The sequence below is a fragment of the Silene latifolia genome, chromosome 9, assembly GCF_048544455.1.
Source record: "Silene latifolia isolate original U9 population chromosome 9, ASM4854445v1, whole genome shotgun sequence".
Lineage (NCBI taxonomy): Eukaryota > Viridiplantae > Streptophyta > Magnoliopsida > Caryophyllales > Caryophyllaceae > Silene > Silene latifolia.
This window is the reverse complement of record NC_133534.1, coordinates 43410015-43482103: the sequence shown is the minus strand read 5'-3', so window position 1 is coordinate 43482103 and position 72089 is coordinate 43410015. Positions and strand designations below refer to the sequence as shown.

General features: G+C 38.4%; 3 protein-coding genes and 1 long non-coding RNA gene across 4 annotated transcripts in view; 1 reads left to right on the top strand and 3 right to left on the bottom strand.

Annotated features, from left to right (window-relative positions):
- Nucleotides 1–4879: 4879 nt before the first annotated feature.
- Nucleotides 4880–6298, bottom strand: LOC141602634 (uncharacterized). The gene is made up of 2 exons (XR_012524575.1): nucleotides 6192–6298; nucleotides 4880–5160 (listed from the first exon to the last, which is right to left on the bottom strand). It is a non-coding gene; the product is annotated as an uncharacterized LOC141602634 (long non-coding RNA).
- Nucleotides 6299–14646: 8348 nt separating this feature from the next.
- LOC141600945 (uncharacterized) lies at nucleotides 14647–15147 on the top strand. Its single transcript, XM_074421202.1, has one exon. It carries the CDS (start codon nucleotides 14647–14649, stop codon nucleotides 15145–15147), a length of 501 nt encoding a protein of 166 aa, XP_074277303.1.
- A 2505-nt stretch (nucleotides 15148–17652) lies between these two features.
- On the bottom strand, nucleotides 17653–53664 carry LOC141599660 (serine/threonine-protein kinase TOR). The gene is made up of 57 exons (XM_074419746.1): nucleotides 53204–53664; nucleotides 51121–51459; nucleotides 50757–50831; nucleotides 48958–49130; nucleotides 47768–47866; nucleotides 44988–45147; nucleotides 44711–44854; nucleotides 44408–44577; nucleotides 44112–44313; nucleotides 43574–43765; nucleotides 42759–42911; nucleotides 41901–42022; nucleotides 41429–41528; nucleotides 41260–41355; nucleotides 39757–39887; nucleotides 38297–38399; nucleotides 38032–38217; nucleotides 37783–37875; nucleotides 37555–37590; nucleotides 36560–36658; nucleotides 36376–36474; nucleotides 36105–36267; nucleotides 35893–36017; nucleotides 35739–35791; nucleotides 34923–35046; nucleotides 34663–34848; nucleotides 33540–33692; nucleotides 33305–33457; nucleotides 31793–31864; nucleotides 31524–31658; nucleotides 31098–31159; nucleotides 30930–31027; nucleotides 29350–29459; nucleotides 29066–29239; nucleotides 28916–28981; nucleotides 27793–27861; nucleotides 27612–27722; nucleotides 27055–27195; nucleotides 26782–26910; nucleotides 26534–26696; nucleotides 26222–26436; nucleotides 23992–24198; nucleotides 23355–23468; nucleotides 23067–23270; nucleotides 22741–22821; nucleotides 20873–20947; nucleotides 20721–20787; nucleotides 20474–20634; nucleotides 20205–20378; nucleotides 19992–20120; nucleotides 19808–19891; nucleotides 19432–19493; nucleotides 19282–19354; nucleotides 19031–19165; nucleotides 18630–18788; nucleotides 18057–18319; nucleotides 17653–17946 (listed from the first exon to the last, which is right to left on the bottom strand). Exons 1-57 carry the CDS (start codon nucleotides 53324–53326, stop codon nucleotides 17928–17930), a joined length of 7404 nt encoding a protein of 2467 aa, XP_074275847.1. The 5' UTR covers nucleotides 53327–53664; the 3' UTR covers nucleotides 17653–17927.
- An 18241-nt stretch (nucleotides 53665–71905) lies between these two features.
- The window catches only part of LOC141600944 (uncharacterized), a 1135-nt gene continuing 951 nt past the window's right edge, over nucleotides 71906–72089 (bottom strand). Inside the window, exon 2 of the mRNA XM_074421201.1 lies at nucleotides 71906–72089. This exon is cut by the window's right edge and continues 285 nt beyond it. Within this exon, the coding sequence (XP_074277302.1) occupies nucleotides 71906–72089 (184 nt within the window).

The window sequence follows — 72089 nt, the reverse complement described above, 5'->3', positions numbered from 1 at the left end:
CAACAAGGTAACAACATGATCCGGTGATAGTGGATCGTCGACCAAGTCAGCTCACTTTGTTCCAATGAAAGATACATGGACTAAGGCACAACTGGCTATGGCCTATCGAAAGAACGTGCTTAAGTTACATGGAGTCCCTAAGGACATAGTGTCTGACAGAGATGCGAGGTTTATATCGAGGTTTTGGAAGGAGTTGCAAGAATCGTTGGGAACAGCTTTGAAGATGAGTACAGCATTTCATCCTGTGACAGATTGGCAGACTGAGAGAACAATCAAGACCCTTGAGGATATGTTGCGAGCTTGTGTGATGGATTTTGGTGGTAGCTGGGAGCAGAGGTTGGACTTGATAGAATTTTCTTACAATAACAGCTATCACACTAGTATTGGTGTGGCACCGTTTGAGGCTTTGTATGGGAGGAGATGTAGGAGTCCAATCTGTTGGGACGATAGTGCTGAGGCTGTGGTTTTAGGACCAGAGATGGTGCATGAGATGGTGGAACAGATTAAGATGATCAGGGAACGGATGAGAGCACCCGGATCGACGGAGAAGAGTTATGCAGATCTACATCGTCGGGACATAGAGTTTCAGGTTGGGGACAAGGTTCTTCTGAAAGTGTCTCCAATGCGTGGAGTTATGAGGTTTGGGAAGAAAGGCAAGCTAAGTCAGAAGTTTATAGGGCCTTATGAGATCTTGGAGCGAGTTGGGGAAGTTGCTTATCGTTTGGCATTACCAGCTGCATTAGAAAGAGTGCATAATGTGTTTCATGTATCGCAGCTGCGGAAGTATGTGAGTGACCCGTCACATGTGTTGGAGGCAGAGAGCTTAGAGCTGGATGAGTCTTTATCATATCTGGAGGTGCCTAAGCAGATCCTAGACCGAAAGGTTAGAAAGACCAGAAGTGGTGAGACAGTTTTGCTTAAGATCCTTTGGTCTAACCACGAGACTGAGGAAGCTACATGGGAGGCAGAGGATATCATGAAAGAGCGTTACCCTTTCCTTTTCGATCAGGTATGTATGGTTACGGGGACGTAACCTTGTTTCTTTTAGGGGGGTAGGAGATGATCGCGAGAGTTTTTAAGAGTTTTATACACCTTTTATATCTTGTGTCGGTATGTTTGTCGGGATAAGTTGGGTTAGTATCATGCCTTACGGTGTGTTTTGTTTGACCTTCGGGTCGGGAATGTTTTGGAGTACCTTTGTTTTAGTAGTGGTTTGAACTTCGGGGACGAAGTTCCTTTTAAGGAGGGAAGACTGTAATACTCCGTATTTATATGTCTTGGGGTACTCTATCGAGTAGCCCTTACTCTGTCGAGTAAGGGCAAGTTGCGAAATAAAATAGTTTCGACTGTTGGGTACTCGATCGAGTAGGCTGGGGTACTCGATCGAGTAAGGAAAATACTCGATCGAGTACCTTGGGTACTCGATCGAGTGTCCGGTTTTACGGGGGAGTTTTCTCGGGTTTTGTTAATTACGCGATTAAGGTATTTAAACATATTCGTAATTGTTTTAAATCACTTTTTACAAAACCTAAAACCTGTTTAAGAGAGAAAGCAACTAGTCTCCTTCCTAATCGCGTTCTTGACAATTTCCGGAGTTCAGACGGTTAGTTCGTATCGTAGTTCGCGTCGTTGGATTCCCTGCGTCGAGGGTAAGCTTTTAATATAATTTATTTAATGTTTTGTTAAGATTGATGAAACCCTAATTTAGGGTTTTGGGGGTTTTTATGAGTAGTATTTGAATGGTAGCATCTATGTGTTGTATGGTAGGAGGAGAATTCGTAGAGGAGCCGTTTTGATACAGCTGTAGATACCGTCTGCGTGTTGTGCTTTCCAGGTAGGATTTCCTACTTAGTATTAGTCCCATAATGGGGTATTGGTGATGTGCTGTAGTTATTTCTTTGATATGATGATTGTGATTGTGATTGTGATTGTGATTGTGATTGTGATTGTGATTGTGATTGGTTGTCTATGGCTCTCGAGATGCGTTCTCGGCTGAGTGGGGTCACTTGCGGGAGTGACTTCACGCCCTAGTTTCGCCCTTCGTGGAACCCGCCACGAAAGGGGATGTGCACATTAATGGACAGGGTTATCGCTCGTACGATGAGCGGGGCTTAGGTGGAACGGCATGCGGTCCCCCATCGCGGTGGTCCAAAGGACGATCGGTATTGAGATGATGGGAGTTGGTGTGTGTGTGTGCGTGTGTGTGTGACAGTTCAGCTGTCTGTGTATCTTGTTATTGATGTCTATATTGTTTGTGTGATTAGTACTGACCCCGGTGTTGTTTTGTAAACCTGCGGTGATCCATTCGGGGATGGTGAGCAGATATTGAACAGGTATAGAGATGAGTACGGGGATAGCTGGGATGGCCACGACATGACGATAGAGTCTTCCGCTGTAGTTTAGCATTTATTTACATTTCAGTTGAGAACAGATAGTTTGGAATAATGTATTGTACTTTCAGTTTGGTTTCGAGGATTGTAGTTATTCATTAAACTACTTTTAATAAATGTTGTTTCTGTTTTGTCTATTTGATTATCATACCTCGGGCGACCGAGATGGTGATGTCCTCATACCTGAGTGGTCCTGGTAAGGCACTTGGAGTATGGGGGTGTTACATTCACTCCTCTGAGGCAGGCCTCGTCGGTGCCGCGGCGACGCTATCCTCCCGCGGGTGCGGGAAGGACTAAGGTTTACCACTGGCACTCTGGGCTCCTCCGGCGTCTTGACGGGGCCAGCTTCTTCCAGTGCTCCATTCAAGTCTCTTGGAGTCACGTTCTGGGCCCTGGTCTCCTGGACGGGTTCCGCCGCTCTTGTCGGCGTGACAGTGTGAGCCGGCGTACTAGCAATTATGTCCAGGAGTAGCTTCAGCTTTGCTGCATCAACCACATGTCCCATGATGGTGACTGTCGTGGTCGCAATGCACATCTTGTTCGCTTGGCGTCCCATTCGCCGCATTAGTGATACGGCCGGTGGGGGACTGCCCGATTTCTGAGTTGTGGAATGTGTCGTCTTGGTAGAATTTGTTTTCCACCAACACCTTCTCTGGTTGTTTCGACATCTTCTTAGCTTTTTGGGTGGGTTTTTGTTTTTTTTTTTTTTTTTTTTTTTTTTTTTTTTGTTTGGGAATGAATGTGACTAGCGTCTAGTATCTTTTTCCCACAGACGGCGCCAATTGTTTCGGGTGTAATTCCAGAGCAGTTATACGTTACCACCCGTGCTTGTAGAATGACGTCTTTAGTTGAATCCTCCTTGCGGTCTCCTGAAACGATAAACAAACTGAGGGCTCGGCTTTGGGCCGAGCGAACTCACTCCGACGCTCAAGTCAGTAACTTAGAGAGGTAAGTTGTAGTTACTTGGCAAAGTACGTATTGTAGAGAGATAAGGAAGATATTACCAGATGAATAGTGATTCTTAGGTTAAATTGTGGATCCTCTACTCAATGAGAGTAGAGGAGTATTTATAGACTTTCACCTTTTGTCACGTAGTGGCCAAGTGGCTAGCAGGTGGAAAGACTGATCTACCCCTCGGCCGAGGGACCTATGGCAGGCCGGCGGGCCCTGTTGACTCACCGCCGAGGGGTCTTGGATATGAGTTCGCGGATGTGTGCCCCGGCTGGCTGGTCCCCCAGCGGGACCCATCTGACAGGCCGACAGGCCTCGTTGGTTGGGCTGTCTAAGCCGTTGACTTGCTGTGGATATCTTTGACCTTGCTCAATATGTTGACTGGTCAGCGGGTGCAGAATATGCCCCATCAGAAAGTAAAAAGAAAAAAAAAGATTAGCTAATTTGCGGCTCACTGTGGATCTTGTTGTTTCATTTTGTGGCCATGAATGGACTCAATGGATGCCTGGATGGTGTCTCATTTTTCGGCAATGGTAGTCACGCTGTCCCATTCTCTTCGATTACTTTTATTTATCATCCCCTATTTACTAAATGAATAGGCGAAACTTCAAATTTTTTCGCCTAAACATATTTCCTAAAATAAAGTTTAATTATTTTTAGTATATTTTATAAGGATGGTGCACTATAATACACAAAATCTTTCAGATTTATATATTTATGTCATTTAGTATTTTACATTCTATACAAAATTATCTCCTATCTTTTTATGATACTAGTTGTTGTATCGCGCGCGGTGCGCGCGATACCCCAAGATATTGTGACTCGTTTATTTGGATTAATATCGATTCATGCATTGGGTACGGTTTTCTCGGTGAACCGTTATAGTTATAGTTGATTATTAGTGATGTTTTTTTGGTTGATCAGGTTGTCAATGGTCATTGAAGCTAGTAAGGACCATAACTGTTCTATAGGGCACTTTTGTGTTTGTATATTATACAATTGATGTCTTCGATGCGTAAGTTCAATGGTTACTTTGCTTTCATTTGAGCACATACAAGAAATTAACATCACCTTAGTGTTATTCCTCAAGTGTATGGAAGTCAAAAAATCACTGCAAACAAACATGTGTTCTAGGAACCGTCTTAAGTGCGTGATAATTCGTTGAATAACAAAGCTCTACTCGTCTAGTTGAGTGATTTTCTTGAAACCAAATAACATTCTTAGCTAATTTACAAGACTATATGGCGAGGCATGTAAATGTATTAACATAATGTCCTAAAGAAAGATAGTTATTTTGAAGCGAATCGTTAGTTGTTTAACGTAATTATAAGAGTTAAAGACCCTAAATACTAATTTTACAGAGTTGGAGATTGGAGATTTTCTGGTTCCCTAGGTTGAATCGGGCGAGAAATACCAGCACCTACACATGTGCCATTGAATTATGGAGACACTAAACACAAGCACCATTATTTTGCGTACAAATAAGCAACATTTACCGACTTGCAAGGTGAATGTTAACATATCAATCTCTACGAAACTAAAGATGAAGTATGCCGCTTAGGACTCTTTATAGCAAATTAGCAACACCTTCACTTTGTACAATACTGTATGTTTGACATAAACTTGGAGATATTGAATATAAGCCATCGCTATAAAAATCACGTCATCTCGAATTCCTGTTACTTGCAACAGACTAAGTGGAGACTAAATTACTTGCTCTAAAAAAGAAAGCCTAAACTTCTAAGTCTAGCTCATCTATCTTCAGGCTTTCGGTCTCCCCTTGCCTCCTCTTTCCTCTTTACTTGGTATTTTTAGTCACCTGCCCAACAACACTAACATGAAGGCGTCACAAACCATCACACCAAGATAACTTGAAATAACTATTAAAGATCCTTCTTATCACGCAATCATTTAGCATATCATATAATCTCAATTATTCATGAGCAAATAAAAATTAGACTCTAAAATGATGAACTCGCTATCTTCTCTAGTTGGCTGTTGTGTGTGTTCTTTTATTGCGGACAACTTGTTGTTTGCCTCTCTTTCTTTCCTCCTCCAATGCTATTGAGAAAAATAGTGAGGCGAAGAATATTTACTCAAAACTTAATCAAAAGCTTGAGTATTTCACTTATTGAATCAAGTGCAATACCTCACCAATGTTATAGCCCCCATTTCCCCCGAGACAGCCACCTTAGAGAGTTTGAGTCGTTTACCAAAAAAAAAAAGTACTTCAAAGTTCACACACTATTTAGTTTCAGGTCCTCACCCAAAAGACTACAAACATGTCAAATTTGAACCGGGTAACTTATTCTTTGACATAAATGTCTAGTTTTCACCGTACTAACTCCTAATATCTTGTATCTAACATATTTCACCGTGCTAACTCCTAATAATTTGTTCCGTATTTCATCATTTCCCTTCCTCTCACCTTTCTAGTGGTTGTATCTATCTTTCTCTCTTACACCACATTTTCACTTATTTCCTTTTCCTCCATGCCTATCCGTCTCCCACACTTTTGTTCAGACCTCCCGCTCTCCCTCTTGTTCACTAATTACACCCATTTCCTTTTCCTTCCCCCTTTCCATCTCCTACGCTTATTTATCGTTTGATCTTTCTATATTCAAGTCTAGTCTAACTGGTCTTCTATTCAAGTATAACCGTAAAAGCATAAATTTTACTTCAGATCTCTTATGTTGAGTAACCCCAACGTTTCCATATCTACTGTAAATTTCATGTCAAGACGATTTAACATGACTCCACAATCATCAGAGGAGCCCAACGTTTCCATATCTACTGCAAGTAAAAGAGTAAAACAAACACAACTTTAGTAAATAAGACGTTTAAACATACCGAAAAGTGATTTAATTGACGCCTCTTAGTCTTCCTGATCTTCTTTAGTTCAGCTGCATAGGCACAAGGAGAAGAATTGTGAAAGTTCGGTCATGAAATCCAACAAATCCTACAGACAGGTAGGCAGAGGTTTAAGACAACAATAACTTCGCCTAGAACTTGATAATGATTCACAATTTCAAAGTGCTTAAAGTTCATTCAGATTCCCAAACCAATATGAAAGCTTTACTAACTTTTTTTTTAACTTGATAATGATTCACAATTTCCGAAACAATAACCTTGGGCTTTACTAACTTTTTTAAACTTGATAATGATCCACAATTTACGAAAGAACCAATATCACAGGACGACATTTCTGGCCAAGTAACGCAAAAATGTTGTGTACAAACATCTTTATGGATATCTTTGAAATAAATACTACTCCCCCCTACACGCTGAATTTACCTCTTTTCATTTCGCGTCCAATTTCAACAGAATTGGCCCATATCTTAATTTGGCAATTTTTTTGATTTAAATTGTCTTTATTGCCCTAGCAGAGTTGCAGTTAAAATACGGAAGGGGTTCATTTAGATCACCATATTCACATGAGAAGGTTGAGGTAAGCTCAATGATTTATATCCGGATGTAATCTTCTCTACTGATGCTAGTGAGTTGAGATCCAACTCCATCACATCAATTTTAGCAGCTGGGATTTCTTGAAGTATGATCTCTTTAACCTAATTAAAATCCTCACAAATTCATAATTTCATTTCCCCTAAAATGCCCCAAAAAAAAAGAACATATCTCGAAATCAAATAAAATTCAGATTGCATAACTGACAAAAAATTAGAACTTATTCTTTTTTGAGTCCGAAAGTGAAAGTATCTACCGCAAATGAAACCAATACCGCAAAATACTGAAAGTATAATTTCTTCTTTGAGTCTGAAAGTATATAACTGGAAAAAAAAAGATCATTGTTTCTCACCTTCGCACTTCACACACCACATTCTCCCCACCACCACTCTACGTCCAAACCAATACCGCAAAATGCGAATTATTCATACTAAAAATGATCACTAATCTGAGTATTACCCATTATCCATTCATTTCTTCTACATAAAATATAGTTAAATTCACATCCAAAAAGCATGAAACTTAAACAATCAAAACCGCAGCTCATACTATATAACACTAAAAATAGAAGGTCCCAAAAGAGCAATCAATTCAATTTTCAGAAAGTGAATTGTAGTATAAGATCAAAACTATAATACTAATCTACTAATATCTCACCAAAAATTCACCCAACACAATTAGTAGTTCATGTCATATTTTAATCAACAAAATACCAAGTATACCATTCAGCTAAAGAGCTGATTATTATTTGATAGGAATAAACAAATCGTTTTCGAGCAACAATACCGCGTCACCAAAAATAGCGGAGCGAAGACCATAGGATTGGATTCCGCTTCCAACCCGAAATAATAATAACTAATTAATACATTTCTCTTACTTAATTAAGAAAACCATATCTTATACACGTAGCAACTATACACTGACTCAATTCATCCGTTTTTAATTATCGTAGATTTTTCTATAAAACGACCATTAATCATTACCGAGGTTTAAGATCCAGGAAAAAAAAGTGATGGAGATATAAAACTGCTTATTTGAACCTCATTATCTCACAAAATATTCACCAAATATCTTATCACAAAATCTCATTTAAGACGGCAATATCCAATTAATCTACAATTCTTACCGATAAAATGAGTAGTTCATTCTGAGATTTCTAGCATGAGCCCATATACAGTTGTATATTTTAAATGCTAAATCATGTGTCCGAGATTAGAAAAGCAGGAAGGGTCAACACACCCACTTCACAATTGTTTTCAAATTGAATCTCTCCATAGTTTTCAAATTGAAGCGCTCCATAAAAGCCAATTACTTACCTATTTACACCATCTAACATAAAATCCCAATATATGAAATTATAAACACAACCTAGTAAAATTTTCATCCCGTATGATTTTGGACTGCTGTCTTGTTTGCTCACCCTTTTTCTTAAATGGGCTATATGTTTATAAACGGGTTTAATTATTGTTCGGGTTTAATTATTGTTCTGGTGAAGACGGTGTCTGCTACTACTTTTCGTCTTTTGCCTCTCTTCTGCTACTATTTTTCAGATTTTAGCACCAAACCCGAACTTGTGACCCAAGAGAAAACCTGGAACCTCGTTACTAACAAATGATAGACGGACCGAAATTCGCCTTCGAATTGAAATAGTAATAAGCAATTAGCCGAGCCATTTTTTGCAGTTGGTCTTTATTTGTCCGCGGTTAAAACTACTTAGTACTAATTTATATGACCGTAGTATAATTAATGTCACTTAAGAGCACCGACGACACTAAATAGACTTACTACTTCCACGGAAAAATTACCCGGAATACCAGCAAGGCAATGGAATAACCAATTGCCATTGAAGCGCACATCCCCGGAGTCACTAAGGCCGTGAATAGAGCCGAATAAGTGACAAATTGCCATTAAATCGCCCATCCCATGCGACACCAAGACCACCAATAGAGCCGAGCCGAGCCGAGTAAATGAGGATGCCAAGCGAATGAGCTATGGCGCCAACGAATAGCCATGACCAATCCATAAACTGGAATAACCATGTTCCATTTATAATCATAGTATTTAAATAAAATAATTATGAATTTGGGAATAGATAAGTTTGTTGCCAAAGAAAAATAGTACTATTTCTCAATAAAAAAACTTGATAGGAGAATCTATGGATGTGGAGCAAGGAGATCTCGAAACGTGTTAAGGCTAGGTCCGAAAAGTGAGAAGAAAAGTAATCTTGTTGAGTCATCGAGCGAAGAGGGAGATATATGTTTGATGCACTCATCGTTATTACACCTTACAAGAGGCAGGAGAAGTCCAAAAGTGGCCCAAGTAAACAGGCAAGCACGAGAGAGAGCAAATAAGTACAACCAAGTAAACGGCCCATTAAAGGAGAGCAAGTGTGCACTGTTCATTCGTGAACAGTAATATGGCTTACTCACTTTTAGGTAAGGTGTATAGATACGGTAAAAAGAAATTCTATTTTTTTCCTTTTTAAAGAATCATACGAAAAAATTCATTGATTTTCTATGATAAAAAGTTGCGGTTAAAATTATATTATCAGTAAAATTTTATAAAATAACACCATTAATCTCTCGGTAATAGAAAAAACTTTCATTGAAATACTCATTTCATGATTAATACGATTTAGACTTTGATTTTTCAAATCAAAATATAACGATAAGAAAGTGTTCCGGGTGTAATTCCAGAGCATTTATACGTTACCACCTGTGCTTGTAGAATGACGTCTTTAGTTGAATCCTCCTTGCGGTCTCCTGAAACGATAAACAAACTGAGGGCTCGGCTTTGGGCCGAGCGAACTCACTCCGACGCTCAAGTCAGTAACTTAGAGAGGTAAGTTGTAGTTACTTGGCAAAGTACGTATTGTAGAGAGATAAGGAAGATATTACCAGATGAATAGTGATTCTTAGGTTAAATTGTGGATCCTCTACTCAATGAGAGTAGAGGAGTATTTATAGACTTTCACCTTTTGTCACGTAGTGGCCAAGTGGCTAGCAGGTGGAAAGACTGATCTACCCCTCGGCCGAGGGACCTATGGCAGGCCGGCGGGCCCTGTTGACTCACCGCCGAGGGGTCTTGGATATGAGTTCGCGGATGTGTGCCCCGGCTGGCTGGTTGCCCCGGCGGGACCCATCTGACAGGCCGACAGGCCTCGTTGGTTGGGCTGTCTAAGCCGTTGACTTGCTGTGGATATCTTTGACCTTGCTCAATATGTTGACTGGTCAGCGGGTGCAGAATATGCCCCATCAGAAAGTAAAAAGAAAAAAAAAGATTAGCTAATTTATATTTCATAAGTATAATATACCAAAAAAAAAGTAAAATTCTATATATACCGTGCATACATTGCACGAGAGCTAAACTAGTTTAATTTTTTTTTTTTTTGCGAAATTAAATTATGTTAAAATTATCTAATTCATACAAATCGTTTACATTATGATACGGAGTATATCTTTGCATCTTGAAATTATGATATGAGATATATTTATTACTCCCTGTTATAGCTAATTTGAGTTAGTTAGTTTGTTACAAGTTTGTTAAATGCCAGCTGTAAGTTAGTTACAATAGGTTGTTAAGATGAGTTAGTTAGCTCAGCTTGTCTATAAATACCTTCATGTAATCATTGTTTCAGCATTCAATACAACAATTACATTCTCATTCTCTTCTTCTCTCTTTCTCTTCTATCTTTACAATAATCAATTACTCGAGCTATCAAACTTAGCTCCTGTATTAGTTCTGGGTTTAGTACTCGAATTATATAGAATTCCTGTACTATAACATTGGTATCAGTAGTCTCGATCCTGCGACCTAAGGTGCTACAATGGTGAAAGGAAATAAAAAATCTGGGAATGAATTGGACGACAAATTAAAGTCCTTACAAGAGCAGATTCAGCTGCAATTGGAGGAACAAAATGCCCAATTACAGCAGCAAAACAAGGAATATCAGCAACAAATGGCAGAATTAAGGGTCGAAATGCTGCAATTTATGAAGCATATGGAGAAAAGATCCAGAATTGGGGATGATGATGATGATCCTGCCAGTGTTCATCTTTCTAAATCTGGGGGTTCCAAGTTTTCTGGACCTGCACACAACAAATCCTCTTATGGGTATGCTCCTAAACTACAATTCCCTACTTTTAATGGTTTAAGTGCACGTTCTTGGGTGAAAAAGTGCAAAAGATACTTTGATTTGTGCCAAATCCCAGAAGAACAAAGAATTGATTTGATGTCCTTACACATGTTAGATAAAGCAGAAATTTGGGTAAATAGTTATTTGGGCACTGTTAAGCAAATTGAGTGGGAAACTTTTGTGACTGATTTGTATGCAAGATTTCCTGATAATCATGAGAATAATGTTGTTGAATTGTTCAATAAATTGGAACAAACTGGATCTTTGGAGGATTATGTGGATAAGTTTGAATCTTTAAAAGCATTTATGTTGCAAAAAAATAAGTGTTTAACTGAGAATTATTTTGTGGAGAGTTTTGTTGGAGGATTGAAGCCAAGTTTAAAGCCATTTGTTAGAGCATTTCAACCTGTCACCATTGCTAAGGCACTTGAACTTGCTCGTTTGCAAGAAGAAAATTTGTCCATAAAAATCAATAAATTCAGTTCCAACACAAAATCTTTCACAACAACTACAAAACCGCCCCCTTTGTTATCTACACCTTCATTTTCCAAGAATACTTATACACCCCAACCTCAAACAGTGATTTCTCCTACTGTTAGTGTGGGTTCATCAACTGAGAAACCATTGCAAATGCCTACAAGGAAGGAGATGGACGACAGAAAGGCTAAAGGCCTTTGCATGTATTGTGGTGATCCTTATACTCTTGGCCATCACCTTATACATAAAAAACCCACCTTGTTTTGGATTGACACTGATGATCAGGAAGACTCTCAGGATAATTTTGAGTCTTTAGATGAGGAGGAAGGTTTGTCTATGGCTTGCATATCAGCAAATGCTATCACTGGTTCAACTAATTTCCAAACCATGAGGGTCACTGGATTTCACAACAAAAGACCATTGCAAATTTTAATTGACAGTGGTAGTACTCATAACTTTGTGGATGAAGGGACTGCTACGAAACTTGGGTGTAAAATAGAGGAAATTACCCCCAAGGCAGTTAAGGTGGCAGATGGGAAACAAATTTTAGTGAAACAAATTTGTAAAGGATTTTCATGGAAGCTCCAGAACACCACCTTCACTTCAAATTTAATGGTTTTACCCTTAGGCTGTTGTGACATTGTCTTAGGGGTTCAATGGTTGTCTTCTTTGGGACCAATCGTTTGGGATTTTCAAAAATTGACAATGGAATTTCAGTTACATGGGACAAAGCATTTGTTACGGGGTCTTGCATCAAAAAAGTTTAAGTCTGTTAGTGGGAAGCACATGAATAAATTGTTTGATCAAGAGGGGTAGTTTGCTTTACTGCAAGTTTGTGACATGCCATCCTCATACTGGACAGAACAAATTGAATGCTCACTGCTAATGGTTGCCCCTGCAACTGATAGTACAGGTGCTATGGATACCGTACTAACTAAGTATGGTGGGCTGTTTGAGGAACCCACAACACTACCTCCATTCAGGCCTCATTTTGACCACAGAATTCCAGTAAAGGCTGTTTCTCACCCTGTGAATAAACGGCCTTATAGATACCTTTTTTTACAAAAGAATATCATTGAAAAAATGGTGAATGAGTTGTTAGACAAAGGTGTAATTCAAACCAGTTGCAGTCCTTATGCCTCTCCTGTGGTTTTGGTAGGCAAGAAAGATGGGTCATGGAGATTATGTGTGGATTATAGGGATGTAAATAATCAAACTGTGAAGGATAAATTTCCAATACCTCTTTTGGATGATTTATTGGATGAACTTGGTGGAGCTACTGTATTCACAAAACTGGATCTCATGGCTGGTTACCATCAATTAAGAATGCACAAAGAAGATGTCTACAAAACAGCATTCAAGACTCATGAAAGGCGCTATGAATGTGTGGTTATGCCATTTGGACTTACTAATGCTCCTGCCTCATTTCAGAGTCTTATGAATTACATTCTAAAACCTTTCCTCAGGAAATTTGTGTTAGTCTTTTTTGATGATATATTGATCTATAGCAAGGATCATGATTCTCATTTGAAACATGTTGAGAGTGTGTTTTCTGTGCTCTTATCCAACAATTTATTCCTGAAAAAAAGCAAGTGTGCTTTTGCTGTTGCCAAGGTTGAATATTTGGGACACTACATCTCAGCAGCAGGAGTTGCCACTGATCCAAGTAAAGTTGCAGCAGTTCAGTCTTGGCCTCTTCCCTCTACTTTAAAACAACTTCGAGGATTTTTGGGATTATCAAGGTATTACAGGAGGTTTGTCAAAGGCTATGGGCAGATTGCCAAACCATTGACTGACCTACTCAAGAAAGACAAGTTTTCTTGGAATAAAGAAGCTAACACAGCCTTTGACACCCTCAAGACTTTGCTTTGTGAATCTCCAATACTTAGACTCCCTGATTTCAATGAAGAATTTGTGATTGAGACTGATGCTTCAGGGCATGGTATTGGAGCTGTTCTTATGCAGCAGGGTCATCCTTTGGCTTATATCAGTAAAGCCTTAAGCCCTAAGAACCAAGCTAAATCAGCCTATGAAAGAGAATTGATTGCTGTGGTTTATGCTGTACAGAAATGGAGCTCTTATCTACTTAATAGGCATTTCATCATTAAGACAGATCAAAAGAGTTTGAAGTATCTGCTGGAGCAGAAGATTTCAACTCCTTCTCAACAAGACCTTATGACCAAACTCATGGGGTATGATTTTGAGATACAGTATAAAAAGGGTTCAGAAAATAAAGTAGCAGATGCACTTTCTAGACTCGACCAAATTTCGGATCTTCCATTAATGGTCATTAACGCAGAACAAACTGATCTCTATCAAAAGGTGGTTGAGTCTTGGGAATTAGATCCTGATTTGAAGAAGCTTATTACAGACTTAAGCACAAATCCTGATCTCCATAAGCATCATACATGGTGTAATTCCCAATTAAGGAGAAAAGGAAAATTAGTGGTGGGACTTAATATTGAGTTGAGAAAAGAAATTTTAAAATGGTTTCACAACTCGCCCGTGGGAGGACATTCAGGCAGGGATACTACCTTGCATAAGATTCAATCCTTGTTCTATTGGAAGGGTATGAAGAAGGATATTCACGAACATATTCGCACTTGTGATGTGTGTCAGAAATGCAAGTATGATAATGCTAAGTATCCTGGCATGTTACAACCATTGCCAATCCCTGAGACTGTTTGGTCTGCTGTTTCTATGGATTTTATAGAAGGATTACCTACTTCTAACGGGAACAATGTTATCTTTGTGGTGGTGGACAGGTTGAGTAAGGCAGCCCATTTCATAGCTTTAGCTCATCCTTTTTCTTCAATAACGGTAGCCCAGGCTTACATGGATAATGTTTTCAAGTTACATGGTTTACCAGACTCTATTGTAAGTGACAGAGACACTATCTTCCTTAGTAACTTCTGGACTGAGTTGTTCAAAATTCAAGGTATTGACTTATTAAGGTCAACTGCCTACCACCCTCAAACGGATGGTCAAACAGAGGTGGTAAATAGATGTCTTGAGACCTATCTAAGGTGCATGTGTCATGAACATCCTCACACATGGAGCAAGTGGCTTCCCCTGGCTGAGTGATGGCATCTCACTAACTTCCATTGTTCACTTCATACAACTCCTTATGAAGTGTTATATGGTCAGGCCCCACCACTCCATTTACCCTATTTGCCAGGTTCTTCTCTCAATGACATCATGACGAAGCCTTCAAAGAAATGAGAACAGATTATGAGAATGCTGCAATTCCAACTTCAGAAGGCTCAAAACAGAATGAAGCAGCATGCAGACAAAAATAGGAGTGAACGTGCATTTAATGTTGGCGATTGGGTCTATTTGAAGCTGCAATATTTTAAGCAAATGTCCATACAGCAGCGCAGTAATGAAAAGTTGAGTCCCAAGTATTATGGCCCTTTCCAAGTCGTGGATAAGATTGGCAAGGTTGCCTATCAGTTGCACCTTCCTTCTTCTGCTCAGATTCATTCAGTATTTCACGTTTCTCAGTTAAAGAAATGCCGTGATCCTTCTCAAGCAGCTGGTGTCTTACCTGCCCTTTTTCATGATTCTGCCATACCTAAGGAGCCTGAAGCTATCCTAGAAAGGCAGCTGGTAAAACGAGGCAGAGTTGCTGCTACGAAAGTTTTGATTAAATGGCTAGGATTTCCTCCAGAAGATGCTACTTGGATGTTTTACAATGATTTTGAGGCCCAGTTTCCCAATTCTAATCTTTGAGGACAAAGATTTTTTGAAGGAGGGAAGACTTGTTATAGCTAATTTGAGTTAGTTAGTTTGTTACAAGTTTGTTAAATGCCAGCTGTAAGTTAGTTACAATAGGCTGTTAAGATGAGTTAGTTAGCTCAGCTTGTCTATAAATACCTTCATGTAATCATTGTTTCAGCATTCAATACAACAATTACATTCTCATTCTCTTCTTCTCTCTTTCTCGTCTATCTCTACAATAATCAATTACTCGAGCTATCAAACTTAGCTCCTGTATTAGTTCTGGGTTTAGTACTCGAATTATATAGAATTCCTGTACTATAACACTCCCGCTGTTAACAAGTTAATATTTTTACTTTCACGACAACCCTTATTAAGGGTTGTTTGGTTTCTCAGGGAACTCTAACTTCCTAGGAACTTGCAATTCATGGTATTAAGTTTCAACATCCAATTCGGGTGAATTTGGCAAAATTTGAATTTCACAGGAATTTCCAATGACCAAAGGGGGAATAGGTAAAGCCACTTCCCACATTATATACGCATTGAAAGCAGTAAGTGGATTATACATCTGATGTAGTACATCAGATGGTATAATTTTTGAGCATTAAGATAAAGTTTTTGAGTTTCAATCTAAAATTTTTGAGTTTTATTATAAAGTTTTTGAGTATATTTACTTAAACTTTAATCCCAAAAAGTTACATTATAACTCAAAAAAATTACATATAAGCTCAGAAAAATTTGATTTTTCACATCATAAAACTAAAATGTAATTTATAAACTCTATAGTACTCGAAAAAAATACTCAAAAACTCAAGAAGTCATTAAGTATGATGTAGTACATCTGATGTACAATTCTTTTTCTCCATTGAAAGTTTCTAGGAAGTTTCAATTCATACATTCTTCCAAAAATATGGCAACCAAACAACCTTATTTTTTAAAATTCATGGGATTTTCCATTTCCCGCGTTTTTCAAGTGGTAACCAAACGACTCCTAATAGTATCATGTTCACTACTCTTGCGATTATTATTGTCTGCTATTTTTATGCTTAAATTCACTATTCCTGCTAATTTTTCCCAAACTTCCCCACTAAACTAAAAAAATAAGAGTTGCTCACAATTTTCCCGCTCAATTGATTGACAAATATTGTGGGCCCACATTAAAATTATAACTTTTAATTTATTGACTAAAGATTGCATCCACCGAATAAAATATTACAATCAAATCAAATGCCAACTAAAAATAGGCTTAACACTGCCAGTATTCACGCTTAATTTCAATACATGTAATATACTAATTTGTTCTTTTTTAAGTTGGTGGTTGGGGTTGATAATGTTTCAATTTTATTTGCTTTTTTTTTTCTAAAATAAATTGTTCTCTCTGTTTGTTTTAAAGTTAACTAATCCTTATTAATATGAGTTGTTCTTAAAAAGGATAAGGCGTAAGAATCAATAATACTAATTTTTCCTATTAAAAAAAAAAGAAAAAGAATATAGGGGTAAATAGTATTTTTAATTGTTTGTAAATCGTCCTTCTAGATGTGTCATATATTGTTTATATATGTTTCCATTATAAGATCAATATGTGCTTTATAATAACAGAGTACTGACCCTGTATTAGATTATGTTATTCCATAATAGTCACTTATCATTATTTTTAATAATAAAAATAGGTTCACATAAAAATAACTTAATCTAAAAGTCCTTTTAAATAGTAAACTTTTTTTTTTAATAATTTTACCAACATTATAATCAGTAGACTACAACATATTATTATAACTACAACTCATTTATGTAATTTTTTAAAATTTTTACAAGCTCAATTTAACCCTCACAAATGTTGTGCTTTAGCACGGGATCTCAACTAGTATATATTTAAATAACTAAATTATTTTACTTAAATCGATTAATTAGCTGTTTGTTCATACTTACTCCCGATATTACAACCGTTACTTTCACCGCTCCCACTGTCATTATTTCACTCTGCCGCATTAATACTATCAATTTCATATTCCGTTAGCATTATTATTGTTACTTTTACTACTCATATATGGGTAATTACTACTTGTATCATATTTTTCGTGGAATTTTTAGTTTAATAACATATCCTTTTAGTTTGACAACTACAAAGTACACGTCTAATACTTCTGCTTTTATTTTTGTCAAGTATGGATTCTACGTTGAAAACTAATGTTCAAAACTTACGGGTTTGAGATGATAATTGTGTGGAGACTTTAGAAATATAGAACTGATGACCCCGGGCTAGCTAGATAATAGGGTCATGATCAGTGATGAATTGATATCAGTCTCTTGGCTTAAAGGGCAGGACTCAAAATTTTGTGTCGTCCAACTAAGGATCGTAGTAAGAGGGAGGGGGAGAGACGAGTAATGAAAAGAGTTTGGGCCTGGCCTTGCTATAAGAGTAATCATACAATTGTAATACCGTCATCACAGGTTCCTTTCAAAGCGTATTGTGAAGTTTGTAAAAAGCTGTATAATGTAAACCTTAAAAATAACATGTGAAGAACAGTAGAGAACGAAATTTTATAAAACCATGGACAAATATACATAATGATGTGCTAACCTCTTTCAAGATGGTGGGGAAACTACAGACCCTTCTTTATTGCACTAAATCACTCATTAGTCATTTCTGTACAAATTATACAATTATCACATATGTACATGGAGAAATCACCGACCATTTGCGTTTTAATGCAATGGTTAAAGAGGTTAACATTCTGGCTGAAGGTGAGGGGAGTATGTACACCATAATAAAATACATTGCTAGCCGTTGCTCACCAGAAAGGGCACCACCTGAAAATAGCAACATACGCTGGGTGACGACTGAGATGAATTTGCACAAATTTTACCGGATAAGAGTTGATGAAAAGTGCAAGTTTTTGTGAAAATGTGGAAATACATACCCGACATAGTTTTGGCATAAATTTTCATATGAAGTAGCTTGATCTATCAGCTTTTGAACCTGTAATTTGACAGACAAGCCATGTTCAACTTCACGAGCATCACCTGGTACTGGGTTACTGCTATCTAACGTCAATTGGCTTGCACTGGTAACAGTAGATGCTGTAGAGAAATCCCGCCCGGTAAGCTTGTTACTCATTCTAGCCATAACCATCACAGCACGCTCGTTCAGCACCTCATTAGCATCACCAAGTTGGTGCACGGCCTAAAAATAAGGAAAGATAGAGTGAGAGATTTGTGAAAAAAGGATTAATACTTATCTCTTCACTTTTATATTTTATATTAGTCGTCGTCAGTTTTGAGACTTTATTTTAGCTTCAATTTAGCTAAACTCAGATATTTACAACATTAGATTATTTGCGAAAAATGCTTTCATGAAGAATGATGCATTTAACAATATTTACTCCCGTATGTTTCGAAGATATTAGAGATGGTGGTATAAAGAAATGTGAGAACGACCATATTGAAAAACAGAGAAAATAACATAAATATTCCGAAATAAGAAATTTTAGAACCTGAAGTAGTTCTCTTTCTCGCGCTCCACGCTGGGGCTGTGCAAGATTAGTACTTGTGGAGGATTCTTCGCTATTAACAACAGCAGGGGCTTGAGCCATTTGCGGGACTTCGTTGAAGTTGAAAAGGCGCCAATTAATAAGAGGGTCATGTACAAAAGCCTAGAAGAAAACAAATTTGCAAGTTAAAAGCATGTCATTCGCAAAAACTTAAATTATATGCGAGACACCCCAAACAAGACGCACTGTCATTCATTTCATGTTGGCAGAGACGTATAACTATACTTCCAGCGTGTAATTGTTTAAAGAGTAAGATATGTGAACTATGTCCCTTGAAAAATAAAATTCACATGGATCCATCTTATTGAGACCAATGAATATTGAAAAGGCTTTGGGATCTCTACCTCCATCATTGCCATGACGCTGTCCTTGTTAGTTCTAAGTACTTGCATTACATTTTCACAAGTCGTACGGAAGGTACCCTCAATTCCACTAACTTCCATTGCCTTCACAAGCATTCGAGTCAAACGGAACGGTACCTAAACTCACCATTGAACAAGGTCACTAATAAATACAAATTATAACTGCAATTCTATACCAATATTAGCAAAGTACTCAAATGTTGGATGAAAAGACGGTAGAAGGGATGTTGCACCTTTTCAGGAAATTTCTCTCTATTCATGGATGCTTCAAAACAGTCGCCAAAATCAATGTGCAATATCTTCCCACTAAAAAAATGTGGCCGATTAGACTAAGTCAAAATTAAAAATATGGATTCAAATAAGCTATACCGAAAATTAAATACCTGTAACGATGTAGCATTAGATTACTTGGGTGCCGATCGCCTAAGCCAAGCAGGTACCCCACCTGAAGAACATTCAACTCAAATATTAGCATCCTGGTAGACAACTCAGTACGGAAAAGGCCATTGCAGCCTATAAGATCTTGAACAAACACAAGAGGACACTTGGGAGTTGGGACTTTTACTCGAAGGTAGCAAAACGAGCAACTTGGCATAACATTTCATCACCTCATCCAGAGGACATAAAACAAAGTGAACAACAATTGATATAGGTTTTCCAGAATAAACACCAAAAGGTGCCCAGCTTTAAATCTTCCCTAGCAAAGATTAAACAAGTATGAAAAGATTAGTCAATGAAGTAACAGAAAACAAAACATACCATGCTCATCACCGCTAAACTTCTTGTATAATTTGTTCGTCTGTATAACCAGACTTCCGATGTGCGACTTTTTAACCATAGAACCTGTTGAACAATATATCAAGGACTAGTTATTAAAAAAAGCAAGACAAACAAGAGCGAAGAGATATAAGGTTGATTATACTACTATACACAAATTACACACCCTTGACAGGTCATTTCCTTCAGTATTTTGCAAGGCATATTCAAAAACTTCTACTTTGGATATGAGTGGCAAATGGTCATAATCTGGAGCAAAACTGAGCATCAACCGATGTTCTTGGTTCAAGGTGATCTGATAACCAAATAGAAAATTAAGGTTAGTCGCCATTTAAGATAATTCAGCAGTAAATTAAACTTCTAGTGGGCTTCAACCCACCCTTCTGGCATCCCGATACTCTCTTATAAGATGGTGCAGTGTATCACAATTAGGAACCCATTCAATTAGCCCACTATTTGGAGACAATGGAATGACAGCATATCGCTGGATCGACAGATCTTTTTCAGCGGTCTTCCGTGAATTCTCCAAAAGAGTATTGACAAGACCAAACAACTGTAAAAAGAAAATGTAATCAGCACAGTAAAGAATAACTGTATCTGAAAGCAACATACATGCTAAGCAACATTACTTAATCAACGAGGAATAACCTGCATCACACGTTCATCTTGACGTAAATCTTCATGACCCTTGAGCAAGAATGCATAATCCTCACCATCACTTCCATGAATGGTCAACTTCCGTGGCCGTTGTTTGGAGGTCATCACAGTAAGTTGAGGAGCAAATGATTTAATTGTCACGACCGGTGCATCTAGAATGTCAATAAGGAGCCAAACCAAACAAGTCATTAACCTCAAAATCATCTCAAACAGTTTATATAGCTACTGGAGTATTTACCAGCACGATAGGTTCCGGGAACTGCAAGCTCCAAATCACGGCAATTCAGCAACTCAGGTGAAACAGACTGGCCGAGAAAAAAATGTGGAGTCACTAATGATGATGTATAATAAATACAAAAGAATACCAACTACAGGCAAGACATTTTATACCTGCAAGTCTAAGGTGGTAAGTGAGTTGAGCTGCCTATCTATCCGTTTAAAAACATGATAATAGAGATCCCAAGCCTGGTCAAAAGCACCGGTAAATTTTCACAACCAACACACAAGCACAGATGATATAATAAAGCGTATGCAAGTTAAGAAAATACAAAAACAAAAAAAGGCTCTCATAGATGATAGAATGCACTATAATGGTTGCAGAAATTCAAGCCTATCAGTCATTACCGTAATATATTTCCTAGTTTAATGTCAAGGCTTGGTAAGAGAAATAGAAAAGGTATATATATATTTTTTTTAAAAAAATGTACGTCCACGGTCCACCACTTCATCATGAAATGACTCACAAGGACCCATAACTACTCAAAGTCGAAAGTCGGGGACTGAGGGTAGGCTTCCTTTATCGCATTACTTTGAAAGGAAAGTTGGATGCACTATATTTTCATTGATTATAAATGCATGAACAGTTAATTTAGTGAGGGTCAGTGAAATACTGTAGGCTTTGGTTGAAAATGAGATTCATTGATTTTTAAAAAGTACAATTCGAAGGATAGTACCGCACAAATCTGTTAGTGTCACACACAAGTCACATAACCTCAAGCCTTGTCTTAAGGTAGAAGCTAGACTCCCCATGGAGTCATGGACAGTCCTGACTGACAACACACTTTGCTTTACAAGCCATTCAAAGCTTGTCATACTCTTTATAGCCCTTGCCATATCTTAATAACTCAATGCCCGAAGAGGCTCAGGGTTTTGAGCAACCAATGCGCAACTTAGACTTGATATAATTATTAATAAAAGAAATAAGTATCGCCATTTATCATTTGTGATTTTAAACAAGATATTGTCAACTTAAAAAGCCAAGTACTAGAAAATCCAGCACTAAAAACAATCAGTGCCCGTAAACGAAAGTGAAATGCAGTCTACTCAGCTCCCCCAGCAGAGCACAGGTCGAGCCTCACTTTCACTCAGCGCATTATCAATATTGAGCTGAAGCGAAATTTACTCTTCGGACCACCAACTTACCCCCTACAAACACCCACTAAGGTGTCACCTCTGACCATATTCGATCATGCACCAACCAAACGACCCATTAATTCACCATCAAATCACCACCGCACACGATGCACACGGTGAGCCATTTCAAAACCCACCTGACACGTTGAACCACCACTAAGCTGCCCACGAAACCACCCATGAAAAAAATGATTCCATACACCATGACAAACAGGGTGGAGGTGGTCTCCCACCAAAGGGTGGACGTTTGTCTAGGGCAAGGATGCTGGTCAGCGTTCTTAGGTAGTGTGGGGATTGGAAAGCAGATATGGTGGTTGTAGGGTTTGACAGCGAGGTCCAGCTTGATCAAAGGAGGGTGATGGCTGGAGGAGATCGAAGAAGGGTGGGGTCCGAGGAAGTTAAAGGAGGGCGAAGAGGGATGGAGAAGGTAGGTGCTTGATGCTTTGTTACTCCGACTCTCCGACACGGTATCATGTCTGGAGTGTCCGATACTCGGATACGGCTGTTTTGTGCAAAATAATATTTTGTGGTCTAAACTGAAGTGTCGAAGTGTCGTGTCGCGCAGAACATGATACACGTCAGACACACGACACAGCAGCTACATGAAGTGTAGAGTAACATAGCTTGGTAGTGGTCGAAGACTATGATGGTTGGTCAAAGTAGGTTATAAGAATGGACGAGAACTGCAGAAAGTGAACACCAAAAAAATGTGGGAAGAGAATAAGAAAATGGAGGGAGTATCATTTAACTGAAAATCTATCAGCTAAATTTCAATGTCAAATGTCAAGCAGATAAAATTACCAATTTTGATAAAACAATTCAGACGGTTTCTTCTAAGGCTATACCTGTGTAAGTTCAGCTTCGTTTCCAGTTCTCTTGTATCTCATACAACACTCAAATGCTTGAAGCAGGTCCTGGCGGTATGTCTGAAAAACAAAGCCAAATAAATATGAAGTCTTTGTCAAGATACTATTCAATGATCATCGCAATTCGTCGAACAAAACTATCCTAGAGTGAGGTAATGCCACGGGTTCACATGTACAAGCTTTGCTTGATATTGCAGTAGTCTATTGAGCTGAGAGTTTTGTCCCTTAGATATCTTTACGAATCATTGTTTCAAGGCAGTCCTTTGTGTTTGAGATATTGAAATGCCAAATGGAGGGAGGAATACCTGAATAAAAGTCACTTCATTGATTGTGGTGTCAGGTCTACCAAACCCTTCCTCTAGCATCACATGTAATGGCTCAAGGACATTTAGCATCCCGTCAATATTATGCTCTCCAAAATAAAGACGACTTGCTTCTTCCAATGCTTCATGCCACATTTCATGCCATAATATTGCCACCCGGATTAGCTCCTTTGACACCAGTTGAGCCTGTCCGCGGGATGGAATTAAGACTAGCTAATTCTAGAAAAAAATCAATAAAGGAGGAAAGTATAAAGCAAAGTGAATAGTTACTTCATCAACAAGAGCGCTACTGTGTTGCCGCACTTGGTCAACTACTTTCTCAGCTGCAGCTTTGCGCATTTCGCTTATTGATTTGCAGGCCACAAGAAGAGGATACATAAGAGCCTGTACATATAGATGAAATTTGATAGTCAGACTATAGCAGGCAAAGAACTTTAATCGAAACATGTCCCTTCGCGTATCGCACTGTTACTGCACCAAACTAGAAATGGATACAAACTAAATTTCATTGGCTGGTCACACTGGTGAATTTTTAATACAGTGTAACATAGGAAAGATTTCCATTTTCAATGGAGACAATGATTTGCTATTCTTTGACTATAGAATAAGATGGAATAAAGCAAAATGACCGACACTACTGTATGCATTTCTTTGATTGTCAGTTTGTAAGTATACTATACTTGCAGCATATGCATCCTTTCTTTCTCCATCCTGCGCCTATTAGCTAACCTCTTATTTATGGGAAGTGTTATATGGCAGTTAATTCCACAATCCAAACATGACAAGTGGCTGATGTCACTTTTTTGCAATAGTAACTAGCAAACTTAGCTAGTTAACAAAACAAGACAGATACAAGTTACAACATGTAACCAAACAATAAACTAGCTAGAGATCACTGAAGCTAAACCTGAGGGTGGCTTTGTCCAATTCGCACCAGAAGCGACTGTATGAGTTCTCTTACGACAGGATTATTAGAATGTATCCGGGCAATGATTTGAGGTAAAACAACAAGCCATGTGTCTATACTGACAAGTTCAAATCCCTTTTGTAAAGCCTGCTGAACATCAGCAGTTGCTCCGTGATTGAACCATAGAGTGAGAAGACGAAGTATGTCCTGAAGTAAGACACGTGCAAAATCAGTAGGAATACACTTAATGCACATCTCCGAAACGTAATAGAAACTACCAAAAAAGGCACCATCACAGGATACAATTCGGATCAGATGTTGCATGTAGAGCTTGGGGGGAATGTATTTTTACGTGAATGCTGCTTTCTTTGTGCCTTCTAAACTAATTATAAATTGATGATTACTCCCTTATATATAATTGAGATTTTGAACCTTACTCCCTTATATATACTTGTATTTTTTTTAACCTACTCCCACCACAGTCAACTCTGATAAAAAAATGCTCCCATTTAATGATTTCGGCTAAAAAAATAAAAGATGACCGAATTGCCCCTTTGTTATAAACCCATGCTATATTGTTAAAATACATTACTACAGTTATGAGTCTCTCATCTCTCTCCTCAAACTAAATCAACATAACTAAAATACACTCTCAGCAAATCAAATCAGAAAACATAAAAGAATCTGACATTACTTGGCTCTTTCAATTTCCGCTGATTAAGCGTCATAATTCTTCACTTAATATCATATATTTTGGTATAAAATTCACAGTTTTGTTGATTGTAGTTATGTATTGCATGACGGTGGAACCCTAATTTATCCAATTTGGGGTTTTTTTCCCTTTGCTTTATGTTTATAACAAATTGGAGATGATATCAAGTGTCCTAACCCTTGTTTATGTACAAGTATTGTACGAATGACTTCGAATGAACAAGTAGGGCTGAGCATAGGTCCAAGACCTGACCGGACCAAAGACCAAAAAAATAAATTTTCTGGACCAAAGACCGGACCTAAAACTTTCTGTTCTGGACCGGACCAAACCCGAATTTTTAATGGTGTTAGTATGTAGAACTGGGATGAAGATAAAGAGCGATGAGGTTGGAGTGAAGCAGGTTGAAGTAAAGAAGTATCTTAAACAAATTTGGGTTTGATCTATGACTTTTTAATGGTGTTAGTATGTAGAAGGGCAAAATTGTTTAGAGGAAAGAGACATATAATTTTAATACTATTTCAAATAAAGTAATTGCACAAAGTAAAGAAGAAGATAGAGCAAATTTACTTTCAAATTGAAGGTTTGATGAGGATGAAGATAAAAATTGAAGAGAAAGGAGTGGGGCAACTCGATGTAAAGAATTAGATTCCACGAATATAGGTTTAGTGTTGATTTTAAATGGTCTTAGTATGAGAAATAGGGAAATTTATTACTCCCTCCATACCAGACAAATGGTAACATGGTAAAAAATGGGGTTTTTAAGAAAAAAAGGGTAAAAGTAGGGGCAAATATGGAAAGTAAGCTGAATATAAAAAGGATTAATGTTGGGTTGGTGAGAGGCCCACTACTTGGCATTTGTGTAAATATAAGAAGGATATAAGGGTATTATTGGAAAAAAACAGCTTATTTATAGTATGTTACCATTGGTGTGGTATGGCCATATTACGTAAGTGTTAGCATTGGTCTGGTATGGAGGGAGTAATAAGCAACAAATATTAGAAGCATATTAAAATTTTGGACAGAATATTCTCTTTGTTACACGGAATCATTAAATGGGAGCCATTTTTTATCAGAGTTGACTGTGGTGAGAGTAAGTTTAAAAAAAATTATATAAGGGAGTAAGTTTCAAAAATTGGATCATATAAGGGAGTAATCATCAATTTACCCTTATAATTATAATTTACAGAGAAACCATCACAAAGAAAGGAACCGCAAAGTCCAAATCAGCAGAGCAGGGTGGAGGGAAATAATTTTAGATGTTGCTACAAGAAGCACCTAATAAGAAAAGCAAATTAAAATTCTGACACATTTGAATTCTGAAACCGTAAAAGTGCCCACATCTACTAATTGGACTCAAACAAGAAGACAGAGACTCTGAGAGGAAGCACCACTATCTTTAGTTCATTCTCAAGTGTGTAATCGACAGACATACCGCATAACTGTATATAAACTGAAATCAAATGTCCATGGAAAAATCTGATTTCAAGGACCAATAATCAGCTACTGGAAGAATGATACCTGCAGACTGTCGTCTACACCTTTTGAATGTGCACCACATGCTATAGAGTGGAAGTAACCGGTCACTGCAGCACCAACAAACTGTCCTGCAAGGCCGGCAGTACCTCTCAGGGTATAATGTGACATCACGGCTGTATTAAAAAGAGCCCACGAGTGCCAAGCTTTTGCCCAGTTAGGTGCACAATGGGTAGCATTCTCCAGCGCACCAAGTATGTCTGATGAACAAGAGAGATGAACAATTACATAGGTAAATTTATTTGAAGGTTTTTGATTTGGTGTCATACAATCACCATTGATAACTATAAAAGTCACCTCGAACTGCTTCGTCATCCAAGACTGGGGTAAGTTCTCGCTGCCAAGTGCCAAGCTTGAGATAAACACGGGCAGTTAGAGGAATAGTTGGACTAGAAATATTTCCAACTGTCTGCGAGGTGACTGAAATATTCAATGTACTGGAGAGCTCAATGGCCAATTCCTATTCACGAGCAAGATGAATTGTATAAAAAAGGAGCAGAAAGTGATTTCCATTGACCATGCTCTAAATGGAAATCCTAGCATACCTGCAACCTAATAAATGCATCCCTTCGCTTGTAATCATCCCCAAGTGACCATAAGTATTTCAAATATCCAAGCATAACTTGTGGGGGTCCTCGATAGTGCACGTTTCTGGGGGATGTTTCAGGATCGTACTGAACAAATCAAAACGTAAAAGATTAATTTATAGCTGATCTCCACAATATAACTAAGATACACTCGTGAAAAATAACTTTTACAACTAATGTATTTGCATGTGTGGAGGTCTATGCTGCATAACACGCATCATTTGTCATTACCTGTAGAAGTTTGACTAAAGTGGATTTAGCTTGGTTGATTCGCCCACTCTTCCGGCAAAGCGAAGCAAACTTCAACCATGTTTCAATATCTTCTGTAGGAGGAAGGACAAGTGCTCTCACTGTTAACAAAGCTTGCCATACCTGCCGATCCCAATGAGTGAGTGAACTATAGATACAGACTTACAGAGACAAAAGTCAATGTTAAACTGAAAATATTAAATGTTTCGTCGTAGACAATTAATGCTCCAAGCAAACTGGGTTTAGGATGATAGAGAAAAAAATAAACAAAATGGACAAACAACACAAGTTATCAAAAGCATTAGTTCATGCTTATCCCCATAACCGCACACATCATTCACCACTAGTAAGATAATGCTTCAATGGGTCAGACACGGCAAAAGAAGTGATGAGCACAATTGTAATTTCTTCTCAAAATTTAAAAACATGATAGATAATGTTACATCTCTTATCTAGTTGATTATCCCCCTTGGTAATCCTTCATCCTGCCCAGAGAAAAGACCGGGAAAATAAAGGAAAAAAAAAAAGAACAAGCATGCCTCAATATTGCGCTTCACTCCATGTATGCGCTGCGTCCACATATTTCGAATAAGTGTGCGGCGGCCTTCAGCAACTTGGCTGCCAACCGGCAAGGTGCAGTAATCAATTACCTGAAAAAAAAATGATTACCTTAGAGATGGAAACAATACGAGGGAAAGTAAGCAGACTTGAATGCGTTACCTCCTCTAGTTCTGACAATTGTTGCACACGAACCATATTGCTGTAGGCACGCTCGTAACTTTCCAAAACCTATGTGAATGAACTTAGGTTATACAAATAACAGAAGAAAGATGACAACAAAGTTTATAAGCTTAATAGTTAATACTAATCATGAACGGTCGCCGATGATCTCAAAGGCCATGAAGTGTCAAAGAAGTCAGAGAAGGATTCATGCATCATGACGATAAATTAAGCATCACAATAAAAACTCCAAACTAAATTCCATGCAGCTACTAGCAGCAAGTGCCACTAAACACTCTGCAGAACTGAGGTGACATGGTGTATAAATCGTATAAAATTCAATTGAATTATAAATTACTGAAGATATTTTGTTCATGAAATTGCTGTAAGCTGCAGCCGAGTGCTGCATTTTCGAGCAGCATCCTCCTATATACTAAGAGAAAAAAACTTCTCTAAAATTTTCCCTCCAAAGTGATCAAGCTTATATATGGAAACAAATTAGATTTTCACTTATTAAACTAATTTTCCATTTAAAATAATATTTTCATCATTAAACTTCAAAATATAATATATTAACAAAAATAAAACAAAATTAGTATAAAATTATAATCTATGCATATAAACTGTATCTCTTATTATTAACTTCCATGTCGAAAAATGAATTAATTAAAATAATTTGAGGTAGTTAAAATATTTTCATAAAAAACACACTTCATGGAATTACTTAATTATCTTGATTAATTTTAAGATTAATTATTTTTTATAAAAATTCATGAGATATAAATATAAAATCTATAAGTAATACAGTAAAAATTAAAATGTCTATATTTACCGTGCATTTGCGTGGGATCTACACTAGTTGAACATTACTTGAATATGTAATTTAGACCGTCATAAAAGCTATACGGCAAAAAATGTGTTCAATTCTATTATTATTTAACAACTTGGCTGTCTATATGATATGATTTCTTACTTGTCTGGAAAACGAACACACGTGCTACTTGCTTAGAAGCTAGACTTTAAATAGAAAAAGAACTCCAAGGCTAGTTTTATATTATTCACAGGAAAGTGGTGATTGACAAATTTGCATAATAAAAAAAAAATTGAAAATGGAATAGATTACCAAAGCTGCCAGCTCTGTTGCCAAACACTTTCTTGCTCTTTCAACATATTCCCGAGCTTCATCATACTGAAAGGAGAATTCAATCCTGTATGTGTTAACTAGGTTCGAAAGTCAACCACAGAAACCAAGATGTAAAAGAGGAAGCTCCACCTTTCCACGCCGCACTAAAAGAACTGCTCGAAAGAATGTACCGTTGCTACTTCCATCGCCAGTGGCTGAAGTATTACCCAGAACACGAAACTTAGTTTCATCACCATCATCAAGGCATTTAACATACTCTGACATTTGATCCCACTCGCCCATGTTCCATGCAGCATTAGCAGCCTAATAAAACCATAGCGCATCAGATTGGAGCAGTACCAAAATAGAATTCACAAAAAAAACATTTACATAATTGCATTATAATTACTCTAAGGAAAATTACAGGCACATACCATTGGAGCCATTTCCATTCTTGCTGTTTGCTCAGCTGGTGTCCAGTATTCCCTGCATAAAGTGTTGAGCTCCTCCCAACGGGCTAGCGCCGCAAGACATCTCATACGCCCTTCAAAAATTAAGAAAATGGAAATGTGAGTCTAACATGTCAACCATCGTATTTAATCTCGCTTTTAATACATTTCAAAATATCTGTTGTGGTGGCCTAATCTCACTAAATGTTGGCAATATCGTCTCAAAATGTGGGGAATGCAGCAGACATGATCTTCAAAATCTTTATAAGACAACCACGTTTCGGTGTCGCAGCCTTGATTTAATAGCATATATCGACACATAATTATGGTCAAACAACCGTCCTGACTAATCTTGTACATTCGAACACGACATGCCTCATGGCGTTGGCTCAAGACATGTGACACATGTTCCAGGTCATATCGAATCATGTGTCGGTGCCTGCATGGGACAGCGGTTAACGGACGTATTTACGGAACATTGGTATAGTGGGAGAACATAATTGTGGCGATTCAGAAAGATGAGGATTCTCATGTGAAAGATCCATGTTTGTTTGACTTCTCATAAGATTTAATTTTTGAAGATAGCAGCAAAGGACCAGGTCTTGCTTAGGTGAAGCAGTATCATGGAAACTAGAACATCAGTGAATACTTTGGCAAGTTTACAACTGTAGCCACATGCAGGTTCTGCATAATGTGGAAGCCTGGGCTCATGCTGAAAAATCTCAGACGGTATGTATTGTGTCAACCATGATGTACTGGTAACAGAAGAAGCCAATACGAAATATCGCGATTCGTCAACACCACACAAAAAAAGCGCGAAAAAACGCTTGAGATGGTTGAGTTACATCGCAAATTGGCTAGATCAATAATATTGTAAATTACTTTAGTCATTAACATGATGCCAAAATGACAATAACGATTATTGCAGACTCATTTAATCATTTAGGGAAGCTGCCGCGATATCCCCGAGAAAGGCCACGACAATTACATCAAGTACTATTTCGAGTACAGTTCCAGCAACCGTAAACAGGACAGATGCCACGATTTCAAATCCTGTCTGGGCTCATCCATATTCACTTTTTTCTTTCAAGTCCACAATGTCATTGGCTTATTTTCACGGACTAACAAGTTAAGAGTGTGACAAAGTGCTTGTTTGAATGAACGAAGTCAAAGTCACCATGAGTCGTTGGTTGATCAAGGAACTTAATTTTCCTAGGAACTTACATTTCATGGGAATTAAGTTCCCTTATCCAATTCGGGTGAATTTGGGAAAAGTGTTTGGTTGACCATGTAGGGATTAAATTCCACAGGAATTTCTAATGACCAAGGGGGGAGTAGGCCGGTCACTTCCTACATTATGTAGCCATTGGAAGTTCCTGGGAAGTTTCAATTCCTACATTTTCTTTAAAAAAATTTATGGCAACCAAACCCATGTTTTTTTTAAATCATGGGTTTTTCCAATTTCTGTGTTTTTCAAGTGGCAACCATACGAGCATGTAGTGTACAAATTGTTTGAGTGAATAGGGATTTCATAATTTGATTCAAAATTGATACATGATCCATACCTAATGTAGCTTCTTGTAAAGCATGTGGGGTTGTTGCTTGAGCTGACTTGGCTGTGTATGCCTTCAAGGCATCATCCCACCGCTGTAATTTTTCATACCTGGAAATAAAAGACGATTAAAATTCCCATCTAGCAAAATTAACTCATGAAGTTCATGAATAATTTATACCATGACTCCCTTAGCTGAGCATCTAAATGCTGTTGCGCATAGGTCAAAATTCCTACAGCAGCCTAGAAATAAAAAAAACATTATATTAGTAAAAAAAATAGTTTCTTTAATACATAGCCAGAAAATAAAAAACATGCTAGCTCTGTAATATCAGAATTCCATCCCAAATTTATTTTCCTCAAATGACTTTGATAGTCAGCAGATGTCAACTTTGACTATTAAATTCTCCAAATATAAGTACAGATACAATGTAAAGTTTGTCATATTTGATGACTCCAAGCAAGTATTTATATATAACTGTTTTATGTTGTCACTATTGTATATATGGGGAATATATTGATTTAAGTTGGAGTCAGCTGACAATCAAAGTCAAATGTGCACAAGAAAAATAAGGTGGAGGGAGAAATATCTAAGGTTCGAAAAGACCTCATGTTGATGCAACTGATTGTTAATGTGTATCAGCGCTTCAACCACTGCAACAGGGTCAGCATCCATGTTCCGAGAGTGCGCACCTTCAAATTCCATCTCCTTATAGTGCAAAGCTTTGGCAAATGCTCTACACTGAAGAAAAAAATCAATAGAACGGAGTTACTTGGATGGCTGACCAAATGACAATAAACCTCTAGGTAGCCAATGCTGCCAAAGATTGAAGATTTGTTCATACGGCAAGAATTCAAATAACAACAAAATAGTACCTTTTCTGCAAGAGCACCAAGAAGACGTATGTCAATTGGAAGAGGTCTCTCATCATGTTCCATGAACTCTGCCTAAAAGGAGCAGGTGACAGAAAAAAACAATCAATAATTTTGAAGCAGAACTGGTTCTCGTACATTCTACAAATCATTAGTGAACAAGATCACAAATTGATTAATGGCTCCAGGACACTGTTCTGAATACCATAAACACGATTCAAAGTGCTAGAAAACATCACGAGCTGTGGTTTCAAGTAAAAAGATTGGGCTATAAAACAAACTTAGTATCAAATCTCACTTCTCAGGTAACTGCTCATAAGACCATAACACGGTCAAAATGAGACTGTATATTCTATCTCTAAAGACAATTTCAAGTGTTGCTATGAAAGTAAACTCTTGCTCCTTTTTCTACCTGAAAGGTCTTGAGTCTCGAGTCTTGCTCCTTTTTTTCCATATTTCCAATGGAGCCAAAGACTCATTACTATTTGATTATGGATTATAATGGAATAAATCAAAATGACTCACTAAAGTGGCTGCGCTTCTTTCTTTTGTGAAGTAGCGGTCCTTCGATGGAGTTCTCGACGCAATTTTCATCTTGGGTCATTCAGAAACAGCCTCTTTGTGTTGCTAATACAAGGGTAAGGCTGCGTACATCCGACCCTCCCTACCCCGCAATTTGCGGGAGCCATTGAGGCACTGGGGTAATGTTGTTGTTATTGTTGTTGAAGTAACTATTTTCTAAAGGCCAACACAATCAGAACTATCATCCTCCTTGCTCCATTAACCTAGCCTATGTCCTATGTAATCCGTATTTGATGCTTATGACACTCTTGCAATGCCCCTCGTTTCAATGGCAAGCCTCAACATCCACTTTGCTTAAGTGAGACATTCACAATTCGAATATGTCTTATACCAAGACCACCATCAGCCCTAGAACATATTTTCATGCCAATTAACCCAATGGAAACCCTTAATTCTTTTTCAAATTTTCAAATTGGAGAAATCAAAACACTTGCTTTGACAAATCAAGCATGAAACAGATTACACTGCATCTCAACTTATATTTGAAGGACTAATGGTCAAAGTTATTATTGCCTGAAAACTGAAGTCAATTGGGGATCAAAAAATTGAAACGGAGGTAATAACAAAGAAATATATGAAGCTGATTATGACACCTGAACGTATACCCGATCTATAATAGTTCACAATCACATTTATCTGACAAATCATGTGAAACCAAATTTCTTTATCATAGAACATGGGAAAATTGACTAGTATAATACCAGAAAAAGAAGTCCATCCATCTAGCATCAGTCAATCAGTAATTTCCTAAACATCATCACTGTGATAGTTCTATACCAGCAGCTAAACCATCGACACAACAAACCCTATCTTCAAAATTTTTGATAACAGACAATCATCTAGGATTGCAGAAAAGAAAGAGAAAAATGCAATATAATTATAGCCAATTTGGAAACATTTTTTTTTAAACAAGAACCAACGAAAAAGGTGTACCAGATTAAGTAGTGTTGCTAGAATTTCTGGAGGTATATTTGGTGAAGAAAATGCAGTCTCCAGATTCCTAACCAGCTGCCTTTGACTCGTGTCATTGAGTTGTGACCAGCAACTTACAAAACCGGCAGCAAATAATTCTCTTCCTACAAAAGGCTGGAGATTCTTGGGATTAAGATAGCTTTATAAAAAAGTGAAATTGTCACTACTATATGACAATGGACAAACTTAGCAGTACCTGCAACTGGGCATGTCTCGCACAAGTTCGCAAAGCCGGGGAAGGAGATTCTCTGAGCAGTTCAATGCTGAAATGTCTCATCCATTCTGCCCAATCCTCCCTAGTGCTGCGTTGAGACGCCTCCCCTGCAGTACGCAGGCGTCCATCATTCACCTGCATTGAATACTACTTGGTTAAAAAAAAAAATATAATTCATCTCGAGTTACAACAACTACTACAACAACAATGGCTCCAGCAAGAATTTCAGGTACAACAGCAATGGCTTCAACAACAAATAATTCGAATTGCAGGTACAGCAACAATGGCTCCAGCCTGTGGTAAGGTAAGGAAGAGGATGCTTTTTTTCTATCATATACAAAACCTAAAGAATGGCCAGTTTTTGGTCTCATATGAAATGGAAACAATCAAACAGTTAAGAATACATATAGTAAAAATTCAAGACATATGTAGAACTCCGTATCAAATAATTTAACATTCTTCCTCCCTATAAATCCAAATACCCTATAAATTAAAATTTTCTCTCACAAAAAGGTTGGGACGGGGCTGTTTGGGTGGAAAGGAGGGAGCACTGAAGTACTATTTAAGCATCGGCTAATAATTAACTTCTTCAATAGTTTGAATTCTGAAGCAACAGGTCGTCTGATAGGATTAAAATATATTCCAAAATTCTGCATTGCTGCGTGCACTTCTACTCACGTAATATTCCACAATTTCTCATCAAAGATAAAAGCATAAGTCAGAGATGTGAAAACACAAAAAATGACCCTCCAGCAATACATATCTGGGTGAAACGCACACCCTTAACAAATGAAGGGCGCAAACCATCCATGTTTCATAAAACAAAGCACATGATCCAATATCGTCAAATTCATCCCCACGTCGTAATTCTTCTTTTTTACCTCCTTTTTTTGTTGCCAAATTGTTTTTTTCCCGTCTCCCTTCCGCCCTCCCTCCCTCTCTCATCTAGAAACAGCTCCTTGTGACGGTTCATGTTATTGTTGTGCAAGTAAAAGAGCACAAGGATGTATGGTTTAACGTAGCATATAAAAGGAAAAGGTCTACACTTATACACCGTTTCAGATAAGTAAAGATAAAACAAGTCTCGTGCAAACGAAAAAGTCACCTGATGGCTTCTAGCTTCGCGGTGTGAGTCACTTGCCTCACTGTAAGGGTCATACTCAACATCTTTAAGAGGATCAGCAATAACTTCAACAGGAAGACTGCGGCTTAGTCTTTGAGCAGCTGTACTCCCTGATATTAACGGTTCGCGTCGTCGAAAGCGTCCCTCTATCTCTTCAAACTCCCGGTGCTATAGAAGTCAATGAATTTAGCAACAAACTAACAGGAAATGATAGGATGAAGAAAATGGAAGAAGAAAGGTACCCGCAACCGATGCTTCAACAAAAGCTTGTGTATGGATGGGATGAAGATAGTAAAATCCTCACCAAGTGCGTGAGCGAGACAACAGAGTGCGTCAACAGCATCTTTGCGAAGGTCATCACTTCTCCTAAGGAGTACAAAGCATAAATAGGCAGAAGTCAAAACAAAGAGTATATGCAGAAAAGGAGTGGGTGAGAAAGACAAAAACAACTAAATAATTCTTGTCGCCAAATTACAGCAAAGAAGTTGGCCGGTACATTTTATCATTTAATATAAATCAACCAAACACAATGCCAAACACTCTTATTACTGCGATAAATATCTGTCTTTGATCTATCCAAATGATGGCATAGGCAACTTGATGGACGCTAATGGAAAAACAAATAAATTCTCTGAACAGTAAAACAAGAACCTTCATATGAATCAACGATACCTTACTCTGATGATGGCAAGCTCCTATAATCAAGTACGCAACTCTTTAAAATTATTTCATTTATACCAGATAACAAGATCCTATGAATCAACACTCTAAACTGACTCAACTTATGACTAGGTTCATGAAGAACAAAACACCAAGGGAATGAACAGCTGAGGAGTCTCCCAGCAAATGAGGTTTCTCAATAGAGTGGCATGAGTGCATGACCCACTGTGGGAAAACTGAGAGGAGAGCAGAACAGCGTCAAGGTAAGTACAACCTTTGCAACCTCCATTAAATGACATACAGCAACGTATTTCCTTTCCTCCCTGTGTTTTCATTCCCTTTATGTGTACTGCAAATGTATATTATAAAAAAACAAGGAAAAAAATAAAAACGCTAACCCATCCAAGACAAGCTTCAAGTGATGGACAAGTGACGATATATGGCCAGTGACCTGAACAACAGAGAAAGGAAAAAAAATCGAGTATAGTTATCATTCAATCATACACCTAGTGCAACTGAGATGATAGATACCTAAAAATTAGCAAAAAAAACCTGCACGCGAGGAATTAATCTTGTAAGAGTCTTGATGGCTGCTCGTCTTATATCTACAGAAGCATCCACTTTGAATAGACGGATGAGTGCTGGAAGCAAAAGATGCATATGTTCATCCAGAGTTCCTGTATTGGAAAAAGCATATTTAAATACACAACGGGCATACCAGGCGGGTCACGAGGACAAAAAACTAAACATCTAGCGTCTCAAACCTCCAAAAACCTCCAGAGTGTGAAGAATATCAGGAACAAAAGTAAAATTATTGCACCGTTCTGCATCACTGAGAACTTGTATACAGCATGGAAGAATAACAGGAAGATATGTCCTGAATTCATCATTCAGAGCCACACATAGTTGTTCCACCAAATGCAATACCTGAGAATGTAAAATATCATATACCAAGCATAGATACAAAGTGAACTCTTAGTACAAATTCAACATCAAGGAAGACAAACAACTGAGATAAAAGGCCAAGTGACTTACTGGTAAACCACGGACAGAACGATTTACAGGTGGCAAACTAAATGAAGTCCATAACTCAGAAATAAGTGCGAGTAGTTCTGAAAGATATTTACGAATATGCTGCATCCATAAAAAACATTGAATGAGACAACTAAAAACCCAAACATGGCACATTTTAGGAAGGAAATTATAAAAGCAAGCCTACCTGACGAACAATGGACACCAAAGTCCCAAGTTTCCAAGTAATAAACTCTTTCAAGATATCATCACATGTACGAACAATTTGAAATAAGTCTGGTAAAACCTACAGCAAACTTGGAATCAGAAAAACTGTATTCAACCAAAACTGTGTAACTAAAAGGTGCCCAGATTCAATGGCACACACAAATCAGAACTACAGGATCAAGTGACCACAACTGTCAATGACTCTTGAATAATGATAATACCTCAGCTTTTTATGACATAATTGTCATTATCCGAGTGAAATAGTGACATATAGAAAGCACAACAGTTTGATTCTCATATCAAATACACAGAAAGTGCTCGACAAGGCTTATATGTACTAATGATTTACCTTTTCTTTTAAGTAACAAAAGATATATATTAAGGTCACCAAGGGAATGACGCCTAAATAAAAATGACATCAAGGGGGGTGATGCCTCTATACAGGAGAGAAAGAAGATTAACCTCTCAACCTATCATAAGAAATCTTACTTTCCCACTAATATGACTAACAGAGAGATTCACTAGTTGTTCAAGCATATCTAGATACGGACAAATGTACACTACAATCAGCATTTACAAATAGCTGTAAAGATTATAAGGCCTAAGCTAGGTAAAAGGTACATCTAAGATGCCATGTGGCGAAGATAATTCAACATTTCCAGTACTTCAATGGCTATAAATAATTCAACATTTCCACATTTTTACTTTTTATAATGGTCGACAAAAAATGGATGTACACCAAGCATCCAGTACTTCAATGGCTATAACAGTCCACCAAACTTTTCTTTATAGGACTTTCATGGGCATAAACATGTAAAACTCACACACTTAGATGCAATTATATAACCACAGCAAATTCACAAGAAAATCATGCTGACAGCATCAAGCAAACTCGACAATCAAAAGAGCTATGCCACAAGAAACAAGAATTAACAACATAAACTTAAGTGCACCCAACTAAAGAAACCAACTAACCTTTTGCAAATATGGCACACAGCCAAGCCCCATGGACTGAAAGCAACAAACAGTTAAACAGGTTAGCTTAGGATATTATACTCAAAGCAAGACTGTGTATTCCGCACAAAAGGACACAAAAATAGTTGTTGAATCCAGTTTACGTCTTAAACAAGAACAAAAGTATGACTTTTTTCTGACAGGAAAACTAAACCACTAGTCTACTTAAAACAGGGAAACCATTAGTACCTTGAATATGAACATAAGAGATCCAACCACATTTTGGTGGTAGCTCGAGAGAGAAGGATCCCTAAGGACACGCATGAGTGAATTTATTGCAACCTAAAACAATCATTTTACAAAATGTGTTACCTTATACAAGAAGATATAAAGCACCATATTACCACCTTCTCGCCCAGGAAAAGGAAAGTTTGGACGATGAAGTGTGGTGCATTGCAGCACAGAACACTGAAGACGATTAAATTCAGTTAATTTTACCGTTGAGAAGTAATCCTCAGATGATGTTGTGAAAGAAGGCCACAGGTCCATGGGGAGATCCTCCATGGATCGAATGTGTTGACCCGCTTCATTAGTTGTATGGTTTACTTCCCCGTGAGACCCAGGCAAGCTTGGTTGATTGCGCTTGTGAACATAAGGGTCTAATGCACCCATAATACCAAGAACCTGCGTTGGAAATCAGTAAGCTAACAATCAGTGACAGCAAAGAGACAAAAAGCAATTAATTAAAAAAACAAAAGTGTACCTTCAGGACTTCACGTCTGGTGGACCATGCTAAATCCCCATTGAGCAACTTCAGGAGTAACCCAAGTAATTGAGGATAATCATTGTATGGAGTTATGACATACCTGTCAATGAAACATATGAGAGCGAGTACTGAGTAGCATACCGCCATAATCTAATAGGCGTTGCGTAACTCGGTGCTCAGGAAATCGGTTCTATTTTATAGAACGCTACATACCCAAAATTAGGTTAACACTTGAAGTGTAACCGACAATTTAGTTCATGAACAAACTCCATTATTCAGTTTGAGAATCAAGCAAACAAATCCCGAAAGATGCTTCAATACTGTCTTTATTGTTCAAGACCATTTAACACTTGACATTAGTGCATGTCTTTTTTTCTTAATCTTTTAGAAACAAACACATGTACTGTTGTGAACATATGGTAGCAATGTAGCATGATCAGATATTGAGAGAGAGAGGGGGGGGGGGGTGTTCTAAGGAAGGCTACGAAATTCTCATAATGATTGCATGCTATCCCACCTATGTCTACGATAGCTCAATGTTCGTGTCGACAGTCCCGCAGCCGTAGTAAGGAGCTCAAACTCTCTAGCCATGGTGGCATGGATGAAGAATCGGAGACCCCCAATAAGATCAAGGGGAAAAAAATCCAACAAAAAAGTCCACAAATAGCTAGAAAGGCACACCACCATAGCATCCTTTTTTTGCCTTAAATCTCCCTAATCCTTCATATTTCTAAAAATCTAAAATCGACTTCTCCATCTCTTTCACCTTGTATATTCCTCCACGGATAGCAGAGGCTTCCTCGTCTAGATAAAAAGGTAGGGGGCAAAACACATTTCTTTGTGTCCAAGAGAGAGACTTGGAGGCTGATTTATGAAGCTGGGATCGCTTTTCATATTGACAATATCTTTCCTGTTTTTTTACTGATAGATAAGGTCATTTGTTGATGAGATATAGGTTATGGTGATTTCTTCTTGAACCTCATACTTTACAAGATCGAGAGATCACAGACCTACGATACTGAAAGAAATGCATGGAACGCTTTTGAAGGCTTATCGTTAATACTTTATAGCATGGTTACCGAATTCGCTCGGTGCCCTACGAATCGCGAATTGTTAAAAGTGAATTCTATTATGTTGCTTACTAAAAATACATATAACACACATTCAATAAGAGCGAATCGCGAATTGGTAAGGACGTATTCATAGCGAATTCGGTAACCATGCTTTATAGTTCACCATATCAATAAAAATGACAACATTCGCAGACACCTACAAAGAGACGCCAAGGGGGTGGCATACCCTTGTTGAATGGCATGCTAATGTGTTTGCATTCTTAAGATCGTACCTTTTTTTTAAAAAAAAAATGTCGAATAAGGACCAAGCAGGTTCACCACAATAGGCACCTAATAAAACAGGAACATGATAGAAATCAAAGAGAAAGAGCAAAGAATGCAAACCCTGTGCTCTGTACAACTTGCCCAAGAGTTGTAACAACAACTTCTCGTTTTATGACAACTGCACCATCAACTAAAGCATCTACAATAAGTGGCATTAGCTCTGGGATGTACTTTCTCATTGCAAAGCCACCCTGCATACAAAACTCAAAAATGTGAGTCCATTAATGCACAAGAAACCACTACTCAAGCATTTCCTAAATGGTCATGTTAAACAACACAATGCGTCTTGATGCACATTAGGCAGAGCCTCAAACAGTGTATCAAAGGAAGCTATGTAATTTGAAGCTTATTATCTCCACTGTACTAGAAATTAGAAAAGGTTTATTTTTAGTACATACTCTGCCAACTTTCTATGTGTTAGATCCCTTCTTGTTGCTCCCTTCTCCAAAGTATCACTCAGTACAATGGAGTTTGGAGAAACTTATCAGGCAAAATAGGGTCCACGTAGGCTCGGGTTTTCAAATTTTGGTCCGGAACAAACATGCCAAGTCCAAAGGGAACTTTCTGAATGGGATGGCATGATTGCTTTAAGATAGAAAATTGTTTAATAGCTAATGAACAGCTGTATAAACCAGTGAACGTAAAGAGCTCAATTGGCCATGGTTGTGTTTAGCATCTCGGATGACTAAAATGCCAGGTGTTTGAATCCCACGGGAAGCAAATTGTTTTTCTAACCTTATTCCAGATATACCTTTTTATGTTACACAAAACTCTAATAAATTGTCGGCGAATGATTCGAACCCAGGACCTCTTGCTACTTGCTAGTACATCAAGCTACTGACCAGTAACCACTATTGTATAAAGCAAACTGTGTCGCGTAAGTATACAGTTAATTATATGCATTAAAGTAAGTGAACATGCCATGCGAGATGACATTTTCCCCATTCCAAGCTTCGTGATTTACAATCTCTACATGGACCCTGTTTTGATAAACACTTTTTGGGCCAACAATCGCTAATTATTTATTTTCCCAATATTATTTAAAAAAAAAAAACTTTTATAGAAAAGACAACTAAAATGATCAAAAATACATCAAATGTTTCAAACACATACCCAAATCTTTTTTATAAGGTACATACATACATCATTACCAAGTAGTTGAATGACTAATTCATTATAATTTTCTAGAGAGTTTATTCTGGCAAACAAGTTTCGACAAAAGTATGCAAATCCAGTTATATACCGGATTGAGAGCTAAACTACACTGCTACACATGACCAAAAGAATATTGACACATCCAGTTATATACCGATTATCAATCTGGATATCACCCATAACTGCTTCAAGAAAACTAATTATTGACAGGATTCTGCAAAAAGATAAACCCCGCTTGGAAACGAATACTTCACATGATGCAACTAGTCAATCTTTATAACAAATAGTGCATGCTATGCTTTTACTAAAAAAAAAAAGACATCCATGAAACAACAACCTCAATCCAAAAGGTGCTTTCCAGTTACAAGTATATGCAAAGTAACATATAAAAGATATAAAGCAGCTCACCACTCTAGCCAAATCTCCTACAGTTACTAAAACACCAGCAATGATTCCACTATTAGCACTCGATGCTGATCCTTCACGAAGTTTTGCCACTAGAGCCTGTTCAAAGACAAATATTAGACTTTCAAAAATGTTTAAAAACCATATATACTGAGATCAACACATATGTCACCTTGTGTATGGGAGCAATATATGGATGTATCAAACGTTCACAGCTGCGTATCAAGCATCCCAGTGATTTTGCACTTTCTTCCCTGCATTTACTATCAACACTGCATGGCAGAATATAAATTTAGGGTTATACCTCAAAGAGACAGTACTTCTACACCGTGCCATCAAATTACTTGAATCTCTGTATTGTGCAAAATTTTATTTTCAGTTTAATAACAAGTCCTCTGAAAACAATCAATTCATCGAAAGTTCTAATTAATAATTCAAACAACCGCTCACAATTGAAAGAATATACTAGCAGAATGCGGAACTTGGAGAGCTCCATTAGGGCGAGAATAAGTGAGGGGGAAGTAATTAATTAGGGCACCGAAAAAACTGATTTGCCAGCCCCTTCCTTAAGGAGCACTATTTATAATCATGGAGAGAATAATTTATAACGTTTTTATTAAGCCAACAAACTCTTCGAAAGTCACCTTTGCTCTAAATAAGTTAACAATTGTATAAGAAAACGACGAAGAGCTGGGAGAACGTATGCAGGATTTTTCTCGGCCAATCTTCCCGCAACTGAGATTGCAAATTCACGAACTTGCAAATCCTGAAAGGAAACCAATCAGAATACATTACTAACTCTGAGTGACAAATGGGACAGAGAACTCGCATTAGTTCAAGCAAGAAATTGTAGAGAATAAAATACGTCTATAGTTTCGTTGTTTAAGGATCTCAGAGGCTCAGCCCACAGAACATACGAACGAAACTGGTAGAAAATGTCCTAATTCAGACACCACCAACCTTAGGTCACATGCTAGTATGCTACACAAGATTTATATGAGTTAAGAAGGGATAAAAGGCCCTACTGCTTAATAGGCAGAAGTGCATAGATGCTTATGGCCATTAGACATAATTCGTAACTACCCACCAGTCCACCACCCATCCAATAATCCACTATCATATTTAGTTAACTGATAATTTACAATAAATAAAAAATAGCTTTGTATTTCCTCCATGATTTAGAATTTTATTATATCGACGAAAAAGCAAATGTAAAAAAAAAAAAAAAAAAATCAATCATCAATAATCACAAGTAATTAACAAATGTCATGCATGTTGGTATGAATCAGGTACATTGTTAAATTCACCCTAGGTAATATTTTTAAACTCCCCCCCCAAACCACCTGCCGACTATGCAGTTCTCAGTGGTGGGTGTGGTGCGTTCTGGCATCCAATTTTAACCGCGCCTTTTCACATCAATAGTTTAAATTACAAGCCTTGTTAGTAGAGCCTTTCCCTCCCGATAAACACACCACAAGGATTTCAAGAAAGATGTATGATACCTCGTCATTTAGAGCGGCAAAGATGGCACTTAGACTATCAGCTTGAGCTAAAAACTCATCAAACCCTCGATCTACATGCAAGCATTGAAAAATCGAAAGCCGAACGCTAACATCAGCATCAGCAACAGCAGCAATAAGCAGCTTTCCGACAATCTATCAAGAGAGGAAAAAAAATACTATCAATTGGTCCTCCTCTCCAGACTCAAGAATTTAACGTGCTTCAAGTTCAAGCTGCGGCAGTTTTACCAACCTGTGTCCAACTCGTATATTCATTAACAGAAGGGTGAAGCACATATCAGCTATTACAATAATGTTAATTACATGATCCTCAAAGGAACTCCTAAATCATTGTGATCCAATAAAATTACTTCAAAGCTTTCAGTTTAAAATAATGTTAATTATAGCATGCCTCAGGATCCAAATTGCAACAGGTATTACCATAAATGTGGTCGTAGCAGAGGATGGACCTAAATCATTGTGTTCCATGATCCTCCATCGTAACAGAAGACAGTATTAATAAGAATTTTCCTTTATCTATTTCTGGAAAGGTACCTAAGGAACTCCTGAATTCATTTTTACTTGAGAATATTTTGAACATTCCATTCCACCCATGTTACTCCGAGTCAGTTAGAGGCATCTCACACGGGTGTGTCCAAGAGTCAAATTTAGGTATTTTATGAGAAAAAAAAATAGGCATGCGAGATAATATGGAACCGAAGTTACATGGCATTAAAACAGCTGCATAAAAGAGCCAATCAAGAGCACATCTTACAGCAATAAATGCAACACATTACAGTAGTTAATAAGTCAATTACCTCCTCAATCAGACGGCGTCTCCTTCCTCCAGTTCGATTTGACCTAGCAGAACTAAGCTGAGAAGATGTGCCAGAAAAGGAGTTTGCTACCAATCTACAGCAACATAAAGCCGCATCTTTTCGTGTGACAGAATCCTCATCTTCCAGGTAAGATATGACTGACTGCCTTGCAAACTCCAGAAGATCATGACCCTAAAATACAACATGAGTGTCAAACACCACCTCAAAAAGAACACATATAATATCAGTAGCATCAAACGTAAAATATTAATCACTCCATCCCATTTGACTTTAGTGCTCAAACAATGTCGTCTTTCACCAATATCTCCTTACAATATACGGTAGTTACAACATGTTGAAAACAATAATCATATGAAAATAGTGGTTTAATTGTACCTTTGTATGTATTTCAAAAATATACTGGTCAAAAGGCGTCGTTGACTCATACAATATAAATGGGATGGAAGGACTAAGGAGTACTAATATGACAGATAAACACATCAATGACAGCGTCTCCACAAGATAGTAGACCACAAACCTTGAAATTAAACTGTGCCAGAGCCTGCAACGCAAGCTGCACAACCGCCGGGCCAGCCACATCTGAAACCATCATTGGCACATTAACTACATTTGCTCGGCTTGTTGAAGCTGGTCTAGCCTGAGTGTGATGAGATTTCGATAGAGCTAAAGATATGCTCTCCAGCAATCGCTCTTGAATTGTTGAAAGCAAAGATGGAATGCTGACGTATCACAAAAAAAAAGGATAATCATCACCGATCAAATGTTAGTTTTCACTCAGAAGGACCACAAACAAATGCATATACAAAGGTATACCTGGCAGAAATCTGATCAAGTGCTTCAACGAGCTGAGATGAAAGCCCAGCAGAAAACATTGCATCCAAGAGACCACGAACATGAGGCTCCATATCAAGCCCCATTGCTTTTGCAATGCTTCCAACACAAGCTAAAGCCTCCCCAGAAGGCCTCCCCCTACGAGGAGCAATCTGAAACAAATAAGAATAGATAACTTAGTTGCAATTAGTGGAGCCATGGAAGCTGACCCAAATTTATTGTTTTTATTATTATAAAAAATGTCAAGTATAAAGAAGTTTTGAAAGGAAAAATATGAATACACACGGCATCACGAAGATGAGTCATTATTGTCGGCAAATAGTGAATAAGTTCCCCATCTAAGGCACCAGCCATCTCTCCAAGGGCAGTAAAACCACTGGCTCTCTCAGCTGGTATCTTAAGGACGGCAAGAATATGATCCATGCATATCTGCGCAATAGCAGCGCAATTCCATAACTTCATTAATAAGACCAGTCATAAAATACAAAATTAGAAGATACCAAATGTTGATGAAGAAACTAATAAGAACAAGATTCACACACTACAGAAAAGATGAACTAACCGTCAGGTAGTTGGTGACAAAACGATCACGAAGAAAATGGGCAATGCGCGGTAGCAACGAAGTTATGCTAAGGCGAACAAGCCTATCACGATGCTCTAGATATCTCAGAACAATGTCTGCAACTTCTCTATACCTAGACATCATAAACTCACCCGTATTCCTGCACAATTAAAGCTTAACGAGATCATGAACTGGAAGCTGTAACCAGAAAAATGAAAGATGCACCAACACCTTCACTGCCTTCTGCAAGAAACCATACTGTAGTTGTTCAGAGAAGGGTAGACAGATAAGTTAAGCAAACTCCTTCATTTATCCATTTGTGATGAACAAATTAACAAACAGGCGAGTCTTCTGTACTTGAAGTTTGAATTCTCTCTATTCCAATTCAATGGAGCCACTATCCTTTAGCTTTAATATAAGACCAAAAATAATCCAACGGCTCATTAAACCATATGTGTGCTTCTTATATCATGAAGCCAAAATCGGTCATAATTTTTTATGAAATTGTCATTATACACTTTAGGGGCTGTTTGGTTTGGGGTATTCAGGAAAGGGAAAGGGAATCAAAAGGATTGATACCCTTTCTTTGTGTTTGTTTGACCAAAAGAATGATGCCCTTTACCCTTTCCTTACCCCCAAACTCCTCTACCTCCTTAGTCCTTACCCCTCAACCCCCCAAGGTAACCCATTCCCTTTCCCACATTCACCCAATATCACCTTGACCCATCACTCAACTCCACCATCCACAACCATGACTGCCGTTGCCATGTACGGCCCACCCTCCGGTAACATGTCTCGCCGGCAACCTCCCTACCCTAGAGAACAAGTCCCTCGTCAACACCCCCACCAAAGACCCACCGGTGCTCCCCTCCTCGTGTGAAACTCATTCCATCACCACTAGAAACACCAACCCCAAAACCTTAAAAACCTCCCCCAACACTCGAAATCCCCTCAAGGTTTTGGGGTTGGTGTTTCTAATGATGGTGGGAAGGCCGGCGGGGATGAAGGGACGGGAAGGTGGCGCCGGCAGAAAAGGATGGCGCCGGCATTTCTTTGTGGTGCAGATGGACCTTAGTTTGAAGAGGCACAAGGCGCACCGAGGCGATAAGTTGCTGAAGCGATGAGGCGCAAGGCGAAGGCGTGCGCCTTTTAGACGCGAGGCGCCTTATTTTTTTAGCTTTATTTTATTTCCGATATAAATTTTGGGCAATAATACTCCTTTTAGGAGTTTTCAAGTTGACTAACATCTAAAGGAGTAAAGTTTAAGAATAATGGCGCAAAGAAAAGGCATATCTAAAGATTTAGACGTGCTAATGAACCTCGCTTAGTGAGCCTTGTCCAAAAGGCGCACCTAAAGTGCACCGAGGCGTTTCGGATAGTGCCTCATCCAAGGCATGCCTTAGGCGCACTTAAGGCGCGCCTTTTCAAACTAAGAGATGGACGGTGGTAGTGGCGGACGATGGTACCGTTAGGAGTGGTGGTTGAAAAAACAGTTGATAGATAAAAGTTAATTGACATTTCCTTTCTTACAGTAACCAAACAAAGAGTTAAATTATAGGTAAGTACTTTCCTTTCCCCTTATTTCCCTTTCTTGTTTCCATTCCCTTTCCCTTTGTTGAACCAAACGCCCCCTTAGTTTGAAAAGGCACAAGACGCACATAATCCAGGAGATCCCCGAAGCGAAAGAGCAGACGGCTCGAAGCGAGGGCGTGCTCTATAGACACAAGGCGCATTTGTATCATCAAGATAAGTTTTGTGCAATATCTCCTTATTAGATTTTAAAAAGGGTAAACATGTAATTTAGAAAATGATAATGTGCAAAGGGAAGGGCGTACTAAAAGAGAACAAAAATATTGAAATTCTGTAATAGTGCAACTAGCAGGTTGTGCTTGTTTATAAGGAGCAATTAAGGTGTAGCTAGGCGCTTAAATGAGTGTCTTGTTAAGCGAGGGGTTAAGCTGCTAAGAGCGCCCTAGGCACGCTTTTTAAAATTATAGGTCGCCCGAAAATAGCTCTCTATGTTTTCAATATAAAGGCAAGGTTTAGTATATACGATTCTGTCACCCGCCTTTGAGGCACTGATATTAAGTTATTAGGGTAATTAAGTGATGAATTTGCTTGTGCTTCGAAAAGAAACACTTCTATACCTCTAAGAGGCACAAAGATAGTTCTCCATCTTAGTCGAACTTTAGTAAAGCCAATGATTAGGACGAAATCAGATATCAGACAGGGGTTATGTTACACGAATAGTCTTCTCTAAGCCTCTTTTAGAGTTGAGATACATTGAACTTGATCAAAAGTTCAAAACAGATTATAAAACCTTATGCACTTCTTAATAGACAATGATATTTCATTTTAAGTTCAAAGTCAATTGCAAAGAGCCATTTGTTCTTTCACAAAAAAGTCGTGTATGCTTTATCCCCTATAATCCGCTCGGGGAATAATCAGAACTGAAGAGGGGCGTCTAGACAATCCACTAAGATTGCTTGGATAAAAGCAAACAATTGAAACAGAAAATGTTACCTCTATATCTGAGTCATTTTTGTGGGAGAGGGAGACTTTCGAATCAGTTCCTAATAACTAATCTGTTTTAATATCCAACGATTAAAGCTGAAAGCTAATAAAACAGTAAGATGCCTTAAACAAGTGTGAGCAAACCCATTTTCCACATATGCTATCTCCTATAAGGCTATACGTTTGCATGCAAATCAAGTGCCCTCTTCATCATTTCAAATTCTTTGAGCGAAGAAGAGGGAGGGAGGGAGGGAGGGTCAACCAACCTCAGAAGCTCCCCAAGTGCGAGCAATGAACCATGTATGCTATGAACAGGAGCATTTTTCCCTAGTCCTTCTTGAGTAGCCTCAAACAAGCGGTAGTACCTTCATCATCCAACAAATTATATTAATACCAAAAAAAACAAAAATAAGCATGACCATGAGGTCATAGATGCTAATTATTTCCTCTGTTACATAATCATTTGATTGTATATGTTTTTCAAATCCCCTCACCTATTTTGAAAAAACATCTACAATCAAATGGAATGGCAGAAGTATAACATAATGAATATCAAGTAGATGTTTTAGACTAATTGCTTCCATTAGAAAATACGCTACATTAGTTTCTCACAAATCACACCTTAAAATGGTCATAGACAATCACAGATCTGCCTTAGCAGCTTAGCAACAATAGCAACTTTTTAGACTTCATGAATCATCCGTATTGGACACAAAAAGAAAAAGAGAGCTGATCAAAAGCACCATAAAACAATGCAAGTGTAGTCGGTGTGATGTAGTCTAGGATAAACATGGGCCGGAAATTGAAACACGTCCAACGAGGTAGATCCAAGTAATTATGCAAAAGACCACCATGAAGTTGACACCCATATAGAAAATGCGAAGAAAGTAATTATGCTTGCACACCATCATGATAAATGTTAGCTACAAAAGGGAAAAAAAAAAAAAAAAGGTCAAGCGTAGATCCAAGTGGAAGACTCAACTCCAACCATACAACTTCAAAAAGGATAGATTCAATTGTTTGACGCTTTGGAGACGGTATCAAAATATGATGATTTTCCATCAAGTCAACCACCAAATCACCAATGGAAACGTCATCCAAACTACGGAAATCCCAGTCTATAACATGAACTATCAAAACCGCATGGACTATAACATAAACTTTCCTGCTTCCATTAGGTGATAGAAAGGTTATGATCAAAACTGGAAAATTTTACTGCCTTAAAACTCGTTAGTCTCACAACAGAAGCATAACGGCAAATTCCAATATTTAGAACTTGACAATTTATTGCTGACCAAGTGGAGCCTCTCAAGTCCCAAATATTCCACATTCACTATCTTTTCAAGGAAAAAAAAAGAAACTATACTTGTCTAGAAGAAAGAAAGGCTACAATAATCTCTAGTAGAAATAAAGGAATCTCACTGATTAAAATTGCCTAAAACATAACAGAACTGACCATTGGACACGCCAGCGCGTTTCACGTGTCTCAATAACGCGGAGACAAGCACGTAGAGCTTCCACAGCACGCTCCCGGATATCTAAAGATGGATCTCTTAGGGCAATCCAAATAGCATCAACAAATACAGGCACGTGAACATTAAAAACAGTAGAAGCGTTCTCTGCCATTTCCTGGGCAATTAATTAATGGGTAAATTAGTACAAAATTAGCATGTATCAGCCATCAGGGCTTTCATTAGAAAGGAAACCAAGGGGGCAACACTCGCAAATAAAGAAATTGGGGAAAAAAGTTACGATCTCATGTTGTCATGAGCAATATATGAACATAAACAGCAATATAAGTACTGGTCAGAATAAAGGACTTGATAATGCCCCAGTAGAACAACAGCTACATATAATGGAATGTGAACTCTTGTGCAAAGTGCCAGTATCAAACAAAATACATGAATCTTATTCATCGAATAGTCAAAGAAGAGGGATTTATAAACATGTTAACAACTGCTAAAGTGTATCCAAACTTTTATTCCCCTATGTGGCATACTGGCGATATCATCAAATATAAAATAATTTTTATCCATCCAACTACCCAAGTGCACAACCAAATCACCAATGGAATCATCTTTCAAACTTCGGCAATCCAACCCTACTTCGTCATGCTTTTCCGCGTATTAATAGGACATGTTTAGGCTTTCAAGGCAGATAGATGCCAGTATGCCAGAGGGGACAAGACTTAAGAAGAAGACCGTAAAAGACTGTTTGTGGATTCCTCATTCTCGTCACACAGACAACACCGCCTAGACAGCCAAACTAAAGCCTCTCCTCCTAAGCATATCTTCTATAGGCATTTTCTCTTTAGCCAAAGCAGCAAAAGGGGGAATAAAAGCTCTTCTCAGCTATCAACTAGAAAAACATCTGAATACATGTCCATCATGCCAAGTCACTCTTTCCTCTGTGTGGCATGCTAACAAGGAAACTATAAAGAGACTAACAAATTGCACAATTGTGCATTTACAGACTGCCTTTCAACACCAAGATGACATATTAACATGACAGAAAATAACGAAAGAGGCCAACGCAAAGAGGCAAACCAATAAGAACTTGTTGAAATTTCTATGAAAGTTACAATCATAAAATCTTTATCCTCCTCAAACAGCTCTACAGATATGGTTCACAGGTAAAAAAAGAACCATCAAATCAACTTCTATCAACAGCAAAGCAGAAATTTATCATAGAAAGTTCTCGTCCCAATCTCCAAAGTAACTGAAATGATTTTACATGACCTCTTGAGTAATTACTGTTTCCATTTTTCCCTAGTGCCTAGTCCGGTAAATAGATAATATGACCTTTCCTCCTGGTATCTTAACCTCAAGTGTTGCGGCTGCTGCCAATTGTTTCTCACTAAACCTCTTTGCAATCCATTACAATCTCCAAATGTTACATCTAAGAAATCCTCTGCTCAACATCACAAATCCAGGGTTAAATTTTTGAAAGGTTGACCCCAGGAAATCCCCTTCGAGCCCCTCAACATTACATGGTTCAGAAACAGCTCTTTTCAGTGCTGTCATAAATCAGGGCATGAAGTCCACAATTTCTGAACAACCAATAACCAAACAGCGGGAACTCGTTCTACTATACAAGACAAGAAGGAGATATGGATTCTAATCTTGCATAGTGAGTTACTAGTTAAATATACGTTAAATAAATATGACATACACAACGTTAGTGGCAGTTACTGGTGAGTTCAAGACTTCAAGTTTGATACCACACAAAAAATTCCAAAGAATGAGAACAGCTTACTTTCAGAATCAAAACAGCGGCCAGGCGGCGATACTCAATTCGCTCTCCACGCAGCCAATTCAGTGCATTTCTGATCTGTTCAAGTAGCAATAATTAAATACTCCCTCCGTTTCTTCGATCTATACCATTTCTAAAATGACACAAAACTAAAATAATAAACGTTACAAAAGTAGTGAAGTGTAAAAGTAGGTGGACCACTTGCATGAGAGGGAAGTGAACGACCAAATACAGATAATGGAAGAAATCGAAAAGTTGGACTAAAAAGAAAAAGTGAAAGAAATCAATGAAAAGGAGACAGTGAGACAGTATATGGTGTTACAACAAACAAGATCAAAAAAGTGTACCAGCAAAAAGCGTGTTATACCTGATGTTCCACTTCATCAGCAGTCATAGCCCCACCAGAACGAGCGAGATGGCCAAGCACTCTACTAGCAAGAACTAAAATCTCCCGTTCACGCTTCACCTCAAACACAGTTCGTATGTAGCCAGAGAATCTTGAAACTCTTGAGGCACTCTCTCCAAGAGGCACATCTATAAGCTCATCAATAACTCTTAAAGCTCCCAAATTTTCAGCAACGTCGCCACTTTCTAAGAGACTAGATATTCTATCATAGAGCAGATCCATGAAACGGGAAAAAGCTTCTCCATTGAGATCATGTGCTGCTTCTTCTATGTGTCTTCTCAAAACTGGTATAGTACCATCCTAACCAATGAAAACGGATCAGTCAACAGATCTAGAGTGGGTAGTAACACTAATAAGCCTAATAGGTTTATAATAATCTCTGCAAATGTGGAACCATGAACAACACAAGACGAAAATTATAGGGAATACAATGTGGCTTAACAGAATTTTTTGTTACTATTGTCAATAATGAACATATAGACATTTATTTCGAAATTAATCAAAAAGTCTCTTGACCAATCAGTTGCACCAATGAATTCACAATGGTCAATATGATTGATTGCGCCGTGGTAACTGTGACAAGGCCTTGATGGCCCCAATTTCATTATCCTAAAATACTAAAATATCTCAATATCTCAAACTATTATCCAATGTTTAGCGGTGGTCTTAGTTTGAGAAGGCGCACTGAGGCGATGGGGTCCCAAGGGGCTGAGGCGCGAGGCGAAGGCACACGCCTTTTGCACGCGAGGTGCACTGTTTTTTCAAAAGAACATCCATATTTTACAATCAAATTTTGTGCAAGAATAGTCCCTTTTTTGTTATAAAAAGGGCTAACATGTTTTTAAAAGTGAAAATTAAAGATAAGGGGGAGAAAAGAAGGATAAAATAAAAGAATTTTGAAAAAAATATGGAATTGCACTCTAATGCGCCTCGAGTGCGCCTTGGGTGGGACTTACTAGTTGCGTGCGCCTTAGGTGTGCCTCATGCGCCTTAGGTGCGCCTTTTGCACACCATGCGCCTCAAAGTATTTGATGCGATCTGATTGGCGCCTCACTGCGCCTAGGCGTGCCCATGCACACTTTTTTAAACTAAGGCGGTGATGATGCAATTAGGCCTCGACACAATTATGGCGCAACACCATATTCATGGCCACAATGTTAGGACTAATGCAGAATTGGAGGATCCTAGCTAAGTTAAAAGAACCGACACTTTGGGGAATTCTTCCATGATAAGAAAGACTTTAAAAAGCTATCATCGTGAGTTGAAAATGGATCACTCATGTGCATTGGATACACATAACAAGGGAGAGATGCAGTGCTCGGGATTTCCATGCAAAAGGACTCAAACAACCTATTAATCAATCTTCCTTGTATAAGTAAGTATCTTCTAGGCTAGGAGAATGCAAGTCTTGATGCTCCAAAACTAATGGATAAAATAGAGGGAATAAGTTCTCCCTCCCTCCAAATCTTTCCTTTGTTGGACGATTTGATTTGCATAAGTTCTCCCTCCCTCCAAATCTTTCCTTTGTTGGACGATTTGATTTGCCCTCCATTTTGCTACCTCCCCCCCCCCCCCCAAAAAAAAAAAAAAAAATCCCTTTCCAAACACGTCCTTATGAGGAATGCATATCACGGGAGTAAGATATCCATATTGCTCGTTAAGTCTTCCAAGTTTATCAATCAAAATGTACCAATTCACCGAGTAATTAGAGAATGTAGAGTATTTTAATCGACTAAAATTCGCTCAAAAGTTCCAATCGTCTCTTTACCAAACAAGCCACTTTCCATAATTCAAAAGTTCGGGTACAACAAAATAAAATAAGAAAAAGAAGCATCATCAATAAGTTGGTCAATTTGGAACAGCATGAATAACTCAAACCCGAAAAAATGAACAAAGAATATCATCAATACTCCGATGATCAAATTCATCACCAGAAAAACAAGAAGCATCAAAACCACAATACAAATCAGCTAAAACCAGAATCAAACTCAAAGTAATACCCAAATTATTCAAATAAAAAAACGAAGGAGAGATGGCGACGAACCTTGGGTTGGCCTCTAGTGCAAAGATCAGAAACAACGCGATTAAGAGCATCGAGGTTAGCATAACCAGCAGGACCGGTAGAAGGACTGAAACGCAGCGGCGTAGGATTGGGAACCATCGCCATTGTTAAAGAGTTGCAAGCAAAAACCCCAGCAGAATCTACATAGATAAACGAAGAATAGAAAGAGAAAATGGAGAATTAGGGTTTTAGATTTTGGGGATTTTTGTTTAGGTTAGTGAATAAATTAGGATTTGGAAGGTTTGAGATTTCGCTGAGGAGGTAGTAGTCTCAGTAGTAATTCCAGTAGTTGGGAGTAATTGGTATGGCTCTCAACAGATTTTGCGTAGAGGTGCCAATGAGGGAGGTATTGTGATGCGCTTACACGACCATGAAATTGATTGCCCTAAATTTGCCTGTGATAACAAAGTTGTCTCCAATCCGCAAAACCGTAGATGAGTCCTAAACCCAGCACAACCTCTCGCCCCATGACCACCTAACTCAACTGTGACCCGAGTCAAGTGAAGGATGATAGTGTCCCACCAAAACTAGAGATGTCATCGGTAGGGCAAAGCAAAAAACCCGATTATCCGAACTGATCCGATAATCGATCTGGATCTGATCCGAAAAAGTGGATATCTGATCCGAAAACAGTTTGGATTAGATATCCGAACCGAAACTTTCGGATATGGATCAGATATCGGATAGTAGTTTAAAATTTTTCGGATATCCGATATCCGATATCCATCCTCCCAATTTATTTATAAAAAAAAAAAACAAGATATATATATATATATATATATATATATATATATAGTAATAAGATCATCTAAGTCCATGTCTTACACTTGAGTCCATGAGTTCCATTGTCTACCCTTAAATCATGTTATTGAATGGCTTAGATTAAAAGTAAAAAGCAATTAATAATAATATTCTAATAGCTAAAATAATTACCTCTCTCCTCCTACCACTCATAGGGTATTAGCATGCATGCAGGGTTGTCAATCAAAACATCACTCATACACTTCCTACTAACTTCCCCCCACTTATCATCTCTCTATTATTCAAAATTAATTTTCTCCTAAAACATTTCCCCCAAATTAAACGCCATTCATTTCAACTTTAACTAAGATTTAAACTCTCTAAAAATCCCCCAATTTTATCGCTTTTTTGTTACCTTATTATCGTTTTTTTCTCCATTTTCTTTGCTCACTTGCAAACTGCCATTGTCGTCCTTTCAATCACTTTAGAAGGTAATTTTTTTTGGGGTTTTTAGAGTTTTATGATTTTTTTCTGGGTTTTTAGAGTTTTATTATTTGTTCTCTTCATTTATTTAGACATTTTTTTTAATTTATTGGACATTGTTATGTTATTGGACTGTATTTGATCACTGTACTTTGTCACCATTGTTGATGTACTGTTCTATTTGATCATTGTATTTGGTTTCTTCATTTTGATTAGCTAGTTATTTTTAGCACATTTAGAACATGTAGGACATTTATTTTTGATCACTGTATTTTGTCAACTAACTTTTTTAGCATATATGTTCATATTCATTAAGATTAGTCAGATTTTTTTGAAAAATCCTACTTTTGTTGCTTACAATTACTCTTTCTTTGTTAAAATTACAGTTTATCCATTTTTTTTTTTTTTGGAGAAATCCCACTTTTGATTACCCTTTTGTTAGAATTACACTTTTGTTGCTAAAATAACACTTTATGCTGCTACAATTACACTTTTCTTTGCTAAAATTAAACTGTTGCCTGTTAAAATAACACTTTATCTTGTTAGAATTACACTTTTGTCAGCTAAAATCACACTCTTTTCTGTTGAAATGTCACTGTTGCCTGTATTTTGTTAGAATTACACTTTTGTAAGCTAAAATAACACTTTATGCTGCTACAAATCCCACTTTTGATGACCCTTTTGTTAGAATCACACTTTTGTTGCTAAAATAACACTTTATGCTGCTACAATTACACTTTTTTTTGCTAAAATTACACTGTTGCCTGTAAAAATAACACTTTATTTTGTTAGAATTACACTTTCCTCTGCTACAATTACACTTTTGTTTGTTAAAATAACACTTTGTGCTGCTACAATCACACTTTTTTTTTGCTGTGAGTTTTCTGTTGCCTGTTAAAATAACACTTTATTTTATTAGAATTACACTTGTGGCTGCTATAATTACACTTTATGCTGCTACAATTTAAACTTTTTTTGTAGTATTTTTTTTTGTATGCAACAATTAATTTTGAGTAATGTTAACAGATGTCAGATGGAAATGAGGGTAAATCAGGCAAGTCCAAAAAAGCAAAGGTGCCTGTCAAGTTGAGTAAGGAGCTTGTTGTTGCCAAACCACCCAAACCAAAAAACCGGACACGAACAAAATAACAAAGGTGGTCATCAAGTGCCGTAAAAGCGACTTGTTGAGCTCGTTGAAAAGCTTAATGATGCACAAAGATGCGGTACGGAGGATCGGTTTCGGTGGTATTCTTGAGCTTAAGCTCAAAACATATCCGATGGGTCATGTTAAAGATTTTCTCGAAAGCATTCGATGATGAATCGTATATTTTTCGGGCTAAGGATAAGGAGTTCATGGTCACCAAGCATGACGTGTATGATGTTTTTATGTTACCACTTGGTCCTAAAACTCTTGATCTAGTACCTACGGGGCGCCAAAAGGATTCTCAAGCGCCGGAGAACAAGCAATTGAAAGATAAATGGCGAAAAGCGTACAACATAAAAGGGGTTAACGAAGGCATTAATTTAGGAATTGTCTTCCAAGATATTTAAAAAAAAAAATACAAAAAGGAGGTCCGCACTCTGCAGTCGTTTGTTCTGCTCGCCATGTCATCATTCCTAACTCCAACGTCATACGGTGGGGTTGACTTCAAGCTTTTGAGAGTCGTTGAAGATGTGGACTCGATTACGCAGATACGATTGGTGTACTTATGTCTTTGAAAATTTGGTGAAGCTGCAGCGACTCGGTGAAAATAAATGACGCCGGGGGGTGTATCCCCTTCTTAATGATTACGTACTTTCAACGTTTCGATTTCCGTGGTACGAGTTGTCGCCACACCGCCTCTCATTAAGCACTGGGGCCGTGAGACGCTTTCGACGACTACATGGTGAGCTTGACAAGAACCGTTTGGGTCGGCTAACTTGGTCCTTGGTCAAGTATCCTCGGTGCCTTCAAAAAGAACTGTTAAGCATTGGCTGTTGGGGCTGGTGTCCTTAACAGTTAGTGCAAGGACTTATAAATCTCTAAAAGGATCAAAAGGCATACTTTTGGTATTATTATCAGTTGATCCACGTTTATCACTAACGGTTGGCTTGCTAGATAAGTTTGACGTTATTGTCATACAGATGGCGGTGATCAACTGGTCCCTAAAAGTCACACCTATAGGATACATTTGAGAGATGTGACGGTATGAAAATACAGATCATGTTGATGCCAATTTTGACTTAACCATTAGTCCGAGTTATTGACTAGTAATTAGTCAAACGTGATGTTGAGATATTTTATTTAATACGGATTAAATAAAATGGGCTAAGGCGAATTAAGCAGCTAATTCGTAAATTGAATGTAAACGATTTATATTCGATTAATGTATATTGAATAAATTAATTATACAATATCGTCTTTGTCGGACATGTATTAATACTTCAACTAACCCGTGTTATTAGTTGATATTTTAATAGCCGATAACCGATGACGATTTATAATAAAAACCGCGTCATATACATTTTAGCGAAACGAGTCGGATCACGAGTTAAATGAGGAGAAAGTGGAAAGCCCACTCCCTCCTCTAGTGACCATGGACCGAGGCAACAAAAGGAGAGCCTTCTCTCCTTTTGAAACCTAATTCATTTTGACAACAAAATTAGGGTTTTGGAGATCATTTTTCTCTCTGAAACCTAGATCTCACATCTCGTAAAACTCACATCAAGTTCTCTCAATATTGCAAGGCAATTAGAGAACACTTTTCTAGCACAAGGGCATATTCTCAGACGATCTTGGGTGCAACAATTAGGAGGAGGTCTACTTTGATCTCTCATTGCCGAATTGCACTAGGGCCAAAGGTTAATCCTTGTGCTTAATCGTTTTTCATTATATTTCGTTTATGACCATATTTCACATATTAAATTTATGTTATAGTCCTAAATTTAAAGGGTCTTATACGGATATTACCCCACAAGTGGTATCAGAGCGAGGCCACGTAAATTTTCATTGTGATTTTTCATAAAACGATTTTGAAACGATTGTTTTTGTCTTGAAAACCGTGCCGTCACATGTATTGCACGGCTGTTTTTGTTTCATTTTTCGTTTTGTTCTTTTGCATATTGTTATTTTATACGGAGATTATAACAATATGTCAAGTTTTGTCAGATTGTAAAATTGTTTTGATGCGGTTTTGATCAAAATTGAGATGTTTTTGTTTCGTCAAAACTGTTTTCACGAGGGTTTCATGTTTTCAGAATGTTTTTGCCCTCGATCGAGCATGTTTCTACTCGATCGAGAGCCCTTCCTTGTTGTTTTTGCTCGATCGAGTAATTTCAGTACTCGATCGACCTCTGTTTAAAACCCCACTGCTCGATCGAGAAGTCCTCGTACTCGATCGAGAAGATTTGCTGATAAAAGCCCTCGATCGAGCCCTTTTGTTCCTCGATCGAGCACTCTTGTCCCTGGATCGAGGGATTTTTGTTCTGGCAGCTTCGAAAATTTATTCTTTTTGTTTTAAATTTTCTTTTGGCCTTAATATGTACTTTATACGGATATTGTACACTCGCTATGATTGTGAAACGGTTCACACACGTACCATTGAGTTATTTTAAAGCGTATTTAAAGTAACGGATTGTAATAGATTAAAATTAAACTGATAGAAGCAGTTTTATCACATAAATTTTAATCGTTAAAAGGTGGTTTGGATAAATTTAACATAATTACGGAATTATGTCACGAATAAATTTGTTTTAGTTGATGCATTTTATTTATCGTTAATTTTGAATGCTTTTGAATGCTTTTATTACGTATTTATTTATTTTACAAACGGTTGTAACTTAGTGTGGCCTTAGTAGAACGTGTTACCGTAATGATGGAACACGGTCTTGGTTGTATTTTGAGATCTCGTATCTCCGTTTTGAATTTTTCACTTGTAATTACAGTTTTTATTTAGAATGTAAATAGGTTTATATTTTGTAAATTTTAATTGTAATTTTGAGAAGACCAAAGATGGAGATCGGATGCTCACTCCCGCTGCAAGGTCAAAGATGGAACATCAAGACAAGCTTCCAGGGTCCAACGGTGGATTCCAAAGTTGTTTTATGTTCTTTTTATTAGGATAGGCCACACTAGGAATTTTATTTACGTATTGCATTCTTTTATTTATTTTTCGTAACGATAATTTGCATCATATTCCGCCTAAAACCAAACCACCTAATTATTGCATGAAAACTGACACATATAGAGGTCACGAGTTAGTTTTCTTTGACATTCTCATGTCACACGATCTATGCTAAGCCATCACCTAAATTAATTCATTCACGCAGACGCTAGTTATTTGTTCACTTAAAATGAATTAAAATTAAGTTGATGGGATCTTCCTCGTATAAACAAAATTGAGAACGGTCTTTATAGGTCAAACTCCAATGAGTCCCTTCTTCGTCGGTAGGCATAATATGACCCCTTCTACGTCGGGTAAGTTGGAACCGATTGACCTATTTTATCTCAACACTATGGTCACTCGTACGATCCTGTGATCATGGTGGACTATAGATAGGATTTGAAAATCTATCGACTAAGAGTTTTTACGGAAGAATTAGCTAAACAGTTGGCTTATCAATTTACGGAAATTGAGTCTTGGGATCACTTGTATCATTCTTGAGGAAGATCAATTATGCAAGTCTTTGGAGTCTACACGTTAAAATACATTTTAAATAGACTTAAATCACCTCGATGAGTTGCTTATTTCGTTTTTGTTTTTCTTTCTTTTCGATGTAGAACACGAATTTTTAACTCGCTATAACGAAATGGTTGGTCCTACTAACGACCCAATGCCAAGTGCCACATTGGACCGTGAGTCCTGGCTTCGGATCTTCATGAATCGGATGAATCGGTCTACTCGACGAAAAATGATGGATCAAACTTTGCGGACCGGGAGGCGGCATTACGGAATCTTTGCCGCTGGCCGCGACGGAAGCTCAAATATCTAATAGAGCCCATCCCGCCAAACCCAGGTCCCACGGCTAGAGCTAATGAGATCGCCAAGTTTAACGATTTATGTATGGAAGCGGGTGCGATTAAAAACGTACTCATTTTTGCAATGGAACCCAATTTGCAGAAACGCTTCATAGCCCATGGTGCAAACAAGATTTTCACCACACTCACTAAGGAATTCTCGAAAGCACCGAGAATCGTGACCTATGAGCATACCACTCGCTTCTTTGATGCGAGACTCCGAAAGGGTCAACCAAGTTAGCCCCACATTCTCGGCATGATTGAGAATGTCGAGAAGTCGGAGACGCTTGATTGTAAAATCGGCGAGAACATTGTGATTGACCGCATGCTTCATTCACTCCACGATGGTTTTGCGCTCTTTAGAGCGAATTACTATATGAATGATTTGAAGAAAAGTCCCCATGAACTGCACTCCCTTCTCGTACAGACCGAGAAGAACATGAAGTTCAGTGGGAGCATGAAACAGGATGTTCTCGTTGTGTCAAACAAGGGCAAGGGTAAGGGCAAAGCTAAAGCGGACCTAGCGAGGGTAAGGCGAAGTTCAAGAAGTCGGGTTCCGGTAAGAGTGGTCCTGGTGAGTCGAGCAACTCATCAGGCGCGACAAAGAGCAAGGATGGTAACATGGAGTGTCACCATTGCCACAAGACTGGGCATTGGAGGCGTACATGTCCCGTATACCATTAGGACATAAAGGCAGGTCGCGTTAAACCTGTTGGTATGTTTTCTTCCTCTTCTACTTTTATTCATATGATTGAGATTAACCACACAAGTTACGGAACTTGGGTACTAGATACTGGTTGTGGTTCTCATCTGTGTAATCATGTGCAGGGGCTCCGAAACATCGAACCCCTCGTAAAGGGTGAGGTGGACCTGCGTGTCGGGAATGGAGCACGAGTGGCTGCCGTCTCGAGGCGAACATATGTGATCCAGCTTCCTAGCGGATTTGAGTTATTTTTATATAACTGCTATTATGTACCGAGTCTTTCGAAAAACATTATTTCAGTTTCTGCACTTGACAAACTTGGATTTTCATTTGTAATAGAGAATAATTCTTGCATTTTCTCATTACACAATATGATTTATGGCAAGGCAGTCTCCATGAATGGAATTTATGTTTTTGATCAGACCAAATAAATATTACACGTAATGAATAAAAAGTTAAAGGTTGGTGACAAAGATCAAACGTATCTATGGCACTGCCGCATGGGACACATTAATGAGAAACGCGTAAAACAGCTCATTAAGAATGGAGCTATCTCGGCCTTTGATTTTCAATCATTTGGCACGTGTGAATCATGTCTCATCGGTAAGATGACTCGAATTTCCTTCAAAGGTGTTGGAATGCGCGCTGCTGACCTATTAGGACTCATACACACGGATGTATGTGGACCTATGTCAATCACCGCACGAGAAGGCTATAGGTACTTCATCACTTTCACGGACGATTTAAGTAGATATGGCTATGTCTAATTAATGAAGCACAAAAGTGAATCCTTTGAGAAATTCAAAGAATACCAGAATAGGGTATAGAACCTCATCGGGCGAAAGATTAAAACACTACGTTCGGATCGTGGTGGCGAGTATCTTTCTCACGAGTTTGATCAACACCTTAAGGACTTTGTGGGATTGCCTTATAGTTAACTCCACCTGAACACCTCAGTTGAATGGTGTGTCCGAACGGAGAAATCGAACTCTACTTGATATGGTTCGATCCATGATGAGTCACACGGTATTACCCGGATTCATTATGGGGTTATGCTCTTACACCGCTCTAATACTTAACAAAGTCCGTCTAAAGATGTTGACAAGACTCCATATGAACTATGGAAGGGAACGGTCCCTAACTTGTCCTTTATACGGGTTTGGGGCTGCGAGGCTTATGTCAAGTGGAGACACGAGGATAAGCTCGGCCCGCGATCGGTCAAGACATACTTTATAGGTTATCCTAAAGGAACACTTGGTCATTACTTCTATTCGCCAACCGAACAACGTGTTTTTGTTGCGGCTAGTGCGACATTCTTAGAGAAGGAATTTCTCGAGAATGCAAAGAGTGATAGAACCTTCGAACTGTCGGAGATTCCAGAACCAAATACCGAGCAACCATTGGAGGAACCACTTCCTTCAATCCCGGCTGCGGTTAATATTCCTGAGGAACCTAGGAGGTCGGGAAGAGTCTCTATTCCTCCGGACAGATACATTGGTATGGTCGAGGAACTTGACATAGATGACATTCTACTCTTAACGAGTAGTGAACCCGCAACCTATAAAGGTGCCATGACTAGTTCTGACTCAAAGCTATGGCTTGAGGCCATGCAATCCGAGATGGACTCTATGTATGAGAACAACGTATGGGATCTTGTTGACTTACCTGCTAAGGTTCGTTCCCTTCAATGCAAATGGCTTTACAAGATAAAGCATTCTGTGGAAGGTCAACAAGATATCTATAAACCACGACTAGTTGTTAAAGGTTTCACCCAAGTGCCAGGTTTGCACTATGATGAGATCTTTGCACCCATAGTCATGCTGCGTTCCATTCGGATTATCTTAGCGATCGCCGCTTTTCATGACTATGAAATTTGGCAAATGGATGTGAAAACCGCCTTCTTAAACGGCTTTTTGGAGGAAGAGTTGTATATGGTACAACCCGAAGGTTTCATTGATCCAGAAAATCCTAAGAAAGTGTGCAAGCTTAAGCGTTCCATTTATGGACTTAAGCAAGCATCTCGGAATTGGAATCATCGCTTCGAACAAGTGATAAAAGAAAATGGATTCATTCGATCGGTCGAGGAACCATGTCTGTATATCAAGTCGAGTGGGAGCAAGATTGTCTTCCTAATATTGTATGTTGACGACATACTCCTGATTGGAAATGACATACCTCTCTTAACTTCGGTGAAAGTATGGTTGAAGAACCATTTCCAGATGAAAGATCTGGGTGAGGCACAAAGAATTTGGGGCATCCGTATCTATCGAGATAGATCACGTCAGATGTTATCTCTCAGTCAGGAGTCTTACATAGACAAAGTCCTAGAGAGATTCAGCATGACTAACTCCAAAAAGGGGTTTCTTCCTATGGCTCCAGGGGTGCATTTGAGCAAGTCTTAGGCACCAGAGACACCAGAAGAGAAAGAGCGCATGGCACGGATTCCTTATGCCTCGGCTATAGGATCAATCATGTATGCCATGATATGCACACGTCCAGACGTGGCATATGCATTGAGTATGACAAGTCGATTCCAACAAGATCCGGTGATTCACATTGGATGGTCACAAGAACATTCTTAAGTACCTACGGAGGACTAAAGATTGGGCATTGACTTATGGAGGCGAACTAAAGCTATGCGCAACCTAAGGTTTCAGAGATGCTAGCTTCCAAACGGATCGAGATGACTCGAAATCTCGGTCTGGATTCGTATTTACTCCGAATGGCGCTGCATCACCGGAAGAGTTCCAAAAAACTGTTACATGACAGATTCTACGACTGAGTCCGAGTACTATGCCGCGTCTGAAGCTGTAAAGGAAGCGATATGGATGCGTCAATTCTTACAAGGACTATCTGTAGGGCCTAGTTCGAATGACCCAATCACCATCTATTGTGACAATAGTGGTGCCATCTTCCAAGCTAAGGAGCCTAGGTCTAGCAACAAATCTAGACATGTACAACGGAAAGCTCATCTAATCCGAGATTACGTGGAGCAAAAGGAAGTAGTGATAGAAAAGATTGCTACCGATGATAACATAGCAGATCCTCTCACAAAACCATTACGACAAGATAAGCATGAAGGGCATGTTAATTCCATGGGAATTAGACATGTTCCTGAGTTGTAGTACTCTTTTATGGATTAGATTCATTCTCGTTTGTACTCTATACGACACCATTGTTTTGATATTTATATATTTTGTTTTTCATGTGGAATTGTACGACAATTTTGAACACCACAAAGTGAACTGAACAAACATTATATTTTTAGTCCTTAATTGCCCACATGAGCTGATAACTCTGGCAATTATTTTGTGACGTTGGTTGATGGTGGGTTCAACGAGCCATAAGTCAACCGGTTGACGACCAATCACGAGGGCGAGTTATACGGATATCTCGTAGGACACCATTGTGACATCGACGTGGAGTCCTAAATGTTTTATAACATTCGGTGCCCGGTCGTGGATAGGACCTCCATGGTGATCCTAAGAGTCGATTCTTTTGACTATCGACTGTCTCTTGAGACTACGGCAGATTTTGGGTGACTTTGGTTCCTTTCTCACGGTCATCCGTAACAGGGGGCCAAGTAGATTTTTCTGGGTCATTTCATGCTGTGATTAGATCGGAAGGAGTCGAGTTGAAGGAAATATTCAGCCTTTATCGTGCTCGATATTTCTCGGGGCCACTCGAGGAGTCAGAATCGAAATGCATGGCCATGCTCGGATACGGATTCGTTTTATCGCTTAAGTTACTCTCTAGTCGGGAAACCATTCTTGATACAGATCGATTGTAAAATACGACCTTTGCGGATCCAGATCTGCAAATTGTTTTACATTGAGTGGGAGAAATTTTAAATGAATATGAGAATCGGTTATCGCACATACACTTGTACGGACAAGTGGGAGTTTGTTGAGCTGTGTCCTCCGATTAGTGCGGATAATGTCATTGCACATACACTTGTACGGACAAGTGGGAGCTTGTTGGGGCCGGTGTCCTTAACGATTAGTGCAAGGACTTATAAATCTTTAAAAGGATCAAAGGGCATACTTTTGGTATTATTATCAGTTGATCCACGTTTATCAATAACGGTTGGCTTGCTAGATAAGTTTGACGTTATTGTCATACAGATGGCGGTGATCAACTGGTCCCTAAAAGTCACACCTATAGGATACATTTGAGAGATGTGACGGTATGAAAATACAGTCATGTTGATGCCAATTTTGACTAACCAGTTAGTCCGAGTTATTGACTAGTAATTAGTCAAACGTGATGTTGAGATATTTTATTTAATACGGATTAAATAAAATGGGCTAAGGCGAATTAAGCAGTTAATTCGTAAATTGAATGTAAACGATTTATATTCGATTAATGTATATTGAATAAATTAATTATACAATATCGTCTTTGTCGGACATGTATTAATACTTCAACTAACCCGTGTTATTAGTTGATATTTTAATAGCCGATAACCGATGACGATTTATAATAAAAACCGCGTCATATACATTTTAGCGAAACGAGTCGGATCACGAGTTAAATGAGGAGAAAGTGGAAAGCCCACTCCCTCCTCTAGTGACCCGCGGACCGAGGCAACAAAAGGAGAGCCTTCTCTCCTTTTGAAACCTAATTCATTTTGACAACAAAATTAGGGTTTTGGAGATCATTTTTCTCTCTGTAACCTAGATCTCACATCTCGTAAAACTCACATCAAGTTCTCTCAATATTGCAAGGCAATTAGAGAACACTTTTCTAGCACAAGGGCATATTCTCAGACGATCTTGGGTGCAACAATTAGGAGGAGGTCTACTTTGATCTCTCATTGCCGAATTGCACTAGGACCGAAGGTTAATCCTTGTGCTTAATCGTTTTTCATTATATTTCGTTTATGACCATATTTCACATGTTAAATTTATGTTATAGTCCTAAATTTAAAGGGTCTTATACGGATATTACCCCACATTGGCGGGGTGCCTAATGACAGCCAAGTGTTGGCCATTGGAAATGTGGTTAGTGATGCGGCATTACAAGTGACTTCAACTTCAGACAGGAAGAAGTTCATCGAGATTGAACTCCCTTCTGGTGTTGATGATGACGAGGAGTTGAAAGCTCGGGCTGTAGATGTAAGTGCTATTTGTTTATTTGTCAAGGCTAATTTTAATGTTTTAAAGTTACTCTTTCTTTCACTACAATTACATTACAATTGTAATTGCGATATTAATCAGTAATTGCTTAAATTACAAGGTTGTCAGTTAAAATTATACTTTTTAAAGTTAAAATTATACTTTTGTATGTTACAATTACACTTTTGTCCTTTAAAATTATACTTTTTAAAGTTAATATTTTACTTTTGTAGCTTACAATTACACTTTTGTCCGTTAGAATTATACTTTTTGCCCTTAGAATTACACTTGTCAAGGTTAAAATTATACTTTTGAATGAACACTTTTGACTGAACAATTGTCCAATTATCTGTATTTTAATATAGGATGTGCATGAGCTTTACTTGAAGATGCAAAGGAATGCTACTGTCTTCTATTCATGGTATGCAGATGCAGCCATGACGCTCAAAAGGTTATCAGGAGTGATGAACCATTCTAGTGACCCTGTCGCTACACAATGCACGCAATCATTCTTTCAAAGACAAAGGATGAAGGATTATGCTGTGGAAATGCAGGAGATAGCTGAACGAATAAATCATTCCGTGAAATCGGCTCTCCGTCTTTGCAACAAAGTCCAGGTGATCGATGATCGAATGACGAGGTAGATGACGACGGTGAGCGATGTTGGTGACGATGATGAAGAGGAGGACATGGTGATGAGGACGAGGGAGATGACGAGGATGGTGATAATGTTGACGATGAGGAGGATGGTGATGATATGGAGGATGATGGATACAATAATGAGAAAGAGGTGACTGTAGATGTGTGTACAGACCGCGAAGGCACGGTGGCCGCCTCAATTGTTTCGGATGAAGCAGCCAGTGAGAAAGCACGGGAGGTGTCTACAAAACAGATAATGGAGGTCGTGCAATTTTACGACACGGCTGAATTTACGGACTCTGCTAACAGAGACGAGTACAGTAAGGACACCGACGTGGATGTTGGTAGTACTCGTGAGATTTCCGTTATTTACAGAAGGAGGAAGGTAGATGGAAAGCGGTGGTCATTAATGAACCACCAAAATTTGACCTAAAATTCTCGAAGATATATATTCAAAAGAAGATCTTGATGAGGCCGAGAAGAAGTTCTATGCGAATCTTTGCGCACCTGAAAGGAAGAAGAGCAGACGATGGATATGGGCGTGCTCGTGGCCGGGGAACCTCGGATAGTGACAATAAAAATGAGGAGGATGGGCCCACCGACGCTGATCCACCTGTCACTCAATTGCTGATTTCGTCTGCGGAGATTATTGAAGCAGAGCGTCGAGCAGAAATGTCGGCCAGAGAAGACCATGTAATTGGAGAGGTAAGAGAATTGGTGAAAGTGGCCTCCGACGCTACGGGAGCGGTTGTGCATGTGAGTGAAGTTCCGAATGCCGAGACGGACAAGGATGATGACAAGATTGGGAAGGGTAATGCTTGAGCCTGGTCTCCAATGTTCAAGTACAATAGTGGTTCTTTAACACTAGACGATCTTTGTCAAGTGGATTATAAATCTTTGGAATTTTGTGGGCCGATCTTTGGGGGAGTCCGAGAAGGCGGATAATGCTTTGGTGGAAGTTCGAACATAGAAGTTGCCCCCCGCCACTCGGTTCCTATTCTCGAATCTTTGAGATATGTGATGCGAGAGCGCGCGCACGAAACAACATTATGAAGAGGGTGCGAGAAACGGCGGATGCGCAACGACCGACGAGCGGTTGTTAAAGGGTAACGAGCGGCGGAATATGTATATGCGTTGCGAGCAAAGGAATTTATGGACGTAGAATGGACAAGTCTTGTATATTCTCTCGCGGACGTAAACGCTATGCTCCGGGAGCACCCAATATCTCGTGCATCTTGAAAATGAGGAGGGGTGGAATAATGATGAGCCAAATTTGGATACAAGTCCTCGAGACTGTGGTAGAGAAGGTGGTGGATGGGGCTGATCAAGGATCACGGAGGTAATGCATTGACCTTCAGAGTTTAGAAGTGCCGTGGATGAAGTTATTTAGTTAGAATTACATTTTTCTCTTTTAAAGTTACACTTTGTTAAGTTACAATAACACTTTTTTGGCTTAGAATTACACTTTTCTCTGCTGCAATTAGACAATTGTTAGTTAAAATAACACTTTATTTAGTTAGAATTATAATTTTCTCTGCTAAAACTACACTTTTTTAAGTTAAAATTATACTTTTGTAGCTTACAATTACACTTTTGTCTTCTAGAATTAGACTATTTTTAGTTAAAATTACACTTATTTGTGATAAAATAACACTCTATTTTGTTTGAATTATAATTTTGTCTACTAAATTATATTTTCTTCTCTGCCACAGTTACACTTGCTTTCTGATGATGAAATAACACTATTTTTATTACAGATGCGGCAGTGGAGGATGTTGCCGTGAAGTCTTCGGAAGGGACTATCGAGCACAGAGAGGTAACAGCTGACGTAGTACCAGAGGCAGAGAACGCCGACATTCCTATCCCGGTCCCGTACGTCCCTCACAGTGATCTGAGCTACAATCCTTTTCTACTTCACTCGAGTGAGCCCTTACCATGCATGGATCACGTCATTGAGAACCTTGGGTGTTCTATTGATTGTGGGGCACCTAATCCTGAATTGTGCTTTGCGACGAGAAACCTAGCATTCAGTCAGGAGCTCCTAGTGCCAATGTTCAGTGACAGGAAATACTTGATTGACTATGCGTTCAATCAGTCAGACGCGTTTTCCGAGTTGTAAGTGTATTATTTTTTACAAGAGGCCCTTAACATTCCTAATTATATATATATTTATTGGCTAATTAAATTTTTTTGTTGTAGGAAACGATTGGTCCAATTCAGCGAGTTTTATTTCATTACCCGGGAAGATATTGCAACTTTGAATCCTCGGGAGCAAATCATGACAAGTGTTATTGATGGTTGGTGCTTGCTACTCAACCACATCATGAAACCTTCGGACATATCCCGTTCTTTCTTTGGACTAAGTCACACTGTAAGTTAAAATGTTACCTTTGTGTGTTAAAATTACACATTTGTCCGTTAGAATTATACTTTTTAAAGTTAAAATGTTTCTTTTGTATGTTAAAATTGCACATTTGTCCGTTAAAATGATACTTTTTGCCGTTAGAATTACACTTTTGATTGTTTAAATTATACTTTTAACATTTCCCTTCTGAGTTAATTCTAACACTTTTTTTGGTTAAAGTTTCACTTTATTTTTATAAAATAGCTCTTTTAATTATCTGTTCACGCATTTAACACTTTTCAAATTAAAGGACCCCGCAAGGTCTATTTGGAACGCTCAAAAGCTTGGGAAAGTGTTGAACAAAGACGAAGACATTTATGGTGGCTGGGATGCCCGGGCTGAAACCTGTCGTGCACCATTCCAGCTTGATACGGACATGGTAGGTAACAAAACATGTAATCTTGTCTCATGGTTTTTAAGTTTTCCTTTTTCTGATCTTAGCGACACACGGTGCAGATCTTTCTGCCCGTGTTATCTGGCGACGGTGATCACTACAGCTGCGTGTGCATCAACTTTCTCACCGAGCAGATTGACTACCTCGACAACCGCAAATACGATGACCCATTAGAAACGCTCCCTTACGGAGGGATAGCGCGTATTTTGGTAAGTGTCCGATATCCAAAAGTCAACCAATTTATATGGGTCGTACTACGTTAACACACTGACGTTTTTTCATGTTCAGGCAAATATAATGGGGAAGTATTTGGTGTCTAAAGGGTCATCTAAGGGGGCAAAGGTCAGCGGGTTCAAGATTGTCAACATTGAGTTCAAATTTGGCAAGGTCAAGGGTATTCGAGAAATGACTGTGGTGTTTTCATGATGCTACATATGATGTTCTACCGCGGAAGCCCTTTTCAATGTGACCTCGGGAAAGAGGATGCTATGAGTTTGTACCGTGCTGAGATTGCTGCAACACTCGTCCTCTGTGACATTAACAGTATCAGAGAAGAGATCTTGATGCGGGTTGTTTATTTCAAAACGACTGCTGGACATCCGTTGACAAGAAAGTTGAATGCTGTTAAGAGGAAAACAGATGGTGACATAGGGCCGGAGTCCACAAAACGTGCTCGCGTAACTGAATTTGAAGAGCCCGTTATGAAGGCGACGCCTGTTACCATGCGCATTCCATCTGGTAAAGCGCTATCCTCTGTTAAGAGCCATCACCGTGGAAAGGGGGACGGGTTGGGCTGCTCTCTCGACTGTGGTAGAGGTGGTCTCAACACAAATGTAGTGTCGAAACTGCTCCGGGGCAACCAAGCGTTAATCAAGGATATTAAAAACAAGAGGAAGCATGTTGCCGACTATTGCTTGTTAGATGACCACACTTATGATGAAGGGTCTGTTAATCTGGCTTAATTAACTACTTCTTTAATCAAGGATACTCAGATTATTTTTCACATTTATTCTACTTTAATTAACGACTTCTTTAATATTACGGAGTGCAGTGAACAGCTGGTCTGGTACACCCGTCACGCAACGCTTCGGAGAAAAGACATTATGTCCTTGATGCCTGAAAACCTTATGTCGTTGAATGTCATCGAGTGCTGGTCGATTTTGATGAACCATTTGGAGAAGGAGGAATATGGCGACCAAATGAGGATGTCATTCCTTGATATACGTCACATGGTAATTCCATTAATCATTGCATAATATTTATGTCCACTTCTATTACACCTTTGTTACTTAGAATGACACTTTTCTTAATTACAGTGTTATTATGTGAATGTTTCACTTTAGTTCTTTTAATCAACAAAAGTGTCATTCTAACCGTGTGAAGTGTAATTTTAAGGGATAATAGTGTAATTTTGGGTGACAATGTAACCACATTAATCATGTTCACTATTGCCTTTTAAAGGATTTACTGTTAGGTATGCTCGGGACGTTTGAACAACCAGGCACACAATCGACAAAGAACTATGACAACCTTTGTACGATCCGGGACACCTTCATCGTTGATAGTGAGCATACCGTTAACTTGAAAACAGACTTGCTATTTGTCCCGTTCTGCATTGACGACCATTTCGCATGCGTATGTATCAATCACAAATCAAATACAGTCGACTTGCTGGACGGGCAAAGGCATTCTCGATTTGAAAAAGTCGCATTTGGCAAAGCAAACAAGTTTAATTGTAAGTTATTGTCGATCGCTTTCTTCCGAATGCTATCTTTTTTGTTCAATCGGTTTTTTTAAGGTAATTATGTACATTTGCAGGCTAGCGCAGTGAGTGATTATTTAGAATCACGGGATAAGGAAAAGAAGAACACTAGGGCACGGGAAATTCCTAATTATGTGTTGCGCCGATACCTTTCAGCGGGGATGTCACCTACTCTCAACCAACCGTAGTCGGTCTGCTTCACCATGATGGCTATGCTCTTATACGAGGGTCTTCCTTTTCAGCATGAAGACCTCGAGAAGAAGAAATCACGGCGCTATTTGGTGATTCAAATTGGTAGCTACCCTCGTTCGCGGACATGAACATTTTGCGCGAAGGTGTGCTCGAGAAGGTCAAAGCTTTTGTTAGCACGAAGGACAAACTGTGGAAGGTATTACAACAGAAGCGTAGACAGCCCCGTGCCAATGTGAAAAAATAACAACCTTAATTTAGTTCAGGTTTTGTGGGAATATTCCCTTGGCTATGTAAACACTTATTTCATACTTTGTATTATTTGCAGATGTTAGCAACCTTAATGTAGAAAGTTAGTTTATGTGTAAACAATCTTACAACATTCTATAAAAGAATGCCTTTTCCTCTCAAGCAAGATGCAGCCACAACTGTCTTTCAATGTATCTAGTTCAACAATATAGAGTAATATGTTAGTTAAATCGAGTCGAAAGAAAGTGTGACCGTAATACACAAAAGTGTAATTCTAACCGTCGAAGTGTAATTCTAACCGCCATAGCCATAAAGGATGTGAGATAGACCTTACATTACATAAAATATAAATGTAATTTTAAAAGGCAAAAGTGTCATTTTAGGAGTTTTATTTATAAAAATATAGTTATGTTGTTTTACCTATTTAAAAGATGGTGCAATAATAACTATGTTATAAGGCTTTAGTATAGACGAAGTCTAACTGAAATTGCATACTCTGTAATTATAATGAGTTTAAGTGTAATTCTGATTATAACAATCCTACCCTAAGCAGATATGAGGCCATTGCAATTTTATTCCCTAGATATGTGTAATTTTAAGAACATAATTTGTCATAATAGTCAAGAGTGAAAAATTCAACGTTCTGAATTTGCACATTATAACTGTGTCGTCTAATAAAAAATACTTCATCAAAATACATTGTAATACCAACGGCGACCAGTTGTCTTCCTGGCAGTTTGATGTCTAAACACAATACGAAACATCATGTTGTACCTCGTATTTTGTGTAGACATCCCCAAAAAAATGTACTACTTATTACGTATTATATTGATTATTCTAAGATGCCTTCTTCTTCTTCTTCTTCTTCTTCTTCTTCTTCTTCTTCTTCTTCTTCTTCTTCTTCTTCTTCTTCTTCTTCTTCTTCTTCTTCTTCCGACGAGGTTTCTGACGATTGCGACACTGGCGGGTGCTCTGCGAATGGGTTAGGGCAGTTCCTTTTGTCATGGTTACCTAATCGCTTGCAATTTACACATACGTTTTGGCTTCCTTGCCAAAGCAACTGCTTTTTCCTTCATCGACAACATTCTCTTTCCGCTCCCCTTGTTCTTGGATTTCTTGGGCGGCAAAATGGTTATCTCCTCACTAGGAGAACATCCAAGAATTTTCTCCAACTGTTGTCGTTTATTCAAT

Coding starts and splice junctions, on each gene's coding strand:
- LOC141600945 (XM_074421202.1), top strand. CDS start 14,647: ATGAGAATGCTGCAATTCCAACTTCAGAAGGCTCAAAACAGAATGAAG.
- LOC141599660 (XM_074419746.1), bottom strand. CDS start 53,326: ATGGCGATGGTTCCCAATCCTACGCCGCTGCGTTTCAGTCCTTCTACC. Junction 24,199..26,221: donor GTGTAGACGACAGTCTGCAG/GTATCATTCTTC, acceptor GTCTTACTTCAG/GACATACTTCGTCTTCTCAC. Junction 19,892..19,991: donor AAGGAAATGACCTGTCAAGG/GTGTGTAATTTG, acceptor ATTGTTCAACAG/GTTCTATGGTTAAAAAGTCG.